Source organism: Impatiens glandulifera, chromosome 2 (assembly GCF_907164915.1).
Source record: "Impatiens glandulifera chromosome 2, dImpGla2.1, whole genome shotgun sequence".
Taxonomy (NCBI): Eukaryota; Viridiplantae; Streptophyta; class Magnoliopsida; order Ericales; family Balsaminaceae; genus Impatiens; species Impatiens glandulifera.
The window spans coordinates 33,909,982-33,982,070 of NC_061863.1; the positions used below are offsets into that span (position 1 = coordinate 33,909,982).

General features: G+C 33.1%; 5 protein-coding genes across 9 annotated transcripts; 4 read left to right on the forward strand and 1 right to left on the reverse strand.

Moving 5' to 3' along the window:
* The first annotated feature begins 8,150 nt into the window (after window positions 1-8,150).
* Window positions 8,151-10,980, forward strand: LOC124926645 (bifunctional monothiol glutaredoxin-S16, chloroplastic). Its single transcript, XM_047466915.1, has 2 exons — window positions 8,151-8,592; window positions 10,333-10,980. Exons 1-2 carry the CDS (start codon window positions 8,206-8,208, stop codon window positions 10,834-10,836), a joined length of 891 nt encoding a protein of 296 aa, XP_047322871.1. The 5' UTR covers window positions 8,151-8,205; the 3' UTR covers window positions 10,837-10,980.
* Window positions 10,981-12,055: 1,075 nt separating this feature from the next.
* On the forward strand, window positions 12,056-14,620 carry LOC124926783 (EEF1A lysine methyltransferase 3). 3 transcript variants are annotated; one of them, XM_047467079.1, is made up of 7 exons: window positions 12,056-12,183; window positions 12,265-12,320; window positions 12,775-12,908; window positions 13,340-13,488; window positions 13,590-13,661; window positions 14,077-14,181; window positions 14,269-14,620. In XM_047467079.1, the coding sequence occupies exons 1-7, from the start codon at window positions 12,123-12,125 to the stop codon at window positions 14,439-14,441; spliced, it is 750 nt and encodes a 249-aa protein (XP_047323035.1). In that variant the 5' UTR covers window positions 12,056-12,122; the 3' UTR covers window positions 14,442-14,620. The 3 variants fall into 3 exon arrangements, with proteins under 3 accessions (XP_047323035.1, XP_047323036.1, XP_047323034.1); XM_047467078.1 differs by having other exon boundaries at window positions 12,081-12,183; window positions 12,262-12,320; XM_047467080.1 differs by lacking the exon at window positions 13,590-13,661 and having other exon boundaries at window positions 12,072-12,183; window positions 12,262-12,320.
* A 1,471-nt stretch (window positions 14,621-16,091) lies between these two features.
* On the forward strand, window positions 16,092-19,562 carry LOC124928017 (serine/arginine-rich splicing factor RS2Z33-like). Its single transcript, XM_047468539.1, has 7 exons — window positions 16,092-16,170; window positions 17,004-17,115; window positions 17,699-17,738; window positions 17,879-17,974; window positions 18,376-18,572; window positions 18,662-18,742; window positions 18,881-19,562. The coding sequence occupies exons 2-7, from the start codon at window positions 17,009-17,011 to the stop codon at window positions 19,296-19,298; spliced, it is 939 nt and encodes a 312-aa protein (XP_047324495.1). The 5' UTR covers window positions 16,092-16,170; window positions 17,004-17,008; the 3' UTR covers window positions 19,299-19,562.
* Window positions 19,563-38,555: 18,993 nt separating this feature from the next.
* LOC124925998 (pentatricopeptide repeat-containing protein At3g42630) lies at window positions 38,556-40,371 on the forward strand. Of its 2 annotated transcripts, none has more exons than XM_047466152.1 (2): window positions 38,556-38,770; window positions 39,065-40,371. In XM_047466152.1, exons 1-2 carry the CDS (start codon window positions 38,645-38,647, stop codon window positions 40,139-40,141), a joined length of 1,203 nt encoding a protein of 400 aa, XP_047322108.1. In that variant the 5' UTR covers window positions 38,556-38,644; the 3' UTR covers window positions 40,142-40,371. The 2 variants fall into 2 exon arrangements, with proteins under 2 accessions (XP_047322108.1, XP_047322109.1); XM_047466153.1 differs by lacking the exon at window positions 38,556-38,770 and adding an exon at window positions 38,928-38,944 and having other exon boundaries at window positions 39,065-40,370.
* Window positions 40,372-40,805: 434 nt separating this feature from the next.
* LOC124928184 (two-component response regulator-like PRR73) lies at window positions 40,806-56,277 on the reverse strand. 2 transcript variants are annotated; one of them, XM_047468713.1, is made up of 9 exons: window positions 56,140-56,277; window positions 55,425-55,965; window positions 54,308-54,469; window positions 54,094-54,227; window positions 53,116-53,283; window positions 46,020-46,182; window positions 45,509-45,908; window positions 44,368-45,124; window positions 40,806-41,182 (listed from the first exon to the last, which is right to left on the reverse strand). In XM_047468713.1, exons 2-9 carry the CDS (start codon window positions 55,780-55,782, stop codon window positions 41,072-41,074), a joined length of 2,253 nt encoding a protein of 750 aa, XP_047324669.1. In that variant the 5' UTR covers window positions 55,783-55,965; window positions 56,140-56,277; the 3' UTR covers window positions 40,806-41,071. The 2 variants fall into 2 exon arrangements, with proteins under 2 accessions (XP_047324669.1, XP_047324670.1); XM_047468714.1 differs by having other exon boundaries at window positions 55,425-55,784; window positions 56,140-56,247.
* Between the last annotated feature and the right edge of the window lie 15,812 nt (window positions 56,278-72,089).

The window sequence follows — 72,089 nt, forward strand, 5'->3', positions numbered from 1 at the left end:
GCAAGTCTAGACTAACACTAAATTTGCAAAAGATTTATGGTCTCAAGACATAAAGGCCAAAACAGTTATAGATCATAACGATTGGTGAAATTTGGGCTAAGATGTCAAAGGAATGTCTGAAGGAATAGGAGTCAATGTCATGTGTAAATGAATTGACTATCAACCTAACTTCATGAAAATGATTCCTTTTGCAAGATAGACAAAGGTTGATAAAGGTAAAAGAACAGAGAATGAGGTACCCGGGCAAAAATGTTGGAGATAACTTTCTAGCACAACTGAAGAAGACCAATGTGAATGTCTCCATCTAGGAGTTTTTTATATACTTCATTGAGCATCGTTAGACCGTTCTAAATGAGCTAATTAAAGCAAACATTTCGGTCAATATATCTTCATAATAGTTGGTAGGCATGGTCTGTAGAATTGTAGTAGAGACGAATATATCTTTTGATGACTTAGATTTGCCCATATTTGGGGCGAGTCATTTTAAAGCCTTGTACATTTTAGTAAGCATGGAAGTTAAAACCTTTCTAATAGCCTTGGTTGGCAATGAATTATCTTTGAATATCTATCCTTAGAGGATGCTTGAAAAAATTAGAGTACCTAAAGAAAGTGTGGTTCCTTCTAATTTATGTGTGCACGGTTTTGAAAGCATGAGAAAATAAGAAAAAGGAAATTTTAAAATGACAACGTAAATGATAGGAGTGTCATCGAAAATTGAGTTTATAGTGATTAACATGCAACCATCTTATAACATTATTTTGGAACGATCATGGTTACATTAGACTAAAGTAGTTGCGTCCACATTACACTAGAAGGTTTGTTTTATATCGAAAGAAAAGACAATAACGGTCCTTGGCGAGTCTTGTGTTACAATTGCATGAGTATTGCTCAAGCAACTTATTAAGAAGTCCATCTCAATGATCTAGTAATTGGTATGAAATCAGAACCAATTCATGATCCTTACAAAATATTAGTATTTATTATTTTCCTCCTCTAGTGCTCTCTATGAACTATTTCCGAGTCTTCATTTAGGTCCTTGTGCTACGGGCATTCCAGTTTTAGTGTAGATGACAGGAAACGTGAATAATCGTGGTATAAGTTATGAGCCAACTAGGCTCCACAAGGAAAGAAGAGGTAAACAAGTTCATACTTACATTCCAATCTCGTATACCTTTAATGGGCAATTCATAAAAGAGGGAGAAACCATTCCCTACTTCAAATTCCCTAATCCATTCATCCATCTAGCCTCAAACCACATATTTCCAGGTTTTAAGATATTTATGACTGCCTTATTACTCAAATATGTTTTTCTTCTATGATCAAAGAGCTCTTGGTAGAACTTACTTGATGGGTTGCAAGAGCTCTTCTATGAACGAGGAGTAGAAACTAGAGCAAGAGATAGAGTTTAAGCAAGTGAAAAGCTAAAACCTTTTGAGTCACTCCAACCAAAAGAGTTAATTCATACAGACTTCAACTCCGAAGATGCTAACAACGAAGAAGACGATCCCTATTTAATGAAGAAATCGATAAGCGTTAGGAGCTAGAGAAGATACAAGAAAAATAATCTAAAAAACTAATTAAAAAGATATACGCCCCTACTAATTTGATTTTCATGGACAATGTTTCATTTGCATAACTTAAAAAATGTGTAACTTGACCTACACTTGACCATTTGGCTTGATTCACTGCTCAATATATAGCATGACCTGTTACTTACAAGTTAGAACTCAACCTAAACTCGGTTGAGTGGAGAAATAAGTCAGTACAACTCGTTTACCGAGTTACCGCTTTCCTAAATTACAGAATTCCAAAGTTACCCCTAGGGATTATTGGAGTGTGTGACCCTCATTTCTTTGTGTTTGTTATATGTACCATGATTCTCTTTTGGAGGTTCAGTGAAGCAGGAACTTGAGTCCCCCATTACTCGATTGAGAGGATTGGTCGAGCTTGTACCAACCATTAGATATAGAGGAGATTAGTTGTAATGTGGAAGCTTTTTGTTTGTTATGTTTGTTAAAAGTGACAAATATAGAAGGATTCCTTATTAGTGAAGCTTAGAACAAGGTTTTAGTATTATATTCTATAGTATCTCAATTGTCTACCGTTTTCCACGATATGCAATTGAATGAGACTAGGACACCCTTCCGATCGTATGACCGACCGAGTGAGCGGTTATACCACGACCGTGAAAACCTGATTACGAAAGACGATGAATAGGGAAATCTTAAGGCCAACGTCGCGACAAACAAGTCACACGGATCGCACAAGTCGCGTGGAAATTTTGAGCCGCGATAACTTGCGAAAAGAAGATGACGATCAGGCAAACATGCGCGATCTGGAGTCGGCCACAAATAATAGGAATTGACCGCAAAGATATATATTGTCGGTGTTGGTAATGCCTCTTTCTCATCATCTTGATAGTTAACAAGACTTTTGTTGGGTCAAATTATTTTGACTAAGTGTTGAAATAATTTACCCTCTGATATTTTAATGATGAAATAACTTATGAGTTTTGATACGGGTGTATTGAGACAACATGTCATAAGACTTGGATCTAATGAGGGTCATTAGACCGATTTTGATTCTCATTCGCATAAAATTAGACGCACAGTCTAACTCATCGGAGTTAGACGTGCAGTCTAATAGACGTGTAAATTAGACAAAAGTCTAATGGAATTAGACGTACAGTCTAACTCATCGGAGTTAGACGTGTAAGTCTAATAGATGTGTAAAGAATTAGACTGATGGTCTAATGAATACACGGAATTAGACGCAAGTCTAATGGAATTAGACGTACAGTCTAACTCATCGGAGTTAGACATGTAGTCTAATAGATGTAAAGAATTAGACGCAAGTCTAATGCATACACGGAATTAGATGTACAGTCTAACTCATCGGAGTTAGACGTGTAAGTCTAATAGATGTAAAGAATTAGACGCAAGTCTAATGAATACACGGAATTAGACGTAAGTTTAACTCATCGAAGTTAGACGTGTAAGTCTAATAGATGTAAAAATTAGACGCAAGTCTAATGAATACACGGAATTAGATGTGAGTCTAATGGAATTAGACGTGAGTCTAATGGAATTAGACGTGAGTCTAATGGAATTAGACGTGAGTCTAATGGAATTAGACGTGAGTCTAATGGAATTAGACGTGAGTCTAATGGAATTAGACGTGAGTCTAATGGAATTAGACGTGAGTCTAATGGAATTAGACGTGAGTCTAATGGAATTAGACGTATAGTCTAACTCGTCGGAGTTAGACGTGTAAGTCTAATAGATGTAAAGAATTAGACGCAAGTCTAATGAATACGCGGAATTAGACGTGAGTCTAATAGAATTAGACGTACAGTCTAACTCATCGGAGTTAGACGTGTAGTCTAATATACTTGTAATTAGACGGGTAGTCTAATGGTTATTGTAATTAGACGGGTAGTCTAATTAGTGAAAGTTAGACGTGCGTCTAACTCCTTCAGACAAGTCTGTGGTAGAACCGGAATTAGACGTGGCAGTCTAACTCAGTGGAGTTAGACGTGCCGGTCTAATGGTTATTGAATAATTAGACGGGTAGTCTAATTAGTGAAAGTTAGACGTAAGTCTAACTTTTCAGACAAGTCTGAGGTAGAACCGGAATTAGACGTGGCAGTCTAACTCAGTGGAGTTAGACGTGCCGGTCTAATGGTTATTGTAATTAGACGGGTAGTCTAATTAGTGAAAGTTAGACGTGCGTCTAACTCCTTCAGACAAGTCTGAGGTAGAACCGGAATTAGACGTGGCAGTCTAACTCAGTGGAGTTAGACGTGCCGGTCTAATGATTATTGTAATTAGACGGGTAGTCTAATTAGTGAAAGTTAGACGTGAGTCTAACTCCTTCAGACAAGTCTGAGGTAGAACCGAAATTAGACATGACAGTCTAACTTAGTGGAGTTAGACGTGCTAGTCTAATGGTTATTGTTATTAGACGCGAGTCTAATTCTATTAGACTAAGCGGTCTAATAGACGTTTTTCATTAGAAGGAGTTGACTTATTTCATTAGACTGATTTTTACAAATCCGTCTAACTGAAATACGTCTAATGCTCAGTTTAAGCAGTACGCTTGAATCTAGCATTTCTCCTACCCACGTGCTATAGCTGTACCCTACTTCTTCTCCACTTTCCAGTGAAGATTAGTACAACAGCTATATGCATCCAATCAAGGAATGCCACGTAAGAGAATTTTCCTTACATTATCCGTTTTGCAGGTACATCCCTGATGAAATATTCGGCGCACTACTAGTTCGGTACGGCCACGATCCTTGTGCTCAGAACCTGCTGTGTACAATGGAGGTTTTCCAATGGAAGAGTGTCATGTATTATTCTTGAAGATTCGACCGTTAGCTCCTGCTCAGTATTTAATCAATCCTAAGGACAACGGACAATCTTCCGAACGAACAAGCGAATACAAACGAACAAGCAATCTGATTTTGTAGAGAGAGACTACTCAATCATCTTGCTTACTAAACTTATTCTGTGAAGCTTCTTTCTGATTGTACTGTGTGTGAATCGAGAGAGAGAGCTAGAATCAAAACACCTTTAGCTGAGTGATATTCTTCCTCTTGTAATTGAACAGAAAGTGTTCTATTCAATATTTGATTCTCATCATATTATAGTGAATCATTCCGGTGGTTGGAAGAAAGGGTGACGTAGGAGAGTTTCTCCGAACATCCATAAACAAACTGTTGTGTTCTTCATTTCTGTCATCTTTTCATATTTCATCTTGTGCTTCAAACCCAAGTAAACAATTTCGCCTTGAATCTGTTTCAAGTGTTTACACAAGTTTGCGTAGAATAGAAAGAGATATTAATCCCTAACAGGATTTCTATCAAACCGTTTCTCATAAGCCTTCATCCTTAGCCAGACCCCTGTGTCTAACGATAAAGCCGATCCTATCAACTTTGCATTCATAAGTTTCTTAGTTATTTTTTCCTTTTCATATTTTCTCTTTTATAATTACAAAAGAGTGTTGAATCGTTTAGGAGGGATTTCAATATTAAACCTTATGCCATAATAGTCAGTGTTGTGTTGAATGCTTTAATTAGAACTAAGCAATTTTAACTTTCTTTGAATCTATTCGACGAGGTTTCAACTATAGATTTATAGCTCGTTCATGCTAACTTTAACAATCAAAAGCTTATGCAAATTGCAAGGTTTAGAGAGGCTAAAGAAATGGTTATTGTTAAGTCTGGAATAATGTAAGTGAGTTGAATATTGTAACATGTAATATTCTCTTTCATGACTTTGCAAAGACAAGAGAATCTTGGAGTCTATGGAGATTCGAGATCAAAAACATTTTGAATAGAAGTAGACTAAATCTAAAACCTCATATCGTGACATATTACACATTGATATTTGGTTTATGCAAAAAAAAAAATTTGAAAATGATCGAAGAGTTAATAATTGAGCTGTTGGAACTAGATTTCATTTGTAAGATTGAAGATTATTTTATAACTTATATAATTATATATTATAAATATATGTAAAAAGTTATTTAAAAATCATTTTGCCATATTTTAAATAAAAATAAATTAATCTTATTTAATTATTTGTCTCCTTTTATATTAATAAATTTTTCTCTTTTCATATTTATTAAATTAATTTTTAAATATTTTTTATTTAGGTTACAATTTAATTTTTACATATTTATTAGATATGCCGTTATTTTAATTTTTTAAAATATTAATTTTTTAATTAGATTTTTTAGTTAATAATTATATATATTTTTTTAAATTCTATTTGTATTAATTATTTTATAATATATAATTATATATTAAATTTTAAAAATATTTTTAATCACCCTCTAACTAAAATGTTCAATAATTTATTAAAAATAATAATTTGTATACATTCTCTTTACATATTTATTATTTATATAATTAATTTTAAAAAATTTATTCATTCTATCTTTTGTTTTTTTATTCATTAATAATAGTTAAATACATATAAATTTATAAAATTACAAATTAAATTCAACTATCAATTGGTCAATAGTTAAAATATTCACATGTCAAACTCGAGACTGATGTTCGAGTCCCAACTCATGCAAACTTTAGAGTGAGTATTATATAAATTAAAATGACAATAATGGTGATATATTTAAGTGTGAAGAAGGAAATTAATGCGTGGGTGATAATTTGAGAAAAATTATAGTTTGAATTAAGAGTGATATTAATGATGAATTTTTGAAAGGGTGCGAATTTGAGAGATTTATGATTGATGGATCAATTGAGGGAAATTGTGGTTTAAATCAAGAATGGTCACTAGTAAAAAAAAATGGCATAAGCTAGGACAAAAACTTTCGGTGAAAACCTATTTATCATCGGTCAAAATCAATACTTTCTAAAAAAAAAAAAAAAAAATTGATAATCTGAAATAGTGTTGGTGAGAAGGCGATAATGGATTCTTCATTGTGAAAATATCATTTGACTGTCGTCCTGCTAGCATTGACTGAGTTGTATCATTTGACTACTTCCCCTATTGAAGGCCTCAACGGAGGAGAAGATTGACAACAAAGAAGTCCAACTTTGGGATTCCGTTCAAACTCGTCTTCTAAGCTGCAGCAATCAATGGATTTCGTGATTCTATTTGATTTATACAACATACCTGATGATGGCGATTAGTATTAGATCTGTTGTTAGAAACATTGAAACAGAGAAAGTAAGATGATGTTTACATTTAGCAGAACGGAGCCTGAATCATTGGCGTTGTTCTTCTTGCCGCAACCGATCTCAAGAGCGAGAACAACTTTTCAATAAGAACTTAGTAGTATGAGATTATCCCTTGTCTTTGTGCTTCAAAGAATACTGTATCCATAACTTGAAGAGTTACCATGTTAATATACATTTTAATAGCAAATTGATGGCTGATCAGAACGAATACATTATCAAAGATCAATAAGAACAGATTCATTAAATATTATTGTTTGTCAAAGAGATCTATCTATCTAATTTACCTTTTCAATGAGAACTTAGTAGTACCTGTAAGATAAATTCACCATTCATAATAAGTACCATTGTCATCAAAATAAAATATTTTTATCGAAGGCATATCCAATTGCCCTCGATAATAATAATTATCACCGAAGGCAACTATTTACTCTCCGTAATATTAAAAACTATCACCGAATACAATCTTTTGTTTTCGGTGATATTAATATTCTCGAGAGTATTATTTTGCTCTTAGCGATAATTCTCGGTAATTATGTTTATTATACTAGTGGATGTAGGGATTAATGAAATTGTGGTATAAATTGTGAGAGTGATATTAATAATAAAACATTGAAGAATAAGATAATTATGGTGTTTGTGAGTTCGTACTTGTTTTTTTTTTTTTTAAATTGATGGTTTATCTTTAATGTTTAGAGTTAGATAGAGAAGCATAGGGTTTTCAAGAGCATAATCCTCTTTGTTATTATGGAACACCATAAGGTAGGACTGAGTTGATTATTTTTAAAAGTTAGTTATTCTCAATCAATATTATCCGTCGAATTATAATCAAGTGTCAATTTTTTTATTAAAAAGAACGACAATATATGTAAGTGTTGAATATAATTATTGGAAAATAGTGTATTATGTTGTTTCTACAAACATATAGAAAGAAGTTGTAGTACAATTCCTCTATATGGAAAGTATATATTTTTCCATTGTACACCCATGCGACTTGTGGATTTAATAATTGGTGAAGATTACATTTGCTTATTGTATACATAAAGTGTTGAATATAACTAATGATAAATAATGTGTTATGATAATTTACAAATTTATATAAGAAATGTGCAGTTCCATTCCTCTAATATGGGAAGATTACCATCAATATTCATTAAAATGATGGTTCTTCCACAGTCAACTTGTGATAACCACTTTATATGAAATTTTTGCAACGCAATGTTATTCTAATAGTTTTATTCAATTTTAGTTTTGGTGAATTTTATTAGAGTGGTGCGATTAATTTTTTTTCATTTTTAAAAAGTTTGATATTTTAATTTATTATTTTTAACTTATTTTTATACGTTTATAAAAATAAATAATTATAAATATGTGTTATCAAATAATTTTATTTTAAATAAATCTTTAATATATTAAATTAAATTATAAATAAAATTAAGAAACACTCCTATGACAAATCTGTGACAAAGAAGTGAGGCTTGCAAATCTCTCTCTGCTCAACAATGGCGACGATTAACTTATCATCGCCTGCTACATGCATAACCTACTCTTTCCCATCCCTCTCTCGCCGAAATTCTCCCAATATATGTCTCCACTCTCGCCAGAAAATCTCTCAAAGTTTTTATTCTATCTCTGTCCGTTCGAGAAACCCCGCTAGGCTTTGCTCTCCAAGGTTCATTGTTTCAGCTGTCAAAAAACTCTCCGAAGCTGATCTAGTTTCTGTCTCACCTGATCCCGATGGAATCGCCGGGGTTTTCCCATCAGAATCAGGTGTTTACGGGGTTTTTGACCGCAACGGAGATTTACAGTTCGTAGGCATATCGAGGAATATTGCGGCCAGCGTTTCTAATCACCTCAAATCGCTTCCGGAGCTATGTTCATCTGTCAAGGTAATGCCTTCCCTCTAGAATTCAACGACTTTTTCTTTTTCCAAATCATCAGATTCGTCAGTTTTCATTTGATAATTTAGCTCTTTCCAATTTGCAAAAGAGAAATAGGTTAAGTAACCTTGCCATGGAACTTAAGTAGAAGTTGGCTTCATTACTAGTGAGCTTATTGAATAATCAACCTCCTATCCATATAGGACTTCAATATGATTGAATTGATCTCAAAATCGTTGTTTTAGCGACCTCAGTTATAGGAAGATTTTGGTTTTGTTTAGTATAAGTATGTGCCTACTTTTGTGTTTATGCTCAATATATGAGATTCCAAGTTCCTAGAAGCTTAAAGTATCCCAAATTGTGTTCAAATGCAAATGAGAATACAAAAAGGGAATTGAAATCTAGGGGAGAAAACAAGTGATGATTGAACAGATAGTCCTTGTGCCTGCAATTTAGCTTTGAGTCTTTGACATAAGAATCTTCAAACATCAATGTTTAGATTGAGTATTAAGGGTGGATTGTTTTCAGGCTAAAAAAAGCTCCATGTGTATTAAGGGGTAATAGATAAGGTTGGTTCAGTTATCCGGTCTTAATAGACCGATTTACACTCTATCAATACCTTATATTAGCCAGATCAAATGTATCATAGTTTGTCATTTTTTATATCCGACTATGTACAATAACGATTTCACATTCCACATGCTAACTAATATCTGCACATATTTATTCGTTCATCCAAACAAAGTTTTATACTCGATCAAATTTCTAATATTTATTTCTAGTTAATTTATATCTGCACAAATATTCGTTCAAGCTTTAATATATTTTGAATGCAACCAAGTTTGAGTACAAACTAGGTGTGATCATGGATCAGATTGGTTTGGGATATACAACCCTATATTGGGTCCTAGTAGATCGTTTTATACTCTATCAAGACTCTATATGTGGTGGATGAGATATTTGTCAGTCAGGTATTATGGAAGGTTGGGCTGCTCCTGCTCACCGCAATGTGTATTGGCTCTTAGATGCCCAATTCATTTGGAATGTAGATAAACAATTTCTTCAAACATTTTGGATTTTGTCATATAGAGTTATAGACAAACTCTGACATCTAAAGTCGCCAACTAAAATGTCGAGACAACAAATTCAGACTTTGAAGTCAAATTAATTATTCTCCTCACAATCGAAAGCTCGATTGATGCAATTCTTTTTGCAACTCCATTCAATAAAATATGCAGGATTTATAGTTTTGATACCAAGAGAGTATCTGCTAGTGCTAGTGGCTAAACCAGCTACTGGAAGAAGCAACAAAAGCGTGTATACCATTAATAGATTAAACAAAATAATTGTTTTCTATCGAATGAATTGGATGATTGAATAATAAGACATGGATCTATACATAGTTGTTATTGTAATACGAATGAAAACATAAAATGTATGAATAAATATGGATCAAATTTGTTGCTTTTGGTTTTACTTTTTGTTTAGAAACCAGTATTATTTTATCATAATTCAGATTATTTTTTAGATCATGATTCAAGTTACAGAATGATTTTTGTTGTTTGATTTGATATACAAATTATTTTATAGATCATTATCCAAATTTTAGTGTAATTGTTTATGTATAATTTGGTATATAGATTATTTTGTAATCACACTCTGATAAGTGTTTGTATCACGACCCAAATTAGCGACAAACATAACAAAACCTGACAAAACCTTATAACAAAGCATCCCTGCTATTCACAGGTGGGAGTGGTCTCAGATCCTGACAAAACAGCTCTAACTCAAGCATGGAGATCATGGATGGAAGAACACATTGCAGCCACAGGAAATGTTCCTCCAGGTAACCAATCAGGAAACAACACATGGGTCCGTCAACAACCAAAGAAAAAGGCCGATCTGAAACTTACACCTGGCAAACACGTGAAACTAACAGTCCCATTAGAACAACTCATAGATCGGCTAGTTAAAGAGAACAAAGTGGTAGCCTTCATTAAAGGATCAAGAAGTGCCCCTCTTTGTGGATTCTCTCAAAAAGTTGTTGGGATTCTAGAAACCGAAGGGATTGACTATGAGAGTGTTGATGTGCTCGATGAAGAATGTAACAATGGGTTGAGGGAGACTCTTAAGAGTTATAGTAATTGGCCTACGTTTCCTCAGATTTTTGTGAATGGAGAATTGGTTGGCGGGTGTGATATCTTGACATCAATGCATGATAAGGGTGAGCTTGCCGGTTTGGTTAAAAAGTAGGGTTGAGAATCTAAGAACTACTTGTAGAACTATTTTAGATTGCTCAGAATTCAATCTTTCTGCCCAAAGTGAAAGTGTAGTTGTATAACTTGAATACCATTTGTATTTGTTTTTGGTTTTTAATCGTATATACAATTTTTATTAGATTATCCATTTGAATAATTGTGTTATGTGTCTTTCTTATAGATTTTACAATTAGGAATTTGCATAATGTAATTCCCTATTTTAGCATCGCGGCAATAAGACGAGGATACTAACTCTAAGGTCCTGGTTCAGCCCGTCAGGTGACAAGTTTTGCGTCTTGTGGTTAAGTAAATTTGCGGGTTAATACTTAATCCATTTTTTTTTAATTTATATAATGTAATAATGTAAGTACTATGTGTGTCTATTATCTTTTAATATTTGTAATAGTACTTGAGAAGTAAAATATTGGAATATAAGAGAATGTTTAAAAGATTATTGTGTTTGATTTTATTAAAATCACTTTAAATTAATGTAAATTGGGATCGCGATGACCCTTAATTTTAAGTTTTCATCTATTTCAAATAAATGGATTTGAAAAAAAACATAATTTTAGTTAATTTATATATCTTAATAAAAAACAAACTAAACAAAACAACAGTAAATCATTTAAATTTTTTATCTTATAAAATAAGAACTATCTAAATTGTTTAGTAAATTGATCACTAATAACTTTTTAGTCAATAAATTACTAATAAAATTCAATATTTTCTAAAGAAACTAAGACTTTGTTACTAATATATAGCTACCGACTTAGTCCATGTATTAATATTTCATTCTAAATCAACAAGAATTATTTTATTTCTGTGCTTAACTCAATCAAAATTCAATACATATTTATTATATTTATTTTAAAAATAAGAATAATTTTTTTTATTCATTTCGGTCACGCAATTCTTAGTGTCAATACTTAATCAAATAAAGCATGATCTATCTAGGAGGAATCGGTAATTTAGAATTTATCTTAAACAAAAACAAATAATGTACTTTAAAAATTTTCATTAATAAATAAGTATCCAATCAACTTATTTGTAAGAGTGTCTTAATTTAAAATAAACATGAATGTGTTAACTTTCTAATAAAATAAATAGTGTTTTTAAAAAAAATGCAAATAAATTTATTTCAAAGTTTGAGGGTATTAGGGTATATTTGAATACTTCACATAAGTTCAAGAGTAGTAAATACAGATTTCCGGACTAATTTCAGTTTGAAGGGTTTGCTTGAGTCAAGCAAAGCTTCAATCTTGTTTCCAGAGCAAGGTATTAATGGATACTGCACTGTTTTCGCCATCATCACTATTTGCCTGTAGCGACGGAAGTTCCTCTGGTACTCTCTCTCTCTCGCTCAAGCTTGTTCATAATTTGAGTAAGTGTGTGCATTTAATCTCATACTTTAGTTTCACAGAAGAAGAAGAGGATGTTCATCAGAGTTTCGAGGAGAGGCGGCACCATTTTCCTGGAATGGTATGTGAAATCTCTCATTGTGTTCGTTAGCAAATTGGCGGATTGTTCCCAGATTAGGCAAGCTACACATTAAATCTATCAGATTGTGTATAATTTTGATTTCTTTTCTTTGTTATGCAAAATTGCGGTTTGTGTGTGTGTGCTTGTGGGGGGTGAAAGTGAGATAGCTTTTTTGTTTCTTTCATCCCATATAATTCAGGGGGAGAGCTTAATGATTCCCTCCCTTTAAGGAAGAACAGATCTTTAATCCTCACTCAAAGCTTTTTTCTAATGTTCTTTTGTTTCTTTCATCCCATATAATTCAGCTAGAGCTTAATGATTATGTTTGTTGTGCATAAGCTTAGTTGACACTAGTTTTCCCGCAGGGGATGGTTTCTACGATTTTGTGCTTGTTCATAGAGACATATGCAATTTTTTTCTTCACACATCTTTGTATGCTTTGCCTAATCTGCAGGAGTTGCTCATTCGGGAGTTTTCATTTCACCAGCTGAATGCTAATTTACTTTGGCCGGGGTCTCTTAATTTTGCTGAATGGCTAGTTCAGAACAAGTCATGGGTTGAAGGACGTCGAATCATTGAGTTGGGAAGGCGTGTCATTTCTCTATAATCTAGAAGTCTTTATCATTTGCCTATAAGAAAGTAGTAAATTTTTTTGTTTAATTTATATTAGTTCATTGTTTGAACCTGGCTAGTCAGCTCATCACAAAAAAGAAAAAGAAAAACATGTAAAAGAAAATCTAAGACTTCATTGCAGAAATTTTTGAGTAGAAAAAAGCAATGCATTTCAATAGATCCATTTGGAACTTTTTTCTTATATATTCAGTAAACGACATGACAATAATAAGGATATTTTGGTCAATTTATCCAAATAACTCACTTCTTACACCAAACAAGATTATTTAGAAATAATGTGTTGGTTATTCAAATAACCCCAGATCAAACGAGGCCGAGATGTTATGTCACTTGTGTCCTTTGTTAGAAAACCTCAATTTTTAATGTTGGTTTTCTTATTATGGCAGTGGAACTGGAGCATTAGCTATATTCCTGCAGAAATCGTTTCAGATACTAAACATTACAACTTCAGATTATGATGATCAGGAAATTGAAGACAATATAGCTCATAATTGCAGGGTTAATGGAGTTGTTCCAGTCCTTCCTCACATTAAGCGTTAGTATCATTCCCCTTAATCATCATTTTCTAATTAATAGGTGTTTCAGAAAATTACAAAGAAACCTAATTTCTCTGACAGTTTTTTGTTATGGTTATAGATTCATGGGGAGATCCTTTTCCTTGTAGTGACCCAGACTGGGACCTTGTTATTGCTAGCGACATCCTATTATGTCAGTGCCTAGTCTCAAATTGCTATTAAATTCTTTACTTACATTCCATTTTTTTGGTAGGAAGCTGGTTTTTCTGACTGAACTTGCATTAAAAGTTCGTTTTGCGCCCTCAACTTGCATCTGTTTTGATTTTGCTTTCTAAACTTTTAAAAATGGCTCAGATTACTTCCCTTTGTGTTTTTTTTAAGCTAAGTATTGAAATTAAGGAGCTGCACAAATTGTGTAGAGAAGATTTAATAACTTATCATAGTTAATTAAGAACTGGTCGTGGGAAGTAATTTGAATCACTTTTAAAAGTACAAGTGAACAAATTGAGGAAGTAAAACAAGTTTTTGGTGCATCTTTAGGAAACAAAATGAACTTTGATCATTTTGTTTTGTGGGGTGTTAATCCCTCTTCTTGCTGCTTCTTGTAGATGTAAAACAGTATGACAACCTTATTAAGACTCTCTCATTTCTCCTCAACTGTTACAAGATCAAAGGCAATAAAGAAAGCTCTAGGAGCAGTGAAAACGATATGGGTAATTTTCGAGCAAATTTTTTAAGATTAAATTTATTTAATACTAGTGAAAACTGAGATATTGCTTATTCCTGTATCATTCTAATAGATACACAACAGCTAAGGCCTGTGTTTCTGATGAGTTGGCGTAGGAGAATAGGGAAAGAGGATGAATCTTTGTTTTTCCATGGCTGCAAGAATGCTGGTCTAGAAGTTGAACATCTAGGATCCCGTGTATACTGTATCACTCCTGGAGAGATAATCATCGAGGAAGCTGCATAAACTTTTGGTAACTGTTTATCAGATTTTGGGTTCAACCCTTGGTTTTATGTTAAATTAGGATTGATTACATAACTGGAATTTGGTCTTTAACAGTTTGGATGGACAGTTTGTGTTCTTTTTGCTTCCATTTTAAAACATGTTCTCAAAATTCAGAGGACATCAACTATGTTATTATCATTGACTCACTTATAGGATATCATTTATGCATGATGAGCTGAATTAAAAGCAGTCTTGCAATCATTCAAAAAAAAATTCTAGCTCTTTAATTTGTTACTCTTGCTTTTCTTCTATTCATAAGCTTGTTTCATTTGTACATGATCTTTGTACATGGGTACTACTACAATATTTGTGTATTTCATCATCTTGTTTTTCTGTAACTTGATTTTCAATAATATATATTGGGTGTAGAAGGAAAAAAAAAGAGAGGAAGTTATATGACAGACTTCTCTTTGTGTCCTTAAATCTTTCAGTATAAACAACAAGAATAAAAAGAAAAAGTCTCATATTATGGCCCTATATGAACTTAAAATTGCAATTGATTTTTGTCTTAAGAACAAATATTAAAAATGAGATCCAAGAGAAATAAGATTTAGAGAATATTTTTGAAAAAATAATATTTGTGTTTTAAAGTTATCACCATTTTCGTTTTCATAATATGAAATCACAATAGATAAGAGATAAAAGAAATCAAATGTGTAAACTTGAATAGAAATGACAAAAAGAAATGGAAATTAGGTCTAAAGAATAATTTTCAAGATCTAGAATATTTGTCTTCATCTCATGACTCCAAATACGTCTTAATTCATTATTATCCATCTAATTTTTAATTAGATGATTTATTGTATAGAAATAAAAATTTAAAATTTAAGTTTAGTCATATTTCAAAGTTCGATGTCATGGATTCTAAATCTCAAAGGATGGTATATTTTATTCGCGGTGATTAATCATATTCCGAAAGAGAAACTTTATACTATTTTTCTTGATAAATTTAAATTTAATAAAATAATTAAAATAAATATAAATTTGGAAAATAGTATAAAACAATACAAAGTTATAATTTGTTTTTTTTTAAAAAGTTTACTTAAAATTGTTATCTAAATGTAATCTAGTAAATTGAAAATTAATTTAAATTTATAATAGTTTAGCTTTAAAGAATATTAGTTTATATATTATTATTATTATTTATATATATATAATTAAAAATTTTATACATTACTTATTTTAAAATTTTAAATAATTAAATATAAAATTAATAAAAAAAAACTAATAAGTAAATGACATTATAAAAAAATTATATTTTATAAAATTAATTAATTTTAAATAAATAATAACTCTCTTTCAATTCTAAGTAACTTTTCTTAAAATTTATAATTTAACTTTTATATGTAATACTAATAAAATAACATCAGTTTTAAAATATTTTTAATATTTATATAAACCTTATATGTTTTTAGATAAAATAAAAAGTTTTTAAATGATCATATAAGACTTTAAAATAAAAGCACAATATAAAATATTATAAAAATTAAAAATCTCAAATATTTGAAATTTTGAACGAAATAATTGGATACTTTCAAAACTTTTTTGAAAATATAAATTTGAATATTTACTAAATAAAATAAATAAAAAATCTATTTATACAAGCTCTAAAAAAGTATATCATCGTGGGATTATGAAGTAGCGAAAAGTTAGGGTTCCTTCTATTACAACATTTCCCCTCCACCTTCAGGTACGCCTCTTTCTCTTCTCTTCTCTTCCTTTCTCCATCGCCGTCCTCCGGTAAGCGGCGTGTTAATTCAAAGGCGATTTTCACCTTCTTCTCGACTATTGTGAACTTCTTTGTACACATCTGGTTTTCATCTTCTTTTTTCGGATCTATTGTATGTATAACAATCAACACGCTCATAGCAGCGAATGGTGTGGTGTCTATACATTACTCTGTATAATCGTCTAGATAAGAAGAGCTAGAAAGCTCGAGATTGTTCGAAACATTTTTCCAAGGCCGTTTTGAGGGAAAGCATGCCCTTCATGATAGTGCATTGATGATAAATTCTTGTTTTTTTTGTTCACTATTATATGTTTCTCTTAAATTGCACTTGCATATCTCATATTTGTTTTTTTAGGACACCAGAATCCATATTTTTCTGTATATCTCACATGACTAGTTTGTGTAACCTCTCAAGAAGACCTTCTTGGTTGTAACAGTTTACAGCTACTTTAGATTCTTTTATGTTCCTCCCCTCCTAGACTCGTATCTTTCTTAGGGTTCTACAATAATTTATAATTGTCAATACATTTAGTCCCATTATTGATTAAATTAGAGTAGTTCTGATGAATACTTAAGAAATTTCTAATTCCCCACCATTTCTTATGGAAGAACCGCATGTTTTCGAGTTGGATTAAGTGTCTTTTCATCTATCTTTTAGAACCTAGCTTTAATTATATAGCATATATTTTAAATGTAATGATTTACACAATTACTAGTTTAATGGAACTTACTCCTTAGTATGGTGTTCTCAATCTATTCACATTTTCTTATATTTTAACATGCGATGGTTTCAGAGAAGATGCCTAGATATGATGACCACTATGGTGCAACACGTGTTTATGTTGGCCGCTTGTCATCACGAACAAGGTCCCGCGATTTGGAGGATATTTTCAACAGATATGGAAGGTAATAATAAACCTGCGTCAGAGCTTGATACCAGTTGGAAGAGTTGTTTTTAGTTATTTGGTAGTCTTAGTTGTTGGTTTCCTGACAGTTCTCTAGTTTATCATTCTTGTTTGTTGGTTTTATTTCCTTTCATTTGAGCTTCTTTCAAATTTTTTTGTGCTTGTGGGAGCTAGAGGTCCAAATCTGTGTAACTAGAGTACTAGAGAATGGTTTTGCAATTGTAAATATCTTCTTGTCTCTAGGAAGGATAAATATTTTCCTATTTTTTTCTTAGCTGTTCCCATTTACTGTTCATTACATGAATGTCTATAATCTTCACTATATCATCTTTCTGAAGGGTTATGTGTTTATGTACCTGGAAGTCTGTGATGAGAGGTTGTCCTTGGTGGAATTGGTGTATACTCTTGCTGAGTGTTAAAGGATCTTGTGATTCTTTGTATAGTGTTGTTGAGTGTTTTTCTTTTGAATAATGGAACTGGAAAATTATGAAGCTGTTTTTAGTTCATCATTGAAGGGGAAAAGTATCACCCCTTCTATATATATGTCACGATGTCCTTACTGTTTATGGTACCCAATTATGCAGAGTACGCGACGTGGATATGAAGTATGACTATGCCTTTATTGTATGTATCTCTCTCCTAATTATCCTTGTCATTTATTTTTTATTTTTAGTGTGGTTGGTGTATTGGCTTGTAATTTTTCTGTGTAAAGGCAAGAAGTCGTAGGCTGATGATTTCCGTATCTGTTGCTGTCCATGAAACAGGAATTTAGTGATCCTCGGGATGCGGATGATGCAGTATATGGTTTAAATGGTCGGGATATAGATGGAAGTCGCATCATTGTTGAAATTGCTAAGGGGGTATGCTTTCTGTTCTTAACCCCATGTTAGCAATTCTTTTCTTTTATATGGCTTACCATCTTTGTTGGTAGCATAAATTTTCCAATAGTTATGAACATTCCATACATTTTTTCATTATGTGTCATTCTTAGACCCCAACTTAACTAGGTATTTAACATGTTTGATACATTAAGAAATCTCACTTAACCCACCCAAGGTAGCTCGAGTGGGTCAGAGTCTTGAAATAAGATATTGAGGTCTTAAATTTGATTCCCACTGAAAAACACCTTGATTGATGTGCTAGCCTCCTTCAGGGGAAAAACTCTGGTGTAAAAAAATCGGGTTACTTCAAATGTGATTTCTAATGTGTGCCATTTTTTTGTTGCTTTTATATAAAAATGATTTGGCTGGACACCATACAGGGACCACGTAGTTCAGGCGGGGGATCTCGTGATTTGGGCAGGGGTCCTCAACCAGGTACTGGGCGCTGCTTTAATTGTGGTCTTGATGGGCACTGGGCTCGAGACTGCAAGGCTGGGGATTGGAAGAACAAGTGTTACCGCTGTGGGGATCGTGGCCATGTTGAAAGAAATTGCAAAAACAGTCCCAAGAAACTAAAGTTGTTACTTCTTCTATAAACGTCCTTTTATTTTCTTTCTTTCATAACTTGATAATTAATTTCCCGCAAAATATATTATGGTGGTGCAGGCGTGGGAGGAGTTATTCCCGATCCCCTCCTCGACGTGGGAGAAACCGAAGCCCAAGTTTAAGCAGAAGCCGTAGCTACAGGTGCCTGTCTATATAATTGTGTTCATTTGTAAACACTTTTGTGGATCAATACTGAGAAGCAGAAAGAGTTTTCAAATGGATATTACCTAATCTTGGGTCCTTAAATTAATAATAGTTTTTCATGAAAATGATTTCCAGCCGATCCAGATCACCAGCTCCAAAGAGAGAGCGAAGTGTTGATAAGAAGATGGAGAGAAGAAGATCAAGGAGCCGGAGTTATAGCAGGAGTCCTTCTCCTCCGAAGAGGAGCAAGGCATCATCGCCATCACCACCATCCAACGGTGGAAGGAAACGTAGTCCAACACCTGAAGGAAGAAGAAGCCAATCACCTATGAGGAGGAAGGACCGCCTTGAGAAGGAAAATGGGTCGGGAGATCACAGCAGAAGCCCAAGTCCAGTAGGCCGAAAGAGCCCAAGTCTAAGTCCAAGAGGGGAAAGGAGCCCAAGTCCATATGAAGAGAATGGGCATAGCCGAAGTCATAGCCCTATGGCTAGAAATGATAAAAGCCCACCTGTTTATGAGGATGATGAAAACCGCGATTCACCAAGGGGATGAACCTATTAAAAAAAGACAGCTGTGTTGGGAATCTTTTTTTTCTTGTTTATGCAGGATTTGGGTTGTTTTGTAAGCAGCCAGCGGCGTAGATGATGAATGGATGGTATGCAAAATTCTTGATATAGTTTATGTTTGAACTGTTTTTGACTTTGGTATTTGGTACACTACTGAACTTCGTTTATTGTTGAACAAATTCACTTTCTCAACTACTCTAATATCGGATTTTATTATAAAGTGATTGATGCCTAGGCCTGTTAAGTAACATAAGCTTTTCCATATAGGCTTATTTTTGGATTCATTTTCTTTATACTATAAATTAGGTTTTATTAGATTTATAAAAGTACAAAAATCTATCTTATATCATTATTTGATTATAAAATATCTAAAGAAAGATGAATGATAATTAATTAAATTTCTACAAAATTAACCAAAAGGACATTTAATTATTATTTTTTTAATATTTGACTAAGTGATTATAATAAACATAATATTATTTTAAAATGTAAAAATTTTATAAACACATTATCCAATTTTTGTAGAATAAATAGATAGTATAATAAATGCAACTACCTATTTTAATAAAAAAATATATTTTAAATTTAACAATTTTTTTTTTTATAAACTTATGCCATTGTGTTTATTTAACTTAATTTTTTTTATTAATTATTTGTAAGTTTTTTTAGGTAATGTTAGAGGATATTTTTTTATGAACTAAACTTTGTTTTATATATAGATAATACATCATTTAACATTCTAACAGTGTATTTAATTTGTTTTTAGTGATAGAAGGTGAAATTCTCCCATTTGTTTATAATTTCCATGTCAGTGTAAATAATATGGATAACTTCTAATCATTGGTTAATTCTATGGTCAAAAGTTTTATATATATATATATATATATATATATATATATATATATATATATATATATATATATATATATATATATATATATATATATATATATATATATAAATTATAAATTATAAATTATAAATTGATCATCACAAATGATATAATGGTTACAGTATTTATATTTCACGTTCGCAGATTAATATTTGAATTCTAGTTAATGTAAATTTGAAGATTAATATTTGAATTCTAGTTAATGTAAATTTGAAGATGTGTATTATACAAATTTAAATGACAATGATGTAGTTAGAATTTTGACGAAATTTATGTATAGAAACTTTGTTCAACATTTTGTAATTTAGTCTAAATTGAATATACGAAAGAATTCCAATTTTATTTTCAGTTTTCAAATATAATTTTAAATAGATTTGAATTCAAATACGGTTTTCGATTTGATTTCGAGTTGAGTTTCAACTCTAAAACTAAACCGAAAATCAAATTCATTTTTTTATTATTTATTTTAATTATTTATTTTATTAAATATTATATTGCGTTCCCTATCATTACTCTATATTAAATTAAGTCAACCACTAACCTTTAGTACTAGAGGAAGAATTTTGATGCATTAGTAGTTCTTTAACTCATAGAATTATACGTTGATATGTAGTCAATATTGGATTAGTTTTTGATGTTTTGGAAAGTTGAGAGAGTTCTCTACAAAACTTCTCAGTCCAATTTTGTTTAAAGCCCTAGAACGTGATGTGGTTTCGAAACAAGGTAAGGTGCCCAAAATTAGACCAAAACTGACATACCTTCGGCTTAAAATTCTTAACTACTAACACAATTATTCAAAAAAGGATTTCTACTTATGGCACCGGTCCCATGTCGTCATTCGATGTTTAAAGGACCTTTCGCGCCCTCACAAGGTGATGCAAGTGTTGAAATTTTTGAACTAATTCTATAAATTCCTTTAATTAATGGAAATTAGAATAGGTAATAAAATCAAATCAAATTCACATGAAATTTAAACATTAATTAAAAAGTGAAATTTGATCCAAATGTATAATTTGAATTAATTAATTTAAATTAATTGATTTAAAATGCTTCGATGACCAATTAACCAAATGTTAATTTGTAATGTAACTTACATGAGTTTGTTATTATTATCAATTGTTATGATAATTTAAAAAATTGAAAAACCATGTAACATTAATATTGAATTGTAAATGCATTAACTATTTTTTACAAACAATTACTCCCCAATGAACAGTAAACGATTAAGGTAAATGAAGAAGCAAGATGCTAACAGTTGGATCAATTGATAATTTTATTTAATGATTTAACTTTTCAACAATATAAAATCCCTCGTCTCTAATCTAAAATATCACTTCATCCTTTTAGTATTTCTTACTCTAGAATTCAAAAAGTCTTCTTCTTATTTAGAGAGTGTTCTTCGAGTTATTCGCTCGTATTTTCTGTTGAAATTCGGTGATAGTTCAAGTACATTGATCAAGTTTGATGCGTAGTGATTCCAGTATAGAATCTTTATTAGATTCATTGTACCATAGAAGACAACCATCTGCGATAAGCTCCAGCACAAACGAGAGACAATAGAATTATTTTAAGGGAAACATGTTAAACACATGTTTCGAATCAACCACTTATTCGGTGATATTATTCTTCATATATATTGTATTTAATTATTTCTTTGTAGTATATATGTATATAATTTTTGTAACTTAAAGACAAAATGTCTAACAATCTTAAAATAGTTTTGTGAAGATAATTGTCAATGCAATTATGAATGTGATTATTCCAACTATTTTGAGTATCATACATGTAACGATCATAGTCGGGATCGTCACTCTTAGGTCGATTATTCAGATAACTAGAATTCCGAAAATTAGAAAAAGAGTTTTTTAATTCACTCAGAAAAGAACGATCATGGTTAATCTAAAAAATCTTATTTTCAATATTAAAATATATGGAATAATTGTCCCCATTACTATCCCTAACTAAAAGAAGATAATTAGAGATCAACTTCCAAATGTCATTGACGACGAATAAATGATCAACATTTTTATAACTAAAACAGTCACTATCCCTCCAATTAGACATTTATTTATCTCTATCATCTCTATCCCGATCTTCACTTTCACTGATATTTTCAATAGTGTGCTAAGTTATTTAGTAGCTTGTGACGTCGAATTTTTTTGTCTTTGATGTTTTAGGAAAAATAGTTGAGCTATGAAGAAAAATATGAAGAACAAGTTTTTACGAAAAGAAGACAGAAGGTCATAAACGACGATAGAACAATGAAAGGGCGCATTGGCACAATGTTTCAAAGTTCAGACGCTGTAGAAGGCAAGTCCCGTGTTCAAATCTGTGATTTCTTTTGTAAAAATCTGACGTTAAAATGACTTTAGTCATTCATATTGGAACCATTCTAATTTCTTGTGTATAAATAATGAGATGAATGAGGGTAGTTAATGATTTATCTGTGGTTGATAATGGTTTCTTATAAGAAATCTAGTTTGTCAAAATGACATTAATCATTAATGTTGAAATTTCTTATATAGAAATTATGAAATGAATTGGGGTCCTAACGATTTTTATGTAGAAATTTAATTTGTCAAAATGATGTTGTCATTAATATTTTGAAGCATTTTAATTTATTTGATTTTGGATATTTGGTTCCGCCCCACCCTTGGTTGATTTTGGATGAACTAATCAAAAGTCACGGTTAAGTAGAAAGGCAAAACTGGCAGAGACAAACCAAGCTCATTCGTTTATGTTGAGGTCGTAAGTCTGTCTATGATTAAAAGTGACAATTGTGTTGAAGTGGGTATCAATCCATATATCTCTCGCATGCTAAACGATTATTCTACCATGCAGAGCTGTACCTGTGTTCGATAAGGCCTACGTCAAAAAATAAAAATTGGTCATTTTGTTTCCGTAAAGTTCAGTATGTAATATATATATATATATATATAAATAAAACATAAACAATATGTCACGTCACGTCAATAAAAAGACAAAAGTTAACAATATTTAAAATAACTAAATAAATATCACTCGTCTAACTATTTTATCATTAAATATTATCACAATATGATAAATTGTGATAATATCTTAAGATATGTTATTTTATATTTTAATGATATTATCACAATTTATAGTAACAAATCAATTAGACTAATTGTTTTGCTATTGACTTTCCATATTTGAGAGATCTACACTCCCTCTCAAATTGGGTAATAGATGTTGAGATTTTCCAACTTTCCACATACTTTCTCAAATGACTTGGGAGGAGTTTTGATGAGAATGTTAGCCACCTGAGAGGAAAAGCCTTGGACAACTATGAGAACGGAGAGGATGCTACTGTGGGGATGAGTTGTTGATGATTGTGAGTGACGATTTGAATAGCTGGAGTGTCCCTAGATGTGGATGACAACGAGTGACGTTTGAATCGCTGAAGTGTCACTAGATATTGATAACAACGTGTGATGTTTGAATCGCCAGAGTGTCGCTAGATATTGATGACAGCGAGTGACATTTGAATCGCTAGAGTGTTGCTGGATGTTGATGACAATGAGTAATGTTCGAATCGCCGGAGTGTCGCTATATGTTGATGACAGTGAGTGACATTCGAATTGTCAGAGTGTCATTGGATGTTGATAACAACAAGTGACGTTCAAATCGCCGGAGTTGATTCTACCGAAGGCATTTGCGGTAGCATAACTGCTATAGTTGTTTCTAGAGGTAAGTTGCAGCAACCCATGATTAGAGACGAGGAGTTGACGAAGGGAATCTAGTTGGACGTCGGTCAAGGGGGAATTCGTAGAAAAGGAGGGTTGCCAGGAAGTAGAGTGAGCGGTAGCACTGAAAAGAGGCTGCGATTGAGTGGCACCGACTGAACGTTCATGCTTTGGTTTCCAATCGACAGGTTTTCCAAAGATTATCCAACCTTTGTCTTTTGTGTGACCAATTTGTTTGTAATGATCACACCATGGTCTACCACCAGGATGAGCATTGAGGACATATTATTTGGTAAGAAGGACTGCAAGTTCAGATTCGGCAACTACTATGTGATCTGGTATGCCAACCGGCATCATGAGATGGAGTCTTTTTTCTTCGTGATAAATCTCATCAATTGCATCTTTAACCGATAGTAGTGGCTTCCTTGAAATAATGAGTGACCGAACACCATCAAGATTGTTATTTAAACCAGACATAAATTTAAAACACCTCTTTTGAGCGGAGTGTTTGCGGTAGATGTCAACGTCAATTGGGTTCGTCCAAAGAAGCGATTCGGCGACGTCAATTTCTTGCCAATAGGTGTATAGTGCGGTATAATATTTAGTTACCATGAGAGTCCCTTGTTTAAGATTGAGAATGTTGAGTTCAATCTTAAAGAGGCGAGACATATTGTTGTTTTGAGAGTACGTTTCTTTGACGGTGTCCCAAATGTCTTTTGTGGTTTCATACCCGTTGACGTAGATTTTGGCCATTTCAGGAGTCATGGAGTTGACAAGCCAGGACATGACAAGGCCGTTGTTGGCTTCCCATGCTTCATAGGTGGGATCACTAGATTTGAGAGCGACGGTGGCTCATATTTGAGGTAGTTGTCGCTGTTCAATCTGAAGGCGTAGATAGGAGAATAATCCACAGAAGGGATGGTGAATGAAGAATTTTGGCCAGCCATGATAGGAGATAGCCGATCGACAAAGAAGTGAAATTGTAGAAAATTTTGAGAGATCAACCTCGCTCTGATACCATGTAGAAAAAATAAAGAGAAGAGAGAAATTTCATTAGAATGATATATTTCGGTTACATAGGTTATGCCTATTATATTACATTGAACTTATAAGGAAATTATTCTAATAATATAAAATATTAATTATATTATCACAATTTATCATATTGTGATAATATCTTAAGATATATTATTTTATACTCTAATAATATTATCACAATTTATAGTAGCAAATCAATTAGACTAATTGATTTGATAATTAATTGATGACTTTCCATATTTGAGAGTTAATTCTATATGAAAGGATCGGTGGCACCAATAGAGACAAGGGTCTAACTATTGATGACAACTTCTGGAAAACGTTTTGATAGAAATCATGTTAGGGATTTATATCGTTTTCTATTCTTCACAAACATTTGCAAACTCTTGAAGGGATTCAAGTGCGGAAACGTTTTCTTGGGTTTGAAGCTAAGAACGAATGAAAGAATGAATGACATAATGTAAAAGTCACAGAGGGTTGTTTATGGATGTTCGAAGCAAAAACTCTCATACGACACCCCTTATTCCAACCACCAGAAGGATTCACTATACTCTTCTTTGAATCAAATACAGTTTTAGTGCTAGCTAACTGTTGAACAGAACATACTCTGTTCAACTTACAGAAGGTTTAAGAATGTTACTCAGCTAGACAGGGTTTTGATTCTATCTCTCTCTTGATGTACAAACTCAGTAAACAAACAAGTGAGCAATTCGCAAGATTGATTGTAAGTTCGATGGCTCATCCATTGTCCTTGAAGATCTTTAAATAGAGAACAAGTACCAACGGTCGAATCTTCTGCATTGAAACGTGGAAAACACCCATTGGAAAGCCTCCATAGTACACATGTACAACAAACACTATGCACAAAGATCGTGGTCGTACCAATCTGGTATTGCGCCGAATATTCTTCTAGGATTGTCCTGCAAGGAACAATTAGTGGAAAGAATATTTACTTACGTAGAATTCATTCATTGGATGCAACTGTCTGTCGTACTGATCTGCACAGATTAGTGGAGTAGGAATAGCGTACAACTAGTTGATCGTGGGTAGACGGATGCTAACTTCAAGAAACTACTGAAACGAGGCATTAGACGTGCTTCATTAGACTGCCAAGTCTAATGAAGTTAGACGCCCCCGTCTAATAGCAGGATCCATTAGACTACCAAGTCTAATGGAGTTAGACGGCACGTCTAACTACGTGTTCCTTCAGATTAGTCTAAAGGAGTTAAATGCCCTGCGTATAACTTTCATCTGTTAGACTGCACGTCTAACCACACATCTGTTAGACTACACGTCTAACTACTTGTCTATTAGATTGCACGTCTAACCACGCATTTGTTAGAATGCACGTCTAACCACGCATCTATTAGACTGCACATCTAACTACGTGTCTGTTAGACTGCACGTCTAACCACGTATCTGTTAGACTGCACGTCTAATTATGTGTCTGTTAGACTGCACATCTAACCACGTGTCTGTTAGACTATACATTTAACCACACATATATTAGACTACACGTCTAACTACGTGTCTGTTAGACTGCACGTCTAACCATGCATCTGTTAGACTGCATGTTTAACTACGTGTCTGTTAGACTGCACGTCTAACTACGCATCTGTTAGACTGCACGTCTAACTACGCATCTGTTAGACTGCACGTCTAACTACGTATTTATTAGACTACACGTCTAATAACGTATTTGTTAGAATGCACATCTAACCACGCATCTGTTAGACTGCTCGTCTAATCACGCATCTGTTAAACTGCATGTTTAACTACGTGTCTGTTAGACTGCACGTCTAACCACGTATCTGTTAGACTGCACGTCTAACCATGTTTCTGTTAGACTGCACGTCTAACTAGTCGTACGTCTAATAACCAACACGTCTAATGAACTTGATTCTAGCTAAGTCTAACTTAGCACGTTTTAATGCACATGCACAAAACAATTAGACGACTTAGTTTCATTCTTATTTAAGTTTTACACAAGTTTATCATCAAAATACCGTTAGTCAAAATAATTTGACCCAACAATTTCCCCCTTTTGATGATGTTAAAACTTAAATAAAAGATTAAAGATAAGTACATTATTATTAAAAGATAGACATCGAATGATCAATAACATCAGGAATATTTTTCAAAAATAAATAAAACATTCAAAATTATCAAAAGATTTCCTTCCCCCTAAATCTAAGGCTAATCTTTTCCCTCTCTTTCCCCCTTTTTAACATCATTCGGAAATAGAGTCTACGGCCAAGTCTAAGGCTAGACTTAAAGCCGAGTCTGAGGCTTCCATATTTCGCTTCTTCGACCTGAGCCTACCCACCTAGAGAACATAGTCAAGAACCTTCTGGCTGTTCAGGACTTTGGAAGGGTTGAAGTGAAAGCCGTGACCGGCTTTAGAGAGGAGACAACAAAGGAACGTGCTGAGAGGAGCATCGTATCCATAGCGTTTCTTGGGAGAGGAGATCATTTGAACCAGATTATTGAAGAGAAATTTTGACCAATTGATGGCTACACCTCTTGTGATGGCCACCATTATTTCAAAGACTTTCGTATAGTAGATATTGGAAGAGTCCTTTGCAAGAATGTATTTTGAGATGATGTCGTTGAGTAGGGAAAACTCAACTTTCAGACAACAACTCTTGCCGTGGGAGGCGATAGGAACGAGTTGCCCTTCAAAATATTGTTATAAGAAAACGAACGTCATCTTAGACAATATTTCATTAGAGGAGGAAAGGAACTCATAGACCCCTTCGGTTGGAAGTCTAAAGAACATGCCGAATGTTTCTTCAGAGAAGCAGATATTTTTGCCAAGTATATTCGCATGAATATACTTGTTATGATGATATCCAGCAGTTTCGAAGAATTCACGAACCGCCTGTTCGTGAAAAATGCAGTGGGTACGAAGAAATGACTTTGGCCCGGAAGTTTTTAGGGACTCAAACATCGAAACCATTTCAGGAATCACCAAGGTGGAGACAGACTTAAAATCTATTTGTAGAGATTTTGGAGAAAGAGAAGACATTTAAGCAAGATGAATAAAAGACCTTAAGGATTCGAATGCTAAAGAGAGAATCGGAAATTCAGAAATGAGATACTCAAACCTTTGAGTATGATCGTTTATTAAATACAGGAAAGCTAACGTGTTACTATTAACTTCATGATTATATGAACCGTCAAAAACTTAAGAAACCTATTCCCAAGAGACGCAACTATCATTTAATATTAATCATGAAAAAGGACTGTTAATATTAGACGTGTAGTGGAAAGTTATCAGAAATTTTAGTCACTCTTTAAACATTTAAAAACACTTGTCTTCAATCCATTTGTGATGTGACTATTTTATTTTTGGCGGGAAAAGTACATGGACAAATACAGTGGCAGTGGACAGCTGTCCCAGTAGCTAGAAGATGAACAGTCTAATTACATAAGTAGTTAGACATTTAATTTACTTTCCACATTCTTTACTTCTAATTTGGATATACGTCTATTAGACGTCAACGTCTAATCACATTTGGTCACAAGTCTATTAGACTTTGAACGTCTACTTACGCATAAACACCACGTGCTAGACGTGTGTTCGGTTAGACGTGAGCTTCCAATTTCTCTTGTCTTATAAATGTCTAAACATCTATTAGACGTCAGTGTCTAACCACGCATGTTATTAACCAAGACATGAATTCAAATGAAGATAGAAACTGCTTGAGCAGACTTACGTCTAAGTAGTTATGCTTCTTAAATTGTTGATCCATTGGACGTATTAAGACCTATGTCTTCTTGTCTGTCCAGTTACATTTGAACAACAGGTTCCCCTCAGTTCATGCTTATAATAAAATCAGTCAAGATCAACAAGTCCTAAGATATTTCTAAAGTGAGAAAACTTAGTCTCGAGTAGAGGCTTCGTGAAGATGTCTGTAGTTTGTTGATCTGTTGGGATGTATTCAAGGCGAATCTGCTTCTGAATGACATTTTCTCGGATGAAATGATGTCTGATTTCAATGTGCTTTGTCCGAGAGTGCAAAACTAGATTGTAGGTGATGGCGATAGCACTTGTATTGTCGCAGAAAATTGGAGATTCTTCTACCTCAATCCCATAGTCCCTTAGCTGTTGTTGAACCCACAAAAGCTGAGAATAGCAACTACCTGCAGCAAGGTACTCTACTTCAGTTGTAGACGTAGCAACCGACGTCTGCTTCTTGTTGAACCATGAGATAAGACGATCGTCAAAGAACTGTCAAGTTCTACTCGTGCTTTTCCTAACGATTTTATACCCTGCATAGTCTGCATCTTAGAAGCTAGTTAAATTGAAACTAGAATCTTTCGGATACCACAGTCCCACATTTTGAGTTCCCTTCAAATATTTCAGAATACGTTTAGTAGCATTAAAATGAGAAAGTTTAGGATTAGCCTTGAATCTTCCACAGACACCAACATCAAATTGATTGTCTGGCCTGCTGGCAGTGAGGTAGAGCAAGGATCTGATAAGACCTCTATAGGCGGTGATATCTACACCTTGACCATCATCATCTTTGTCTAGCTTACTAGAGGAACTCATTGGAGTAGCTACAACAAAGCAGATCTCCATCCCGAACTTCTTCAGCAACTCTTTGGTGTACTTGGCTTGATTGATGAAAGTTCTTTTCTCTAGCTGACGAACTTGAAGGCCGAGAAAGAAGGTTAATTCTCCTATCATGCTCATCTCAAATCTATCCTGCATCAGCTTGACAAATTTCTCACACAATTTGGGGTTAGTTGATCCAAATATAATGTGATCAACATATACTTAAACAAGCAGGATGTGAGAATCTTTAATAAATCTAAATAGTGTTTTATCAATAGTTCCAATAACGAAATCACGATCAAACAAAAATTTAGACAAAATATCATACCAAGCTCTAGGAGCTTGTTTCAAACCATATAAAGCTTTATCAAGTTTAAAAACATGATTTGGTAAAGTGTGATCTATAAAACCAGGTGGTTGCTCAACATAGACATCTTCATTTAGTTTACTATTTAAAAATTCACTTTTCACATCCATTTGAAAAACTTTAAAATTCTTAAATGATGCATAAACCATAAAAATTCTAATTGCCTCAAGTCTAGCTATAGGTGCAAAGGACTCATCAAAGTCGATGCCTTCCTCCTGTTTGTATCCTTGAGCAACTAATCGGGCTTTGTTTCTAATAACTAGGCCATCTTCACTAAGCTTTTTTCTAAAGACCCATCTTGTTCCAATGACTGATTGATCAGTCGGTCTTGGAGTTAGATGACACACTTTATTTCTCACAAATTGATTTAACTCCTCCTGCATAGCATTGATTCAATCTGGATCAAGCACTGCTTCACCAATTTTCTTGGGTTCAATTTGAGAAATAAAGGCAGAATTGGCCATTTCATCCATCAATTGATGTATTGTCCTGCGAGGAGAGTTAGGATTTCCGATAATCAATTCTAATAATTAATTAAAGAGCTAGTTAAACAAAACAACAATAATAACAACAAAATAGTATGAAATGGTAAGTCAAATTAAGCATTTAAGAGACTGTCCATTTAAGCATTTAATTCCAAATTTCACTTAATTATCAAATTACAGTAAGAAAATATTCATATTAAATTACTTTATATCAAATTGAGGAGAAATTCTTTATAATATTCTATTCCAGTGAGGCCATTGCGCCAAAGATTCTGTTCTTCCAAATTGACAAGTTTTCCCTAGTATAAACCCTAATTTAAGGTGAAGCTGAGCTAAGAAAAATGTTGTCAAACCTAGATTACTAATAAATCAACTTTCGTTGAATGAATGTAACAACGAGTGAGGGAACAAATTTAAGACGAACCTTAACTTGAAAAGATCATTCTAATGAAATAAGAAGCAAAAATAGGGGAAGAAGGTAACCGTGGTTGGATGAGCAGTCGCCAGTCGCCAGATGTTTGGGCGTTCAGTGAACTGTGGACGGTTGTCGTGAATGGCGACAACGGTCGGTGGATGGCGACGGCAATCGGTGGACGGAACAACAACCGTGGATCTAAAGTTGGGCGATAAGAGAAAGGGATAGAAAGGTAGAGAGAGAAAACTGCTAAATTAATAAAAATAAATGTAATAATATAATTTATTTATTTTTCTCATTAATCAAAACGACACCGTTTTGATTAATGAGACATCAAAGGGACAATTTAGTTAGACATCTGATCCCATCTCCTGTTAGACTTTACGTCTAACTACGTGTCTGTTAGACTACATGTCTAACCACGCATCTGTTAGACTACATGTCTAACTACGTGTCTATTAGACTGCACGTTTATCACGCATCTGTTAGATTGCACGTCTAACCACACATCTGTTAAACTACATGTCTAAATATGTGTCTGTTAGACTGCACGTCTAATCACGCATCTGTTAGACTACACGTCTAACTACGTGTCTGTTAAACTACACGTCTAACCACGTATCTGTTAGACTGCACGTCTAACTACGCATCTGTTAAACTGTACATCTAACTATGTGTCTGTTAGACTACACGTCTAATTAGTCGTACGTCTAATAACCAACACGTCTAATGAACCTGATTCAAGCTAAGTCTAACTTAGCACGTTTTGTTGCACATGTACAAAACAATTAGACGACTTAGTTTCATTCTTATTTAAGTTTTACACATGTTCATCATCAAAATACCGTTAGACAAAATAATTTGACCCAACACTATAGAAGATAATTCTTGATTAACTTCAACTTCGAGAAACTTTTTTATGCCGATGCAACTGTTACGGGTATGGTTAACAAAATCTTAGAAGCTGGAGGTAATGTAAGTATTTGGGAATAAACCATTTAAATTTCTAGACATTTTAGAATATCAATTTATCTTTTTTCAGTTGTTAATAGAATCTCAAGACCAACAACTCTGAATACAATTCATCACCATTAAGTTCTGAATACCCATCGTGACTCAAAAATTGTTGAAGCTCCATACAAGACTTCATCATGCTAGTTAAAAGCTCACGTTTTAACTTCTCCAAATTCAATAAAAACCCAAATATTTCTCAATATTTTTTAAATTGTTCAAACCAAACTTGAAGCGAAGATCAAGCTTGATCAATTATAAAAAAATCAACTCTAAAAGACTCGTCACTAGATTGTGTCACATCATTATTATCACTTTCATCAAATTGTTTTTTTAGACCCATATATACCAAGTAATCTCTTAGTTTTTGACTAATGTTCTTCCAAAGTCTAGGATTCTCCAATTTTTTAATCAAATTTAATTTTTCATGTTGAGAGTCATTGTCTAAGTTCTCATTCGATTCACCCAAATTGATAGCCTCAACCAATTCTTCATTTTTATAATGACTTTGTTTTTCAATCACCAAACTATCTCATGCTTCATCCCTTTATTTCAATTTTCTTTATTGAGATCTATACAAATGCTTAGGATGCATTTTACACAAGATCAATTCTAGTAGCTATAACCAATTTCTTGCCGTTAATAGATTTTGAAATTTTCATCAAATAAAGATTGAATTTAATAAATATATCACTGGTAGCTCTCCGTCGATTCGTCATCTCTAGCTTGAGTGCAGAATTTTCTATGAAAAATTTGGGTCCCTTGCATTATTTTTTGGGTATTTCAGTAAAGCCTCATGCAAATGGTATGTTCCTTTCTCAACGAAAGTATGCGTATGAGATTATATACCGTGCAAGTATGTCATCTTGTAAGTCGTCAACTATGCCGGTTGATACCACACGAAACTTGGGACTTTAGTCTCTTCTCTTGTGTTAGATTCTTCTTTGTACCACAGTCTAGCTGGTGCTCTACAATATTTGACGTTTTCTCATTCGATATCATATATGTGGTGCAATAGGGTTGTCTCTTTATGCATAATCCCTGAGAGGTACACATGGAGACTCTAAAAAGAATTATTCAGTATATTCAAGGAACTCTTGATTTTGGCCTTCATTTGTCTCCATCCTCTATTACATCCCTCTTGGCTTACACTGATGCTGATTGGGGTGGGTGCCCAAACACACGTCGTTCGACATTTGGCTACTATATTTTCTTAGGAGATAATTTAATCTCTTGGTTGACTAAGCGCCAAATTACTTTATCCTGTTCTATTGTCGAGGCTGAGTACCGGGCGATTGCGAATGTGGTTTCAGGAACTTGTTGGCTACGGAATTTACTCCTAGAACTTCATTGCCCGGTTCCCACCACTACTCTTATTTATTGTGACAATATGAGTACGATATACCTCTCTAGTAATCCTGTTCAGCACCAACGTACCAAGCACATTAAGATGGACATCACTTTGTTCGTGAGAAGGTCTCTCGTGGTCATGTTCGAGTCTTCATGTCCCATCTCGCTTTCAACTTGCGGATATCTTCATGAAGGGGCTTCTAAGAGTTCTTTTTGAAGAATTTCGATCCAATCTCAGCATACATTTCCCATCTACTTCGATTGTGGGGGTGTAATAAATGTAATATATTTAATATATTGGAGATTCCTAAATTAGTGGATCTCAATATAATAAATATAATCAATTTAATATATTGAGATTTCTAAATTAGTGGATCTTAATATGATAATCTTGTATATATATTTTACATCATTAGAATCAGAATAACAACATATTGTATTCCTTTATAATTCATCTAGCTCTTTTCAAAAAAAGGTAATTTAATCAACACAACATAACTCAACAACACATTCATTCATACCATGGAGCAATAAAAGTATAAAACTATGATTTCATCGTTTCAATATATTAGAACATATGTTATAATTAATTGCTATGATTTTAATTTTGAGTTCTCTCCTACAAATTCCAAAAATTCTTTGATAATATAACAAAGAAATAATCTATTAATGCAAGTAAAGCACTAAAGCTCTACCTATTTCAGAAATTTCATCAAAATCACATAAATCTATAAGAGAAAATACTTCTTTATTTAGCCTTTAAGATCAAAAAATTGAAAATCAAATAAGATTTGAAGTGGATGATCATATTGAGAAGGATTTGAATTGTTTGATACCTTTGGGGCCATGAGATGGTCAAATGGGGATTGGGGATGGCAGCCGACAAGTTACGCAGGTACAAATCGTGGCGAGCCTTTTACATAATATTAAATATAATATATATATATATTAAAAAATTTAGGCCCCTTGGTAGGCGGGGCCCTAAGGAAATGGTCTCTTTCGCCTCCAAATAGGTCCGACCCTACTATCTTGTGAGCTACATACCCATATTTTTAATATATTAAACATGATTTGTTTTTTGAAGAAAAACTTTTTTTCAAATTTAGATGGAGATATATCCATATTAAACACAATTTTTTTGATTTTTAAGTGTGCATCTTTTATCGCTTAAACCACTCCGAATTCTTTTATATTTGTAAGCATGGAAATTTGAGATACCCCAATTTACAATAATATTTATAATTTTAAAAATAATATTTTGAATTTTTTAATTCAAAATAATCTAGAAGAAAAGTCAAAATAAAATTGGGATTAATTATTATGATAATTAAACCCTAATTAGAAAAATTAATTAAAAACCAAAAATAATTTGGGATTAAAATGTTGTATTTAATTTAACCAAAATTAAACACAAAAAGGGGTTGAAATAATTTTAGACATAAGTTATGTGTAATTTATGGCCTAAAATAATCCCTAAAATACCCAAAATAAAATAAATAAACATAATTTTTATTATGTTTTCAAAAATATTTAATTTGGTGAAGAAATATGAAAGAAATAGTTAAAAAGTCGATTTCAAATAACCCTTTTATTAAAAAAAAAAACTAATGATCTAGTGTGGCTGAAATTAAAGAAATCAGTTACACTAGGAATTTCATACATCAGATGAGTGTCTGGTCTTCATCCAACGCGCTAGGATGCTCCGCGTAGCCGTATGTAGCCAAGAAGATGTGCCCCGGGTCGCATCAGATCAAGAGACGTCTGTTAGCTGAAATGCTAACGGAATTCCTGTCGTTGACGGATCACCAACAGATCTCAACGGCGCGTTTCATTTTAAATGAAACAACATCATTTTGGTCGCCTTCTTTGGTGAGACAGTGCGAACGCCAAAGAATCGCGCCCGACACCGACAACCCTCTAGAAGTCATCGTTCCTCATCTTTATCTCTCCAATTTTTGCCCATTTGCACGTCTCTCCTTCGCCATCATTTCACCTAGGGTTTGAATTCAAATCATAACCTAGAACTAGGCCTACGAAGACAAAACATAAATGTAGAGGATGAACTTCAGAAGCCAAATTTAATACGAATTTGGTTTCGAAACCAACCTAACTTGGGTATAAATACTCCATAGGTCTCCCTTCTTTAAATCCATCGAAAAGAATCCAACAATCATAGCCTACTCGAAGATCTTCATTGGAGCTCCGACAACTTCTTTTGATAAAACTTTTCCAATGTTTTAATCTTTGATTCAGAGCTTTGGAAAACTTCCTTAGGATCATAAGACTGTTCTACAATCATAAGTAAGCTTTCAAACCACCTGTGATTCATGTTGTGATTCAAAATTGAAAACTTTCATTTTTTTCAATTTTCATTTTTAATTTCAATCAGGTTGAACTTATTTATGGTTCAATTTTGTACTTTCTATAGTTGAAATCGATCCTCAGATGATTTCCAAGCTTTCTATCTAGAGAGATTTCATCAATTCAACCCCAATCAAAAAATCCAAATTTGATTTGAAAATTTGGAAATTTTAGTTTTCGTGTTCTTGAACTTTTGAGCATGAATTTTGATTCAAATAGCTAAACATGTTAGGATGAATTTGAAATCATGTAACATACATGCCGATCATGTTTAATCGAACTGAAAATTTTCAAAATAAAATTTTAAATTTCAGTTTTGAAACTTGTTACAGAGTTTGCTTCATGTTCTTATTTTGGTCATGTTTGATCAAAAACACTATTTGGAAGCTGTTAGAACAAGAATTAGGTCAAGATGGCCTAATTCAAAAATTCCCAAATCTTGCCCTAGAAATTATTTCAAAAAATTGATTGTGTTAAGGCTCAATTGATCGGTTCTATGATTAGAGGCTGTGATCCCTACATCCAATTGAGTTAATAGCAACTTAACGATCACGTTTTCATGATCTATATCAAAATTGTAAACTTGCAACTTTGAACCAAATGAAGAACACTTGGTGTTCTTTGACCGAGTCTTGTAAGACTGAGGACCGAGAATCTTTGGTCCTGACCGAGACCAAGGACTGAGAAAATCATCCTAGAATCGAGACCGAGACTGAGACCAATGATCGATGTTCTTGAGCTATGACCGAGAAATTCGACCGAAGGTTTTCACCTAGGACCGAGAAATTTGACTTGGGACTAAGATTCCCAAGTCTTAGGACCAAGAGGTCCAACCTTGGGATCAAGTTTCCCGAATTCAGGACCGAGGGTCTCACCTAGAGCTAGCCCCGAACCAAGAGGTTTCTACACCTCGACTTAAGAAACCTAGTCCCAAGCTAGTCCAAGACCGATATGTTTTTACACATAGACCAGTAATTTCAGCCAAGGACCGAGAGTCCTTAGCACCCAGACTCCGGTCCTCTAACCGAGTATCTCGAACCCCAATCGAGAGCTCCCTTAGTCTAGACCGAGTCTCTCCGATCCCCGACCAATAAAAATAAAATCCGACCCTTAGGACTCCGGTCATAGACCTGTTTGGTTCCACTTTTCAAAACCCAAATTTGTAATTTTGGAACCCCAATTCATTTTCAAATAATCTCGAGAGGTTGGAAAATGATTTCAAAATATTTTTGGGATATTTTCCAAACAAATATTTTGACTAAGGCTCCGTTTGAGATTTAATTTTAAATTCTAACACCCTTTTCTGATACTTTTCATGTCTTTTACTCAATCTTTTCTAACCATAGTCGCAGATGCACACCTCTAAATAATTTTGTGAAATTATTTACGTAATTCAAACTTATCATTGTTTAGGACCTCCGAACTATTAATTTATAAAAAAATAAACGTTATAAATAAATCTTTTGATAACCAGACTTCTAAAAAATAAATCGTTTTCAACGGGCACGAATGACATAGCGCGCAAGTCCTTTTCCGAGCGTAACTAAATAACAAACCCCTTATGGAAACTCTGGTATAAAGTACATTTGTACACGTACAAATTTTTATTGTTTTTTTCTAAAAATCAATTGACGAATCTGTTTTCAAATAATATTTTTTCTTAAATTAATTATGTTTAATTAATTTAAACCGAATTTCAAATCAAATTATCATTTGATTATAACAAATCCCTAGATTATTAAAATTTGAATAAAATTAATTATCTTTACATAAGTTAATTTTAAAAATTGTCCGGTATTATCAAAATCTTTTAAAAAAATAATATTTTATTTTAAAAGATATTTGGCACGCAAATCAAGGTTAAAATCATCAAACTTCAAGCCACTTCAGATCTGTATTGTCACGTGTAACCTCCAACACGTGCTACGCTACGTGAATCTCCCGGGATTACAATATTATACAAGTTTTGAACTGTGTTTTGTAATAATTTTTAAAAGAAAAAAATAAGTCCTTTATTTTCTATTTTTGGAATAGTATGGTATCATTAACAAACAATATAGGCCCAACAATATATTGTTAATCTCATATTTTGATTCAACACTATATAGCCTAAGTGTAGACAACATATTATTTAAACACGTGACATCAACTTTTTATTGAATTTGTACACATGTTAGAGGAAAATGTTTTGTATAATTGATGTTAAGAAAAAACTAAAATTCTGTCAAATTGAAATGCGAAGATATGCATAACAAACATCAACTAGTTGATTAATATGTGGAATCGTAGAAATTTGATTCTCTACAATACCAAACTTTAGGAAATGTTTTGTTAAAATAAAACAAACAAACATTTATGATATTTGAACAAAGTCCGAAATTCTAATAACTTCCTATTATATTTATATGTTATCTTTTTTAAATAATAAATGTAATAAACTTATATTAGTTTCTTAGTTATAATATTCAATTTATTAAACTAATTATAATATAAATACATTTTTATTAAAATAATTTAAATTTATTGTAATTTGTTAAATTATAACTATTTAGATGGTTATCATTTTACTCAAATGAGAAGGGAAATTTGAACAAATGACCCTAAAAACAGGGTGAATTGCGTTTGGTGAGGTGAATAAATTAAATAGCGCTGGTGACCCCTTTTTTTCTTACGAAAATGCCCTTATTACGTGACGCAATTTTTTATTTTTTTTATTTTTTAAAAAATTTTAATTATGAAATTTTTTGGACGAAAATGCCCCAGTTGCGTTACGCAATCGCGTCACGCAACCCCAGTTGCGTTACGCAATCGCGTCACGCAACCCCAGTTGCGTCACGCAATCGCGTCACGCAACTCCAGTTGTGTCACGCAATCGCGAGACGAAAAAAAAAATTTAAAAATTTTTTAAAAAAAAAATCCGATTCCGTCACGCAACTAAAGTTGCGTTACGCAATAGTACAATTGTCATTAAAAAAAAAAAATAACCAGTATTATTTAAATTATGCACCTACGTTTAACTAATGTCATCTGCTCAAATTTCCCAATGAGAAAAGTGAGAGGGACATCTGATAATCTGATCTCTCAGCTTGATCCATATAAAATTGTTGGTCCCTCATGTGGGGGTGTGCTTAGTTCTCTATTTCCCATGATGGAAGTATTCTCTCTTTCTTCAATCAAACTCATTCGTCTAACAGGAACTCTCAAATCAGCCAATTTCATGCTTTCTTTCCGCGGAAACAAGCAATCATCTAGTAGAGCATCAAGTCACAAGGCAAGTTCTTCTCTACCCGCATCTGTTTTCTTGTTTGAATTATTGGGTTGAGGCAATTTCTGTTTCGTATAACCTAGAAAAAACTAGTCTGCAAAGAGTCATATTCTTCTCATGAATGATTATGAATACCGCACAACTGGTGTTCGATGAAATGCTCAAGAGACATTTCTGTTGGTATAATGTTTCATCTTTTGCTAATTTATGCTTACCCTATATTGTTTTCTACAATTAACTCCATTTCTTCCTCATTCCATTGGAACCCTTTTCAACTGTTTGTTGCAATTCTATTGACAGATAAGTCAGAATGGGAAGCTCCATTCTGCAGATCTTACTTCTCATACAACACAGGTCACAATTTCTGCAACTGATTCTAATATGACGGCTCTGATGCTAAACTATCTGAATAATGGTTTTCTCACAGAAGCCAAGTCCATATGGGATACCATTTTGAATAGTTCTCACACACCTAGTGTTTACTTAATAACAGAACTAATCAATGTCTATGGAAGAATGAAGCATTTCAATGAGGTGACAGAAATAGTACAGCAAATAACTTCAAGAGGTTTCGATTTCTCACCACAAATTTATAAGGTGGCTATTTGTTGTTTAGGGAAAGAAGGACAACTAGATTTAATGGAGAAGACACTGAGAGAGATGGTTTCCAAGGGATTCATGGTAGATTCGGAAACCTGGAATTCATACGTCGTGTATTATAGTTGTTTTGGTTCTTTGAAAGAAATGGAAGCGGCTTATTGCTGTCTTAAGAAATCTAGAATTTTGATAGAGGAAGAAGCAATACGGGCAATGTCATTTTCGTATTTAAAGGCGAGGAAATTCTATAGATTAGGAGAGTACTTGAAAGACATTGGTCTTGGAAGGAGAAACGTTGGAAATCTTTTGTGGAACCTTCTGCTTTTGTCGTATGCTGCGAATTTTAAAATGAAAAGCTTGCAAAGGGAATTTTTGAATATGATTGGATCTGGATTTTATCCTGATATTACTACGTTTAACATTCGAGCACTTGCTTTTTCGAAGATGGGTTTGTTTTGGGATCTTCATTTAAGCATTGATCATATGAAACACGAAGGAGTTGTTCCTGATCTTGTTACGTATGGCTGCATTATCGATGCGTATTTAGATAGAAGGATGGGGAGAAACTTGGATTTTTGTTTGGGTAAAATGAATACGAAGGATTCGGTACAAGTAAGAATGGATTCGTATGTGTTTGAGGTTATGGGGATGGGGGATTTTCATTCTACGGCAGAGTTGTTTTTGGAGTTTAGGAAATGGAATGATTGGAGTTATGAAGATTTGGTTTCTGTTTATTTAAAGAAAAAATATAGGAGTAATCAAATATTTTGGAACTATTGAAGTTTTAGCTTGTAGATTTTTAGGGTTTTGATTTTGCAAAGATAAAGATGATGGCCCTTGTTGAAGAAGTGGTAAGGAAGCTCTGGTCTATTCCAATTTAATCGATCATCAACAAGATATCAAATGGAGAATATTGATGACGATGAAATTGAATTATTTAGAAACACTTGTTTTTTATATGGATTGAAACTGTATGTAAACTTCTATAATGTGATCTCATTTGTATAATTGTATTTAGAAAATTTACTTAAATTGATTAAGAGTTTAATCTTATATAATTATAAAATCCAAATAATTTTAAAATTTTAATTTTAAAGTAAACTCAGCTTTTAACCATTGATTACAGAACAAGTTTAACTACTGCATAATTCGAGATAATGTTCCTCTACAAAACTTGGATAAGATGACACTCTTTCTTGTTGGATCAACTTTGGTTTGTAGTTTCTAGTGATAACATCAACATTTTTATTTCCTGCAAATTGTTGGAAGTTGTTGTATGACATAATATAATTTATAATTTAAATTTAATAATAATAAATAAGGCCTAAATGAACCTAAAAATATATTAACAAAATAATTTGAAGAATAGGAGGTAAATAAGGCAAAAACAAGAGGAATACAATGCTTTTATTACAAACCACCACCACATGCCACCAAACCTTTCTTCTAAATGATAATTGTTAACAAAAAGCAGCAGAAAATGCAGTCAGTCAATCAATCAAGAAGCTACAAATTCAACATGACTTACATTACATATAATGGATCCTCTTTCTCTTTTTCATCTCAATCATTGTTCTTAGTTTGAAAAGTCCTTGGTAGGTTTGCTGGTTCTTCTCTTTCCATACTATCTCATTTTCACATGCAACTTCCTTTTCCGTGTACATACAGAGGATTGTTCTTGATTAATACATTGAATTGGATCCTAGCTAGCTAGCCATCCTCTTCATTACTCTCATTTTCATGAGCAACTATTTGTCGTACAAATTGTCCTCTAATCCGCGGTCTCTGCTCAGCTAATCTCTTCCTGCTTTGATATCGCACCTGCAATGCATGCCACCGTCACAAGAGGAGTAAAGATAAGTTATAATAGTTAATATTAATCCAACACTGAGTTTAGTTGGTCAAGGGTTCATCCCCCTATTTCCCTCTTAGTTTAACCAGCAATCATAAAGAAAACATACATGTAAAACCTGAATAATGTAAGCTTCAGATGAAGATACTTAGTTGCTGAAGAGTATACAATTCTCTCTTGATTCTCACATCATTCTATAAACCCTGATTCTATTTACATGATATTTCATCTTCTCATCTAAAACACTTTATGGTGGAAACAAGTCTCTTTTACATAATGATCTAGGAATATTGTTGACATCAGACATCTACACTAATAAGTAATACTAATGAATTTATAATTACAGATTTCAGATGCATGCCTCTAGAAAAGTTACATCACTGAGAAGCATTTCTTCTTTCTAAGGGGACTTCTAAATTTCTAACTGTAATGAACAACTTTTGCGGCGAGCAATAAGCATTAAAGGAAATGATAGCAATATATCCTCAACAGTAAATCCCTAATTTCTAGGTCTTAATTTAGGGACTTGATTCTCTTAAACTCTAGGGATTCAATAATACACCAACACTTTTTATCTCAATCTTTGATTCCCACAGTCGATATAAATGTTAATCCTCTTTGTTTGCAAGTGGAAGTATCAGGATGTTGTTGGATTTGGCAATAGTCTTCCTAAGATACATAATTTGGAGATAGTACTTCAAGAGAGATAGATTTTGATATTCTTGTAGGTTATACCTTTTGTATAACCTATCTATACAAATGTAGAGCTGATTTTCCTTAGTTAGGATAAATCAGAATCCCAAATATATTCTAATTTCCTAAATTAAAGTAAATCAGAATCTCTAAAATATTTCAACTAATTTACTTTAATATATTCAGAAATAAGGTAGAGAATAAAATAAAATAAATTTAGTTTGACTATTTCTAATTTTGCTCCGATTATTGGTGAATACGGACAAACGAGATCCAATAGAAGACTTTGGCTCGTAGGCATGGACGGCAAGGTTCAACCATAGAAGAAAACTGGACTTATTTGTAGTTTTCAGGTCGATTTTTCAAAATATCGTTTTAATGAGACTAAAATTCGGAAGATGGATCAATGAATCGTTAGGAATCTATGTAATTGGGTTGTGTGGTTAGGAGACTCTTGATTTTACAGGGGAGTCAGGTGAAATTCTTGTGGCATGGAATGAAGACATATGTATGAGAAAATAGATGTTAATTTGGGTAGTTACTCGGTTAACGTTCAATTAAAAGATCAATAGGATAATTTTCGATGGATAATTTATGCGGTATATGGACCGGTTCTATGACAATTTAAAACTATGAGTTCTTTAATAAAATGAAGAACGTGGTGAGTCTTTGTGACTTACTGATTGTTTTTGCGGGAATTATGAACGAAGATAGATCCCCGTCTGAATAAAAATGGGCCAATACGTTTAGTAGTCTAATGCACGAGTTCTCGGAGACAATTGAAAACCTTGAACTTATCGACTTGCCTTTATAAGGCAATCAATTCACCTTTAGTAGCAGTAATGACAATGAATGTTAAGTTATTTTCGTATCGATAGATTTCTAATTAGTGAATATATTTTTCGAGGGTTTCTAATATATTTCAAAAGGTCCTTCAATTAAGTTGTTTACATTACCGACCGATTTTGATAAACGTCGAATGATGGAGAGAACATGTCGACCATTTAGATTCGAAAATAAATGGTTGATCAAGAAAGACTGTATACTGTGTGTGCAATAATGGTGGGTGAATCAGACATCGGTTGGTTCTCCGTCGAGTAAACTCTTTGTGAACTTAAGTAATCTACGTAAACTTTTCAAAAGTTGGTTCGTGGGAGATCGTGCTTTATTTTGTGCTAAAATCAATGACTTGTGTAATGAAATTAATGTCATTGACAGAGCTGATAATGTTAGTTCTCGGATTCACATTGTTAGTAAGTTGCTCGATGTGTAAGGAAGAAGAAATTGGAGCACGCCAGCGAATTATAGTACATGTTTAAAAGTTGAAGATAAAAACACCAAATCTTTCCATGTGATCACTAACGCACAAGTAAAAATAATGTGATTAATTTGATCTCGATCGAGGGGGAAGTTTATGATAGTGAACTAAAAATTTCTACAAGTATTGTTAAATTTTATAAGGACTTGTTTAAGGAGTCAATTAAGGTTAGACCTAAATTGAATGGTATTATTTTTTATTCAATTAGTTCAGCACAAAAAGATATGTTAGAGGCTCGGTTTTCGTTGAAAGATGTTGAGAAAGTCATTAAAGGATGCGGAAGTGATAAAACGTCAGGATACAGCGAGTTTACTTTGACTTTTTTTAAGAAAGCAATGCGTTTTTTTTTAAATTGAAATTATGGAAATAATTTATCATTTTTATCGTTTTACATAATTTGAATAGTTTAATTTTGGTGGGACGCAAACAAGTGTTCCCGCCTAAACAAGCCGTTATGTATTGGCAAAACATTGATAGTTTTCATGTGGGGCATTGTTACAAATTGTTCGGTAAGATGATTATATATAATTTTTGTTGAGAGAAACTTTGGAAGTTAAAGATTTCATTCAAAATCTCGTTCTTTGGATGAAGCGTTATTTACGGTAGAATTCTTACGGATGATTGTGCATTAAAAAAATGTTGTATTATGGTTAGTCGATGTCACGAGAAGGTTGAATCGGCAACTCACTTATTTTTGCATTGCCAATGATGTTTAGTATGTAAAATCTTTTGTGGAGTATCATTAGGATTCATTGAGTGATCCCAAGTCTTTGTGTAGTTGTTGAAAAATTTAAATTGATGCAGATTATATGGCATGTCTACATATTCGGGTTACCATCCCAATTATTTTTTGGTGGACTATCTAGTTTGAGAAAAATCGTCGAACTTTTAATGATCATAGTCGCATGATGCGTATCATTCGTAATGCTATCATTATGATGCTTTCTGAGATTCGTTCCAAAAAGTGGGTAGAGTCGTCGGGGAGTTAGAGAAGAACTTACAAGCTCGATAACATATTGAGTAACGTTTTTTTTATTTGTTGTTATTTATTTCTTTTTCTCTTCATTGCATGTTTTTGTCGTTGCGATTAATAATAAATAAAAAGTAAAAATATTTAAGAGAGCAAAAAAAGAGACAACTTACCTTTTTCTCAAAGCACCTATCCTTTCTCTTCTGGCGGAATTTATTCAAAGCAGCTTCTCTTTGTGTGAGCCCATTGACACCATTCTTATCAAATCCAACACTACTTCCATTGGCAGTTATAGCACCAACTGCACCTATTCCAGCTACTCCATTATCTATAATTGCCACTGGCTTGTTCTCTCCTCCTTCATGAATTATAGCAGTACTACTACCAATTTGGTCACTACTTCCATTTTGCCCATCACTCCCATTATTACTACCAGAACCACTTCCATTTAAAGTGTAGTTAGCAGCATTACCTTCCCTAGGTGTTTTTGATGCATTAGGATTTTTGAGAGACATATTATCATGGTTTAGGAATTGTAGTTGTTGTTGTTTTGAGCCATGGACGTGATGGTGATGGTGGTGGTAATGATGATGATGGTGCTGAACTTGAACCTGTTGATTCATGCCGCCCCTTTCTTGAACCAACATATTATCTTTCGGTGCAGTGAGGGGGGGATTTTCAGCTGGATCAAATGTGGAGCAAGGATGAAGCTTGACAACAGAATTAGCTAATGATTTAATATTATTAGTGGTGGAACCCATGTCATTGTTGTTGCAACTTTCATTTGAACCCTGATTAGGGGTCCCGTTTGAATTAGATTGAAAATTTTGGACCATTTCAATCTTTGCCACTTCCGAACTATGATCGAGTGGTGAACAGCTGCCAACATTTCCAGTTGGTGCTAAGTTAGTGATTGATATAGTGTTATACCTGCATTGAAATGAGAAAGCATTTCACTCTACTTCAAACCACAAATAAATTGTTATAAAGGGTATGCACATGTCCATTTAGCCTATTTGGTGATAATTGGCACAATCATGATCCCAATAGAAAATAGCAAAAGTATAAATTAAAAATGATTTTTTTTGTTTGATGTATAAGATTGTTCTCTAGATCATGATCAAAATTTTCTTTTGGGAAAGGTAAACCTTTTATTAAAAATTATAGAGTGATTTTTTTTTCTTCATTTGGTATAAAGGTTATTTCTGGACCATGATATTTTTGACAAATATAACAATTGTAAATTTTTCAAGATCATGGTTCAATCATAAATGTGAAAACAAATAGGATCATTATATGCTAAAAATGACGTACCTTGAGAAGGCTGAGAGATCAGAGTGTTTGAAAACATTTCTATCAATGGTGCTCAACCCATTTTCTTCAGCATCTTTCATTCTCTTCAAATTGAGTTCATGGGAAGGCATATCCTTTGAACAACAGACATTTTTTCCTTTGATGTTCATCTTGGTGACATTACTTTCAACAGCAGTGGCTAAGTTCTCCACCTTGGAATCAGACCTATTTACACTGGCAACAATTTCATCACCAGATTTCTTCTTAATTTTACCATTAATTGTATCATTCTTCTCAAGTTTTCCTTTCTCTGGCTCCTTCCCATCTTTTCCAGATTCCAAAATAAAAAACTGGTCAATATTTGACGCTTCTGCAGGAGTAGATGTCGTTTTGATCTCCAAGTCTTTTTCCATCCCATCATCTAGCAAAATAAACTACAAGTTTACTAAATGAAAAAATCAAGAGAACAAATTGGACAGTTGAGTCCTGTGATACTAGTTACTTTAAATGAAACAAATAAAATTATGAATACCAAGATTGCATTCTTCTCCATGGCGTTCGATAGTGGAAGTTACTGGCACCCGGTTGTTACAAAATTCTTCAGGCCTTGAATGGATAACCTGAGCACATGTACTATCAGGAGGCGACATAGGTTGAGGGCTATCAACTTCTACAGCCCTTTTAGTCCAAGAACTCTGCAGGAGAAAAAAAATTATAGTTCTCAATTATTTTTGCTGAGTTGAAATATCATTGGTTGCAAATTTTATTGAAGATACTGATCCAATTAGTAAGTCATCATACCCTATATCATGCATCTCATACTTTCTACCATGAAGTGATTATTTCCAAATGTGCAATTCAGACCGATCAATATTTGCAATATTATATGTTTTACCCTAAATCAAAACATGATACTGAGGAAATATCAAGTTGATCATATGACCTTTCCCTAGTAGAAAAAAATATGATATTTTTGTCATAAATATAGCCTATATCTCATGTTTTTATTCACCTAACTTGTTGACAACTTGTACCCCAAAAAACTGACAACTGCCAACACAAACTATACCCACTATTATTCTCTACCCATTGTATGTGGCACAACTGACCGTTTAGTTTGACAAAAGAAAAGTTTATATTTGTTGTATACTCTTTGTTTTGCAGGTTACACATAAACAAGAATGCACACTAATCACAATACCAAGTAGATAAGTTCAAAGGAAAATCTCTTCCAACCACTTAATCTACTCTTGTCCAATCACAATCTTCTCTCTTCTCTCACTAAAAATGTTGTTCTCCAAAATTTTCCACCCATACTATGACTAGCAATCTTAAATCTTAAGTAGTAAGATACACACAATTTCTATTTCAACCAACCTTGAATGCAACTATATATATATTCTTCACACTGGATTCATACCATTAAGATCATATAGTTCCCTCTTTCCCAAGAAAGAAAAGCCATTGAAGAACATCATCCTTAAAATTTCATAACAAAAATCAACGTAAGGCAATTAATCTATTCTTTAGAAACTCACACATGCTTATATACTGATACCAACTGAAACAATCCTAATTTCCTACACTAGGATAAAGATGGGAAACCTTACCATGCGTAAAGGGAAAACATTAACATATGCAAAATCGTTTTATCATTTATAACGAATTGGTGCTACAAATTTTGGTCTTTTACAAAAAAATACGGTCCTTTACTACAAAAATACGGTCTTTCAGACTAAGTCTCTACAATTTCGGTCTTTACAAAATACGGTCCTTCAATTTCGGTCTCTCTTTCCACACACATCCCGTGCATCTTGCCCCACTCCAAGTCTCTCTTCAACTGTCAATTAAAAACTATTGTTGTGTACCTACACCACACAAGCATAGTGAGTCTAATGACTCAACAAGTATTTAAGATTTCAAAACCTAGATGTGATGATTTACTTATTCATAAAAAGTTCATATAAAAGTCTTTGTATCCATACGTTGGTTTAGACGGTACAGTAATATCTTAAAACCAGTATTTTGACCATAAACTTTCAAAGCTGATCCTGAAAGTGAGGAAACCTTTTGAACCAGTATTTGGAACGCACTTTAAGGAGTCAATTCTTAAAGCCCACTACCTGGTTAGATCAGTACTTGGAATAACACTTTTCGGAAAACCCCGCAATCCGTTTAGACCAATATTTTTGGTATATATTCTGGGAGTTCATCCTTAGAAGTCAAGTCCCGTAGAACTCAGCCTGTATTTTAGAATCAGACTACATAGGCTCATCTCGGTTAACCCTCCTCCCATATCTGTCAATTCCTTCATCAGTATTCACTATGATTCCATAAAAACATTTCATACTTTGCAAAACAGATCATATTTTGAAAAACATAGTTTCATCTTTGCTCTTTATTAAAAACATGGGTATGCAATGAAATAATGTTTTAAAAACAGTATGCACAATTTATAAAATATACATGAATGATATAGCTTTGTGTGGGTTTCAAAAGATGTTTAAGAAATACTGTTTGCCTTATATTTTGAAGTTGCTAAGGATTGATGTTCTTTAATAACTTCTAAAAGTTGACTTCTGTTTCTTAGTAAAAGAATAATTATATTATCTTAATGGAATGAATCTAAGGTGAAAAATATATATATATATATAGTGACATTCAAGGTCAGTTAAGATAACATGAGATACTACTTAAGATATTACGACTTGTTTCGTAAGTTGTGTTTATGGTTCTTGAATCCAAGAATCGAGTTTTTGATCTCTAGGACCGGGTGGAACTATATAATTAAAGGGCAGTGGAAGAGTTTTGTAATAGAGAATTTGGGATGAGGGGATAGAAGAACTAAGGGTGAGAAGAGAAATACTGTTTGGTCTATACCAAACAGTCCAAAATAAATAATCAAAACATAATAGACAAATGGGGGTGAAGAAGTGAAGAACTTTCACAAGTAATTTCATATATTCATTATTCCATTCATGGGTCCTTAGGGAAGAGTGATCAGCATTTTATAGGTGATGTCTTGCTCCAGAATATTCGGTTACAACTACTTAGAAAATAACATAATTCGGTTTGTAAAATAGAAAGAAAAAACAAAACAAAATATTAAAACAACAAACAAAAATCTAGCCCAAATGCACACTAGGACCGATAGAGGGTGCTGGAATTGTATTTGGGACCGTGACATTTATTTCTAGACCGTAGCAGATTGTTAGTCATAATATGGGGTGGATAACTTGCTAATTAAAAGTGTTGGTCATATCATGAGTGGATAACTTGCTAACTAAGGTTACTGGTCATAGCATAAACAATTCATAGCATGAGTTGGGTAAACTTACTATTTAAGATATCAAGGCATGAGTAGATTCTGTCATGAGGTGTTCTAAGCATGTGGTGTCTAAGCATTAACACATTCACACTAATGCTCCTACAATTGCATCTCCAAGAGCTCACCTTCAAAGACGGTAAGTTATTTTAATTATTTGTTGCATTAGTACTGTCAATAAGTTAAATTTCGAAGACGAAATTCTTTATTAGTGGGATAGAATTGTCACACCCTAAAATTCATATCTGACCGAATATCTTCAGTCCTAACCTAAAACTAGGACCGAAGAATCCAACCGAGAGATCCGACCGAGACTTCTGCATATGATTTGTTTTGCCATCACATTCTTAACACCACATGCTAGGATCACCTCATAATAGGATCTACCCATGCCTTGATATCTTAAATATTAAATTTACCCACCTCATGTTATGAATTACCCATGTTATGACCAGTTATGACCATCAACCTTAGTTAGCAGATCATAGCATGAGGTGGGTAAATTTAATACTTAAGATAACAAAACATGGACAGATCCTAGCATGAGGTGGTTAAATTTACTACTTAAGATATAAGACATGGATAGATCCTATAATGAGATATAACATTGACGTGTTCTAAACATGTGATGGCAAAACAAAGCATAGACAGAAGTTTCGATCGGATATCTCGGTCCTAACTCATAAATATCAGTCAGACCTCGGTCCTACTCAAATTTTCTCGATTCTAGTTCTCAGATATCCTCAATCATAGATCTATGTCAGGACCGAAGATACTCAGTCAGATATGAATTTTAGCATGAGGTGGTTAATTTACTACTTAAGATATGAAGGCATGGCTAGATCCTATCATGAGGTATTTTAAGCATGTGGTGGCAAAACAAAGCATATGCAGAAGTCTCGATCAGACCTCTCAATCGGATCTCTCGGTCTCAACTCTTGAATATCGGTCGAATCCCTCGGTCCTACTCAGATTTCATCGGTCCTAGTTTTAGTAGGTCAAGACCGAAGATATTCGGTTAGATATGAATTTTAGGGAGTGACAATTCTACCCCACTAATAAAGAACTTTATCCTCGAAATTTAACTTATTGGTATTACTCATGCAACAAATAATTAAAATAACTTACATGCTTTGAAGGTGAGCTCTTGGAGATGCAATTGTAGGAGCATGAGTGTGAAAATGCTAAGATTTGGAACCACAATGTTTAGCCACCACATGCTTAGAACAACTAATGATAGAATCTACTCATGCCTTAATATCTTAAACAATAAGTTTAACCACATCATGCTATGACCACCTCATGCTAGGATTTATCCATGCTTTGTTATCTTAAGTATTAAGTTACCCACCTAATGTTATGAATTGCCCATGCTTTGACCAGCAACATTAGTTAGCAAGTTATCCACCTAATGTTATGACTAACACTCTTAATTATCAAGTTATTCACCCCCATGCTATGTCCAACAATCTTAAGTAATATCTAATGTTATCTCAACTGACCTTTAATACCACTATATATATTTTTCACCTTAGATTCATTCCATTAAGATAATATAATTCATTCTTTACTAAGAAAAAGAAGTTAACATTCAGAAACTATTGAATATAAAGCAAACAGCCTTTCTTAAACATTTTTAGAAACTCACACAAAACTATATCATAAGGGATTGACTTCGAAAAGTGCTCTTCTAAATACTGGCTCACAAGGATTCCTCACTTTTAGGATCAGCTCTGAAAGTTTAAAGTCTAATGTCAAAATACTGGCTCAAGATATTACTGTACATCACTATGATAAACTATTTTATAAACCAACGTATCGATACAAAAAAACTTTTAAATGCCTTTATGAACTTTTTATGTTAAGTAAATCATCACATCCAGATTTGAAAATGTTAAATGTTTGTTGAGTCATTAGACTCACTATGTTTGTGTGGTGTAGGTACACAACTATAATTTTTAATTGACAGGTGAAGAAGACTTGGAGTGGGGCAAGATGCAAGGGATGTGTGTGGAAGGAGGGACCGAGATTGAAGGACCGTATCTTGTAAATACCGAGTAGAGACTTAATTTGAAAGACCATATTTTTATAGTAAAAAACCATATTTTGTTGTAAAAAACCGAAATTTTTAACACCAATTTTTTATAAATGATAAAATAAATATTTCCGCATATGTTACTATTTTTTCCATATATATATATATTAACTTTATGACTAACATTCTTAAAACCAGCTTTATTTTAAAACAAATGGATAATTAGTAGTTTCCTCACTGAACTTTGTATCCATTCTCGGATAGCTCTCGAATAGCTCACTCCCTAAAGTACATATTGTCAGATTATTGCTCCTAGTCCTACTTATAAGGATACATGAAATTTCTCCCTCCCTTAAAATGAACACAGTTAACTATATGCCACGTAGATGGTGACATGGCATATTTTTTAATTTAATTATCATATTTAATTCATGCTATATTTAATTTTAGTTTTTATTATTTCTTTTTTTTAACCATTTTTTTAAAACAAAACTCAATTAAAAAGTTAAAAGAAAAAAATAGAAAAAAGAAAATCAGTTAAAAAACCTGAAATAAAATAATCAATTAAAAACACTAAAATTTAAAAAAAAAATCATTTAAAAAGAATTAAAACTTACAAGAATCAGTTAAAAAAACTGAAGAGAAAATTCAGTTTAAAAAGTTGAACAAAAATTATTTAAAAAATAAAAATTAAAAAAATATATTACAGAATAAAAATGACAATTAAACTTTTTTTAAAGCCATATGGCATTCATAGTTAACTGTATCAGACAATATGTAATTTAGGGAGCCATCTGAGACTGAGAGTTTAGACAAAATTCAGGGAGAAAACTACTAATTATCTCTTAAAATAAAGGATAGCCTAATCTCCCATTTTGTGATAGCAGGGCAAAATTATTGCTACAGGTAAAACTACTGACATGAATATTAGGCTGCCTAAGAGATGTTGCCTAAGAGATGTCCAAGAAGTGGAAAACTTTAAGATAAACAAATCTTCACGGCACTCAGGTGTGTCCCAAACATAGTTGTCAATAGCGTATAGCGCTAAATAGCGCCAAAGTCTCATGGCTATAGCGTAAAGCGAATAGCGTAGCGAAGTTTATTTGAAAATAAAGCGCTAAAACATGTAAATATCAAAAATAAAAAACATCGTAAAATTAAAAGTTTAAAACATAAAACCATTAATTCTTAAATTATTACTAAACAAAATAAAATAAATAAATATAAAATTATTACTAAAACTTATATAAATGATAAATCTAAACTATAAAATGAAAAACTTACCAACAAGTTAACGATTTGGATGTAGAAGATGGCTGTAGAAGACAAAACGGCTAGAGAATAGGAAAGAAGAGAATAGAAAGAGAAAAGAATTGAAAAAGAAGAGAAGAATTGGAAAAGAAGAGAAAGAGAAGAATTTGAAAAGTCTTAAGAGAAAAAAGAACAATAAAATAAAAGAAAAGAATTAAAAAAAGAAGAGAAGAATTGGAAAAGAAGAGAAAGAGAAGAATTTGAAAAGTCTTAAGAGAAAAAAGAATAATAGAATAAAATAAAAAAACCGTACGAAGACGAAGAGTCATAAAAAAAATAAGAAAAAAATAATAAAATAAGGAAATAAAATAAGATAATTTGAAAATTTTGAAAAAGTCAAATAAATAATATATATATATATATTTTTTGAAAAAACGCGTTATAAGGGGGCTATAGTTGGCGCTATAGCTAGAAAGGCGGCGCTATTTGAAAGTGTTTAGCCTATAACTACAAGGGGACTCACAAATGTGTTGGAAACTGTAGAATCTGTCAAGTAATAATTGGTGATCAAATTAAGAAGATTTGATTCCTAATTTTATTGAAGTTTGATTAGAACTTATTCCTTAAATACTGGATGTAGAGTGTATACATAAATAGAGGGATGTATGCTAGTTTTAAGTATTAGAAAAATAATAATAAAATTTCTCTCCACATATATTCAGAATCTCACATGGTATCAGACACGTGAGACATCAAAGATCAATTTTTTTTAGCATTGTGTTCATTTAGCACTGCATCTCTGCACCCACCGGTCTTGCATACTCAAGTTGTTTTGGAGTCTTTACCAACTTGAATTTGAGTACTAGATTTAGGATTTTTTTTATTTTTTTTAATGTTAAGATATTAGATTTAGGATTAAGAGTGTAATTACATTAAATTCTAAAGGTTTTACCATTCAAGGAGTGTTAGTTAGAATAAATATATGTGAAATATTATCTGCAAACAATAAGCAATTACCTGAGTGCCACTTCCATTATCACTTCCATCCCTAACATTCAAACCAATGCTTCCTATGTCATCTTCCTCATTGCTATCACTCTTGTTATTTGATCCATCAGTAGTGTTTGACTTCACAGATTTCTGGATCCGCACACCACTTTCACTTCCACTTCCACTGCAGCTAGACTGGTAACAAAATTAAGTTAACATAAGTACATAACAGAAGGACACTACCTCAAAGGTGGATAAAAGAAATGCTAAACAAAAACAGCACATATTCCTCCTTCTGTCAGGGACAATAATTGACATCCATCTAGAACCAGTCTCTAAATGAAATCAGTTGTCCAAATAAACGTGTTACTCAAATGTTCCATTTCAAAGACAAAGTTGTTATTTGCTCTATCAAATACCATATGTAAAGCATAAATTAGCCCTAGGCATTGAGAAAGGATTTTGGCCATTCAAAGACTTTTGACCCCTCAACTTGAAGAAATTGTTGATCTTGAACCACTTTTAATGTAAAATGGCATTGCATGGTAAAAGGCCTTCTGTATGTTTTTTTTCTTCTATAGCTGTTGTGTAGGATAGAGGAATGTTTTTTAAGGTGTGATTTCTAAGCAACCTGTCAAGAATCGTATCCCATCATTAATCAATTAAGCAACCGCATCACCAAAATATAAAGGAACAAAGCTTACATGTCAGCATAATCAAACTACAATGTCTTTTGCTAAATACTTTGTTCATAACCAAAATATAATTTCAAGTTCAGGGGCAATAGTCATCAATTTATCAGGCGTCCAAAATTTATATACAATATATGTTACCATTTTATCCAAATGTTAATCATCTCAAATTTTAGCACATTCATGTCAAATAACACAAAAAAGTCAAATTTAGTAAAAGGGCGTGAATGTTTTGTCCTGGTATTAGGGGGAAATACATTAAAAGCAGTCAGAGCCAATGAAACAATACAATAAATAAGGTCATATAACTCACACTGTGGTATTTCCTCCAAACATGCTGCCAGAGATTTTTAAGCTCATTCTTCCGGATAGGCTTCACTAAAAAATCGACTGCACCGTTTGATAAGCACTTAAAAACTATACCCATAGAGTCATTAGATGACATCACTGCAGAGAAAATTCATCGGGCTTAGTAACTAATAGAATTGAATTCCAATAAGTGTATTGAGCTAACACCATATACTTACTAATCACTGGAAGATTTTTGCAGCTTTTATGGTTCATAATCTTTGATAGAAGACCAATTCCTGATAAACTAGGCATGCTTATCTCCGTCAAAACAAGATCAATGTGAGTAGTCGGATCTGTCAGAATATTCCATGCTTCCATACCATTTGACACAGCCACGGCTGCAAAAGTTCAACCACTCCCATAACAGCCATGCAGGGAGACAAAGACAGCCACAAAGAAAGAATATAAACTATCATTTGTATTTAATTAATGTTCTTATGGGCATTAAGCAGCATATGGATCATAGACATCCCAAAGAAGAGATTTTGACCAAAAGCAAGATAGAGGGTTAAACATATAAGCTGCGTGCCTGTGTCAAGTACATTTATATAATTTGAAGTGTCAAGACTCTAGACTCTAGTTCAATTATAATAGAACAACCTTAAAGGCAAGGAAAAACTGAAGAAAAAAAATACTAGTTCTTTAAAAATTTACTAGCGATAGCGGAAGTATTCAACATGATCCACGTATTCAGTGTGCCATAACAGCTTTGTATAGAGTTTTTTTTTATATTATAATTGGTAAAATCCAACAGTCTCAATAGTTTTGTCATAATTCTTTTTTAATAACCAGGGTCCAAGCCTATTTGCACACGTTCACTAATCCCTTGGGGAGGCTAGCATAGTCATGATCCTCCCGTTCAATCTAAATGTTTTCAATGAGAATAGAACATGAGACATCGGGGTGGTAAGGCACTTATTTCAAAATTACAAAGGGTGGATCTAGTTTTTTCATAGATAAAATAAATGTTTAAAGTTAAATCTGCCCCACAAGAATGACCAAATTGAAACTTTTAAGTGAGAAAATGGTAGGCCAATTCAGTATAAAAGGTTCCTGTCAGAGCTTATGTCTCAGAAAAGTCAAATCTTCAATCCAGACATATGAAGATCATAAACAAAAAAGACAAAGATTAATTGTAGTTCAAATTGTTTCTAAATCAGTCTTTAATCAGTGGTTTGGTTATATGAGTCGAAAGAGTAAAGGATGAAGTAATCTAATCATGCATGAAAATTATACAGTTTACTCAACATAAAGATGAGGCATCTAGAAAATAAGAAATGGCAAATTCTTCACCTTCATAGCTGCAATTTCTAAGCAGTGCGCTTACAACATGGCGTGTAGAGTCATCATTTTCCACCAGCAGAACCTTGAGAGACCCAAGTGGAAGAAACCTTTCCCAGTGAACCACAGGCCCTTGAGACTGCTGAAATGATCTCTTCTGAACAGAATTGCCCATTGTCACATCCACAGATCCACCTTTTCCTCTTTCAGTATCCCCATTAACTCTCGATTCATCTTCTTCTGACAGTCCCTGTCCGTCACCTGTAATCCCACCCCTTATTTCCCTTCTATCATCTAGCTTAAGATGATTACGTGCAGCCAATCCTTTGGTTTCCGGACCATTAGCATCCACTCGATCTGCAAACTCCATAACTTTTGCAAAGAACACTTTTTTACACACGAATGTCAACTGAACATGAAACTTTTGCTAAATCATCGTGAAATAACGTATAAATACACAAAGTTTAATGAATCCATAAGATACTCAGGAGGTCAAATATTTCAACGTAAAACTCTGTAACAGGTAACAGCCAACTAGCTAGCTTCCTAGTACCTTTCAAAAGATTAAAGGTGATCAAGATTAGCACCCTGCAAGAAACCAGTACTCAATCCTAGAAATAAAACTAGAGAAAAAACTAGGATGAAGTCACTACATCACCTCATAATAATAATCTCCATAGAATAAGAAGGAAGCTTATACTGCATCAGAATAAACGAACAGATTTACCTTGACAGAGATTCAATTTTCTAATGCAAAATCATGACCGGAAATCAATCTGAAGTATTACTAGGGTTTTCTTCTTCCTGAGAGATGAAGTTGAATTTGCATTCTAGATAGATAGAGAGAGAGAGATTGCTATTTTCTTATTCTTTTCTACTTTTTTTCTTATTGTTTTTACTGGTGTAGAATGGAGAGAGAGAAAATAGTCAAAGTTGATTACGTGGACATAATCGAGGTTGGGGGACTCGATGATGGTCACGTCACGTGACACGTAAGGTTTTAATTGATGACGTGGCAGCGAATCTAAAGACGATAAACGGATACTTCATTACGGATCTTTAAAATCCGCTTCGGTACACGTGGCTCATTAAGGGATCAGTTAAAGGTATTCTCTAATCAAGAGAAGGGACGACGCCGTTTAAAAGATAGTGCTTGCTCATTATTTTACCAATTTATTGCTTAATGACGAGAATGACCCCCAGAAACTCTTGATTGTACATGTCAGCCAGAAAATATCTGCCGACTTTGTTTGCCTGCGGACATGTTCATGCTACTAAGGTAGTAAGCATGCCTAATTATAAAATCATAAATAGAAACCCCCTCCTCAATTATTGTTAATTTTTTTATTCTTTATTTTTCACTATGAGCTGGTTTCACATATAATTTCTTTTTCTATTTTTTTAATCAAAAAACCAGTGTAACTCCATTACATCTTTTAATCACTCACTTCATAAATAATATACCAAAATAGGCAAATGTTTTGTTTTTATAAATTTTAAATATAAAATAATATTATAATAATTCAATTAATTAAAAATTAAAAAAATATATATATTTTTTAAATAAACACTCTTAAATCCACCAGATTTCCCTTAAAAAAATTATGATTACAATAAAAATAAAAATAAAAAAGTTTGAACCTATTTGTTTTTACAATTTAAAATTCTATTAGTTATCTAAAAAATCCTTTTTTTATATGGGTTCATCATAAAGATCTATAAAATTATACCAATCATGAATTAAAAAATATTATATATCAAATAAAAAAATAAACACGAGAATATGAATCCTGATTAATAAGACAAACTTATACAAAACCAAAAATAAAATAATAATAATAGTAATAATAAATATATTTTACAACAAAATAAAAACTACACATTCCAAATAACTCATTTTATTAATATTCATAACTTCCATTTCTCTTTGATTAATTAATATTATTTTATTATAAAAGGATTAATTGTAAACATCATAATAGTTTAAAGAATATATATTTTTTTTAGGTTAAATAAAGAGAGTAGGTAGCATTGTAGGAACTACTACTTTTTATTCTTGTAAACTTTCTATTTCTCAAATCCTTAATTTGCTCCTCTCAAGCTCAAATGATATCAGAGTAAGAAGATTGTGAAGATTCAGGAGAATCATAAGATAAAGACAAAGAAAGTGATTTTAAATCTTTAATATCTTCGTCGGCTTCTTCATCAAGTTTTTCGAGTGTAGAAGGTGTTCAACGCAACAAAAAACAATGGTCGGTAAGAAACGGTAGGATAACGATCTTTTTACTATTTAAAACTCAGATAATCCAGAGAGTATCATATACACGATAGTATTATACGGAGCGAACTATATCAGATTGAGTAGTTGTATTCGTTTAGCACTAGAAGCAAAATCAAAATTAAGGTTCGTAAATGGTATTGCTCCAACAGAAGCAATTGAGTTCGATAGATGAAAAAAAGTGGACTACTTAGTTCGATCATGGATCTTGAATACACTTTCATAAGAGATAAAAGTCAACTACTCACAAACTACTACAACACTTGATTTGTGGGTTGATGTCAAAGAACGATATCAGAAAAATAATGGCCCGCAAACATTCCAACTTCAAAAGGCGATAAGAAATCTACGACAAGGTACTCTTACACTTGAAAAATATTTTTCTAATCAAGAAACTGTGGGATGACTGATGAGCTATTGGTCTTAGAACCGTTGTCGAGTTGCGATTGCGACCCAAGAACTACTTGTTATTATAGAATGACAAAACTAATTATACAATTAGACATGGCAAATAAACTTACTCAGCTCCTTATGGCTTTGAATAAATATTACGACAATGCGAGACAAAAAAATTCTTCTTATGGATCCTAAGTCAAGTCTTAATCGAGTGTATGATATGTTACTTAACATTGAAAGACAAAGAGAAATTCAATCTCACATGAATCAAATTGAGAATTTTTCCATGTTCATGAAGGACAAACAACATAAAGGACAAAACAATGGAAAGAGTAATAGAGTTAGAGGAGGAGGAGGAAGACAATCTACAAAAAGAGGAGGAAATAGAGAGTTTACTTCTAAAGATCTATATTGTATTAACTGCAAGACAGAGGGACACAATCAAGAAGGATGTTTTAAGATAATTGGATACCCCAATTGGTGGAAAGGAAATAAAAAACAAAAAATGAATCAGTCAACCTTTCTAATACGCATTTCTCTTGCTATGAAGATAAACCAGAATCTTTAACTAGGTCCTCTGGAAAACTCAACAAAAGTGAGATAGTTGTTGCCTTCAATGAGATGATAAAGAATTACTTTGGTGAAGAAAAAGGAAAAGAAAAATATACTTTCTACGAATGTATGTCTTCTATAAAAAAAAAAGTGTTACAAGTGCATGTAGTTTTAATGTGCAAAAACAAAATATTATGGATAATTGATAGTGGTGTTAGTTGTCACATTTGTTCAAATTTGAATGTCATGACTGATAATAGAACCATAGCTAATGTACCTTTATTTTTACCTGATGGAATAACTAAGCATTAAAACAAATTGGTAATATTATACTTTCTAAAAAATTAAAATTATTAGATGTTATGCATGTTCCAGACTTCACAAACAGTCTAATGTCAGTTTCTAAATTAGCTAAAAATAGCAATATTATGTGTCAATTTTCTTCTACTGGATCTTTATTGCAGAATTCTAAAGACAACAACATTATAGGAAAAGAGGAATTGATTCAAAATCTTTACATCCTAGAAAATCTAGGAACATAAACTGTAATAAAAAATAATACATTCAATACATGTATTATTTTTTACTACTACGTAGAAGACTATGTCATTTTTCTAATTTTGCATTAAAACATGCATATCCTATTAATAAAGATGAAAATGTTCATTGTGGTATATGTCCAATTTCTAAACTAAAAAGATTGCCTTTTAAATTTAGTACTTTTAAAACTTTTCAATGTTTTGAATTGTTTCACATGGATGTTTGGGGTCCTTACAAAGAAATTTCGTTTATTGATTATCCTTACATGCTAACTGTTGTTGATGATTATAGCAGATTTACTTGGACATTTATGATTAAAACCAAAAATTATGTTACTCAAACTTTTATTAATCTCCATTCCATGATTAAAACTCAATTCAATCTTCCCATTAAAGTTATTAGAACAAATAATAAAAATGAGTTTGTTAATCATGAGTGTCAAATATTTTAAGAAAAAACGGGATTTTACACAAAAAACATGAGTTTATACACCTCAACAAAATGGGTAGTTGAACGCAAACACCAACACCTTTTAGAAGTGGTTCGATCAATTCTTTTTCAAGTTAAAATGCCACAAGTTTTTTGGCCCTTTTCGATTTTAATGGCCACCCACATCATTAATCAAATTCCTTCTAAAACACTAGAATAGGATAATCATTTTCACAAATTGTTTAAACAAAAACCAGATTATTCTAATATTAGAGTATTTGGATGTCTTTGTTATATCAAAAACAATGTTCCATACAAAACAAAATTTGAACTAAGAGGTTCAAAGTGTGTCTTTATTGGATATCCCTTTAATCAAAAGGGATATAGGGTTTTGATTTAAAAAAAACAAGTGATGGTTGTTTCAAGTGATATTTTTTTCATGAAAACATTTTTCCCTATTTCAGAACTGAAAATACAATAGAGAAAGAAAAAACAATTCTCATGTATTTGATGAAACTTCTGAAATCTTGGAAGAATCAGAAACAAAAATAGAAAATGATGAAACATGTCAATCTATTGAAAATATTGTTTTTACCAAATGAAAATCCAGTTATACAAAATACAGATTTTTTAGAAATACCAATTATTACTGAAACTTCTGTTTTACAATACGAAGAAAAAATGACACAAGACAAAGAAATCGCCTTATTTGGTTAAATGATTATGTTGTGAATATTACTTCTAAATTATATAAAAATGATAGAACATTATATACTCCTAATACTTATCCATATTCATCTAATGTTGAGAAAAAGATCTAATCTAAACACAGGATAAAATAAGATATGTAAATAAAACGGGAAAGAATAATAAAGAACACAAGATATAACTAGGTTCGGCCAACAATGCCTACATCCTCGGAGAGTCGTCCATTCTATTGGTTTTCTATGGAATAATGGTCTAAGTAACCCTAGCTTACAATGTCTTTATTTATAGGAGTACATCAAAAGCCAAAAAGACTAAATAACTACGCATAATCCCAATAAAGGCTTAAAGCCCATTACAATATATAAACTTTAATAAAATATGAGCCAAAAACCCAACAATCTCCACCTTGGACGAATACCGCGCTTATTGAGATGTGATGAATAAATTACAAATCTCCACCTTGACGAATTTCACATCCTTTAGGAAATACACGAGTCGTACCCATCAATCTCCACCTTGACAAAAGTCAAGCCATCAAGAAATAAGTGGGTTCAACACTGAAATCTTCACATTTGCTCGAACCATTAATGTGATAACTTTTCGTACCTCCACTTCCATTCAAGAGTCCTTAGAAGAATAACAATCTCCACCATCACGTATATCGCGCCATCAAAATGTTATGAGCCACACATCAATCTTCACTACTCGAGCCATTCACGAGATAAATCATTATACCTCCACTTTCGCTCAAAATACCCTTAGAAGATAAAATCATAGAGTTTATAATAGTAAGTAATTTTGGAAACTACGCTACTTCAATGACTAAAGACATTCAACAACTCTCCCCAATCTTTGTTCATGTCCGTTGACATATGCGGAAACTAGAATTAACAATTCTTTATTATGTCAAAATAATCTTTACCTTTGTTTACCACAAACCGAGTGTCTTATTTTTCAAGTCCAACAATCGACTGAAACCAAAATACTAATTAGACCCAAGATAAACTTTTATCGTCTACTTTTTCAAAATTAGATATCTATCGAAAATTAAGGATACCCAAAACGAACTTCCATCGTTTGCTTCCTCAAAATAAGACATCGATCGAATAACGAGAAGACCCAAGAAGAACCTTTATCGTCTACTTCATAACAAATAAATTAGGCTATCACGACATCTATTTTCTCTAGCTCAAGATCTAATAAAGTATTTGTCACCCATCTTGTCTTGAACGTTGCATACTCAACCAACTTGAACCTCGTACTTTTCCTTGAACAAATTAACTTGCAATCCGCTAGTTTCTTGAATCCAAAAACGCCTAACAATCCAAGAATAATATTTCAAGATTCACTATCTCTCTTCAATTGTCTTCATAAATGCTTCAAATGATCATCCATAGTTTCTTTGAAAGAAACAAATATCCTTTCATTTGAATTGACCAAACCTCTCATCTAGCCCATTTTTCATGACTAGGAATCTCATTCAAGGTCTCAATCATCTAATCTATGATCCACAATGTATAGACAATTAAGATAGAACAAAAAAAGTAACAAAATCATCACCTTCAAATTTCCGAGTCTCCTAAAAATGCCTAGCAATCCAAGAATATTATTTCAAGATTCACTATCTCTCTTCAATTGTCTTCACAAATGCTTCAAATGATCATCCATAGTTTCTCTGAAGAAATAAAATATCCTTCCATTTGAATTGACCGAACCTCTCATCTAGCCCCTTTTTCATGACTATGAATCTCATTCAAGGTCTCAATCATCTAATCTATTATCCACAACGTATAGACAATTAAGATAGAACAAAAAAGTAACAAAATCATCACCTTCAAATTTCTGAGTCTCCCATCTATCTTTTTTTTCATGACTAGAAATCTCACTCAAGGTTTTATTTATCTTCTCACATTAGAAGATAATGCAATGATTTCTTCTTGGTTCGTTTGAAAGTTACTCTCAAGATGTCTCCACCTCAACTTATAAGTGTCTTTCACTAGTCTTTCTCTTCCTGGTCTTTTATTCATATTGTGTGTTAACTGGAATTATGTAAACCCTTAATCACCCGCCAACTCAATGTAATCTTGCAATTTGGCCTGAAGGATTGCCATGTCAACATGTCGACAATGTTTATCATCGGTTAAACATCATTTTGATAACAACTTTCATACTCGATCATATTTTTGTCAAGTGTAAAGCACATAATCTCACCACCGCCTTCATCTTGATTAGCTCTTCCAATAAGATAAAAGGTCATAACCAAAAAAATACAAACATTGTGGTCCCAAACAAGTCAAATAAAACAAAAATTAGGCAGACACTTTAGCCCCAGAAAAATAAACTTCGAGATGTCCAAACTTTTATCCGACTGTTGAAAATTTATAGGAATGAGTTACCAACCTCTCTACAAAATCTTAGCGCAATCGGACTCCGTTTGAATCTCCGATCGTCAGTTTGATGAATTTTGCACGACTATAGGCGAAAATCTACTGGTAAATATTCTCTCTACCTCTCTTTTAATTTGACTTCTTCAATAACCGTTTTCCAAAGAAAAATCTCTCCAAACTCATTTCAGCTGAAAATTTCTTCAAGTCAAAGCCCCTTGACATATTGAAATAATGTCACTCATGTATGCCAAGACAACAATCGGTTATAATAAACCTTCAACTAAATTTCAACAAACATGAAGATGTATTGTTTATTCTCCCCATTTTTCTAGCCAAATCCTGCATAGAAAGAATCTAACAAACTATATATATGATTAGTGCACCCTCAACTCATACCTTAAAAATTATCATTCTTGGTAGAACCCTTGAGGCATCAACACCCACTTGACATCTACGCACTAGCACTTACCGGGATTGCCAATCAAAACCTACTCACAAGGTTTGTTGCAAATCTAAATCCGGCCTTTAAACACACATATCAAAAGCACACTCTTGAAAACAAACATTAAAGTCACACGCTTTAATCAGAAAACCCTTTACATGTTGCATCAATTGTCTTCCATAATCTGCAAAATCGAATAAGCACTCCACCTTTTTCAACTCCAGTTTTCAATCTCTATATTGAAGAATATCAAATCTTTTAGCAGATAAATCACAAATATCCATCTTTGAGAAATTCAAATCAAATAAGCCTCAATACAAATCCAAGATCAAAGCATACAAAGCTTTGAGAATTTGATTAAAATCAAACAAGGCTTTACTTGTGAAAATTAGAATTAAAAAATAATAAGTGAAACATGTTACAAATAATAAACTAAAATATGAAGCTTATTTTAAAAATGAAAAAAAAACTGAGAGAATTCTCACAGCACTATGACCAACAATAAACATGTCATCAACAAAAAGTAAGATAATAATAAAGTCAATAAGAGAGGTTTTTTGCACAAACACACACTGGTTGTAATTTGTTTCTTTTATAGTTGTGTTCCTTCAAGAACAACTCAAACTTCTTGTACCGTTGTCGAGGAGCTTGTTTCAAGTCATGCAAGATTTTCTTCAATCTGCAAACATAATTCTCTTTACCTTTGACCTTAAACCCATCAAGTTGATTCATGTAAATCTCTTCTTCTAATTCACTATGAAGAAAAGTCGTTTTCACGTCCATTTGTTCAACTTCCAAATCAAGACTAGCTGTCAAACTCAAGACAACTCTAATTGAAGTCATTTTAACAACAGGAGAAAATTTTCAGCAAAATCAATACCCTTTCTTTGATTAAATCCTTTGACAACCAAACGAGCTTTGTGTCGTGGAGCTGAAGTATGCTCATCTTACTTCAGTCTATACACCCACCTATTTTTCAAAGCTTTCTTCCCTTTTGGTAATTCTACCAACTCAAACGTATGATTGTCATGTAAAGATTTCATCTCATCTTTCATAGCATCAACCCATTCTTCACTATCTTTAGCCTCTTCATATGACTATGGCTCCCCCCCATCCGTCAACAACGTATATTCATTGGGAGAATATCTTGTTGAAGGTTGTCGATCTCTCGTAGACCGTCTAAGTGAAATTGTAGGTATTCATCTTGCTCACTACTATCATTCTCCATGTGAACATCATATTCACCCTCATCATCATCCTCTGGAACCCAATTTTCTATTAAAATAGGTGAATCAGATAAATGAGTTTTATCTAAATTTATCGACTCACATTTTCCCTTCAACTCATCGTCTTTGGCTTTATCACTTTCCTCAGTAGTCTCATCTTCAAAGAAGATAACGTCACGACTTCTGAAAAACTTCTTTGCAACTAGATCATACATTCTATAGTCGAACTCATCTTGGCCATAACCCAAGAAGATGCACTCACAGCTCTTCACATCCAACTTTGATTTTTCATTCTTTGGAATGTGAACAAAGCACCTGCATCCAAATACTCATAGGTGATCATAAGAAACATGTTTATTTATCTATACCTTATTTGCAACTTCACCGTCCAAAGCAATTGTAGGACTCAAATTAATAACATGTACCACCATATGTAATGCTTTACCCCAAAACGTTGGGGGCAACTTTATTTCTGAAAGCAAGCATTTAATTCTCTCAACAATTGTCTTGTTCATCCTTTTTACAATTCCATTCAACTTAAGAGTCTTTGGAGGTGTCTTTTAGTGTCTGATCCCATATTGTTTGTAGTATGCATCAAATGGACTACAATACTCACCACCATTATCACTGCGAATGCACTTGATCTTCTTTCCAATTTTTCTTTCAACAAGAGCATAAAATTCCTTGAACTTGTATGAAACTGCATCTTTAGTTTTCAAAACATAGATCCAAAGCTTCCTGGAATGATCATCAATAAATGTTACAAAGTAAAGAGCACCACTATTAGTTCATACCTTTAAAGGTCCACAAACGTCTGAATGCACCAACTCTAAGAGATTTCACTTTCTTGAGGGAGGATTATGCTTGAATAATACTCGAGTTTGCTTTCCCACAAGACAATGAGAACAATTCTCCAAATCTGTCTCATTTAAACCCGGAATAGTATTTTGCTTAACTAGCAAATTCAACCCATTTTCACTAAAGTGACCAAGTCTTCGGTGCCATAACATTGAAGCTTCTTTACTTCGTACAACATTCACATTATCTTTACTTATTAAAGATTGCATTAAATATAAATTTGAAAATTTATCTACTCGAACTACAACGAGGTTACCTTTCGAAAGTTTCCATTTTTCATAACCAAAAGAGCTTGAGAAACCATCATCATCAAGCTTTCCAGTTGAAATCAAATTCAACCTCATGTCTAGAGTATGTCGAACATCTTTAAGCAGCAACTTCGACTCATTTCTAGATTCTAGGCAAACATCACCAATACCAATAACCTTACTTACAGCATTATTACCCATCTTCAATACTCCAAAATTACTAGAAGTATAAGATTTAAAATAAATTTTCTTTAGTATAACATGTATGGCAGCTCTTGTGTCAAACACCCAATTTGACTCATTTCATACAAGGTTAATTGTATTCTCGTCGTGAACAGTGAAGAGATCATAAGTAGTTGTTGAGACGCGATCTTCAGATTCATCTTTCTTTTGCTTAGATCCGTTCGCTTCATATTTGAGATTATAACAGTTCTTCTTCATGTGTCCACGTTTTCCACAATGGTAACATTCAGTTGCCTTGTACTTTAACTTAGACTTGTTCCGACCCTTATGTCTCGACTTATCTTTCTTGCCTCTACTATATTGTCTTCCCCAGTTTTCAGCAACAAACATATTTGACTATGATGAAGAGCCTTAAGATTTTCGTCTCAATTCTTCATTTAAGACACCACTTTTGGTCATCTCCAATGTCACTGCACCATTAGAAACAAAGTTGCAAAGAGAAACTTTAAAAGACTCTTAAGAATCAAGCAGAGTAGTCAATAATCATAGACATTGAATATCGTCTTCAAAGTTTATACCCATTCCTGACATCTGATCAATAATACCCTGAAACTCATTCAAGTGATCAGTCATAGAAGCACTATCACTTTATCTCAAATGAATAATCTTTTGGAGCAAAAATTATTTGTTACTTCCTGTCTTTGAAGCATACAAATTCTCAAGTTTACCCCCACAAAGTAGGTGCATTTTTCTCATGTTGTATGTGTTTATAAACATCCTCTTCAACAAATTGACGAATGAAATCACATACCTGTTCATGCTCAAAAGCTCATTCCTCATCAGATTTGGAGATAGGTTTCTCACTACCAAAAATAGGTAAATGCAAAGACTTCACAAATAGAAGATCTTTCATTTTACCCTTCCAGATATGATAGTTTGAACCATTCAACAAAATCATTTTGTTTGTATTAATCTCCATAAACCAATCAAAAAAATAAATACGCTTATAACCAAGCTCTGATACCACTATGTTGGGAATAAAGCGGAATAATCACCACACTCGTGATAATAAACTATTCCTCACTTGATTGGATCTTTAGGAGCGAGAAACAACAAACATAAAAGGAAATATAAATGAAACAAGAACACCAAGAATTTAACGTGGAAAACCTCCTCAAATCAAGGAGTAAAAACCATGGGACTTTTGTCCAAAAGAAGCTTCATTATAATCAAATGTTAAATACGAAACAATTGAAGATAAGATCTAAACAAATAAGAGATCTCGCTATCTCTCTACAAGTGTATGTTAGATGACTTTCAGATGTATGTTTGATAAGCCACTTCCTCCACCTTTTATAGCAGAATGAGGACAACTCAAAAGCCTTTTTCTAATAAGACAACCTTGCCCCTATTTAATATAAAAGGACTCTTGAGATTCTGGACTTCTAGGTTTCTGAACTTCTAGCATCTGGACTTCTTAAATGAACTGGACTTTTTATTTCATAGTTGGAAGCCCAATAAAATAACCCAACAATCGTTTATCATGACGTGAGATCCGGATGAATTAGAAATACAGATTCGGATGGTTCATCATGAAGCTCAATTGGTCGGTGGCTATTCCGTCGGAGTTGTCGAGTTATCATAGTTTATTAATTGGTTTTGGATGCATATATGCGTTAGAACGGAGTAGGGCAGAAGAGATAAAGTTGATGCACTTTTTGTTAGATATATTAGTTTTATTATCTTTATTAGCACTTAAGGGTATTTTAGTATATTAGCACTTAAGGATATTTCAGTCTATTGTAATCACTAACTATATAAACTTTTTCATTACATTTAGTTTATTTTATGTTTGCTAATAAGAAACCCTAGTCTTTCTCTCTTTATTTCATCATATGGTATCAGAGCCTCCATTTATGGATTCTCTTTGTTCAACCTTAAATCATTCGATCTATATCTTTCGATTTGAATTTAGTGTTTGAGTCTGCAATCGTCAATGGTATTTTTCGTTTTCGCTTCTTTTTTTCTCTAACTGATTTAGTTTGGAAATTTGTATTTGTGTCGCGTCGTGCCATATTCGTGTTATTGTATTTCTATTGTCATTTTTGGTATTTGTATTCGTGTTGCGTCGTGCCGCATCGTGTCGTTTCGTGCCATATTTGTGCTGATGTATTTGGGTTGTTCTTGGAGATTTGTATTCGTGTTGCATCGTGTTGTGTCGTGCAATATTTGTTGTTGCTGATTTTGGGTTGGTGAAACCAGGTCCTTACATAGTTTTTCCAATATTTGTGATGTTGTATTTGAATTGTCATTGGAGATTTTTACTCGTCTGATATTGGTAATACAATTACTGCTCCAACCATGGATTCATATATGTTTGAGAAGTTAGAGTAGTTTAAGCAGTTCCTCGCCTCACAGTCACATGCCATGTCCGCCTCCTTTCATAAAGGTTTGTCATCATCTAATAATTCAGGTAAATTGTCTCCCTTATGGATATTAGATTCAGGCGCATCTAATCATATGTCTCCTAATATTAACTCATTTGTGTAAGTCAATTCTATTTCACCATCTTCCGTCACGACTGTCGATGGTACTCCAATTCCATTGGAAGGAATTGGTTCTGTATATACATCTTGTTTTTCTCTCCCAAATGTCTACCATATTTTCCGTCTTTCTTTAAACCTTGTATCTGTTAGTCAATTGTGTGATTCTAGTCTCACAGTTTTGTTTACTTCTTCCAATTGTTGTGTTAAGGACCCACAATCACAAAAGGTAATTAGGACAAGTCGTAGGAAATGAGGACTTTATGTTTTAGATGAACTCAAAGTATCAGATGTTGCTACCTCCAGCATTGACTTGTCATCATTTTGTTTGAATAGTTCATCTTCGGAATTTTACCGTTGACATTCTCGTTTGGGTCATGTTTTTGGATCTCGTTTAAAGTTTTTAGTGTCTATTGGAGCTTTGGGTAGTTTAGAAAGTCATGACATTTTTTATTGTAGTGGTTGCAAATTGGCTAAATTTTCAGCATTGCCTTTTTATAAGAGTGTTTCTTTTTCCACTTCTCTATTTGATCTCGTGCATTTTGATGTGTGGGGACCTTCTCTTGTTTCTTCTAAAGAAGGTTCTCGATATTATGTTTTGTTTATTGATGACTTCACTCATTATACTTGGGTTTATCTAATGAAACGCGTGTCTGAATTTCTTATTATAGTCACCAATTTTTGAGCTCTTGTGAGAACCCAACATTCTTCAATCATTAAATATTTTAGGTGTTATTTGGGAGGTGAATACACTTCTAATGATTTATCTCAGTTACTTTTCTCTGATGGTACAATTTACCAAAACTTATGTACTAACACTCCTCAACAAAATGGTGTGGCTGAAAGAAAACATCGTCATCTTGTTGAAATAGCTCGTTCTTGTATGCTAACAGCCAAGGTTCCTAGTGTGTTTTGGGGGGAAGTAGTTCTTACCGCTGCTCAAGTAATCAATAGAATCTCAATATCTTATAATTCATACTTGTCCCTTTTTGAAAAATTATATGGTCATTCACCTGATTATTCCTCGTTGCGTGTTTTTAGTTGTATTTGTTTTGTCCTTCGACCACATGTTAAACATAATAAATTGTCTCCTCGGTCTGCCTTATGTGTCCTTCTGGACTATGGTGTTGGTCAAAAGGGGTATTGTTGTTTTGATCTAGTTAGTCAAAAATTATATGTTTCGCGTCATGTTGTGTTTTTAGAACACATTTCATTTTCTTTGTTCCTGCTAGTTCAAATCATATGACCCAAGCAGATCTGGTTTGTATTGATCCCTTTGACAATGATCCCGATGAATATATATTTGATACTTTAGTTCACGATACTTTAGTTCACGATACATCCACATCCCATGTCCCTACTCATACGACCACCCAATTGTCGGATGAGATTGCGGATCCTCCTCCCCGTCATTCCACTCGCATTCGTATAAGTCTACTAAACTTCCCGATTTTAAGTACTTCTCTTATTCTACTTCATTTGCTTCTTTTGTCACTTCTGTTCATCGTTTTCTGAGCCTTCATCCTATAAGGAGGTAGTTCGCGATCCCCTTTGGTAGCTTGATATGGATAAGGAACTTACTGCTTTACATCAGACTCATACATGGGATTTGGTTTCACTACCGTCTGGAAAACATTACATTGGCTCTCGTTGAGTCTACAAGATTAAAACAAAATCAGATGGTTCCATTGAGCAACACAAGGCTCGACTTGTTGCTAAAGGCTATTCTAAAAAATATGTTATGGATTATGAGGAAACATTTGTTCCTGTTGCGAAAATGACAACTGTTCGCACTTTAATTGTTGTTGCTTCGGTTTGTCAATGGAAAATAGATCAAATGGATGTGAAGAATGCTTTCTTGAATGGTGAACTTCATGAAAAGGTTTATATGATGCCTCCCCCGAGTGTTCCTCATCAACTTGGTGAAGTTTGCAAGCTTCGCAAAGCTCTTTATGGTCTCAAACAAGCACCACGTGCCTGGTTTGAAAAATTATCTATGTTGATCACTTCACTTGGCTTTCTTTCTAGTCACCATGATTCGGCTTTATTTGTCAGGCGTACAATAGTAGGACGCATTCTATAATCCTTGTATGTTGATGATATGATTATTATAGGTGATGATCATGATGGTATTGAATCATTGAAGTCTGAGTTATCACACTCATTCTCTATGAAAGATTTGGGCATGCTATGTTATTTTTTGGGAATTGAGATAGCTTATTCTCCAAAAGGCTATTTCTTATCTCAATCTAAGTACATTGCTAGTTTGTTTGAGCGTGCTCGAGTAATTGACAACCGAATTATTGATACACCCCTTGATATCAATGCTAGATACTTTTCGTCCAATGGCACTCCTTTGGAGGATTATGGTCTTTATCGTACCATTATTGGCAGCTTGGTTTATCTTACTATAACTCGCTCAGACATTGCGCATGCAGTTCATGTGGTTAGTCAGTTTGTCACTTCCCCTATTATAGTTCATTGGGCTGTTGTTCTTCGTATTCTCAAGTATCTTCAGGGAACTCAATTTCATAGTCTCATGTTTCCTTCCACATCTTCATTAGAGTTGCGTCCCTACTCTGATGCGGATTGGACTGGTGATCCTACAGATCGCAAGTCGACCACTGGATATTATATTTTCCTCGGTGATTCGGTTATTTCATGGAAGAGCAAGAAATAAGATATCATCTCTCGGTCTTCTACAGAAGTTGAGTATCATGCCATGGCCTCGACTACCTGTGAAATTGTTTGGTTACGCAAATTACTTAATGATATGGGTATTTCTCTTTCTCATCCTACTCCGCTACATTGTGATAATCAAAGTGCTATCCAGATTGCACGGAATTTTGTCTTTCATGAACGAACCAAACATATCGAGATTGATTATCATGTCACTCGTCGTCATCTATAGACTCACACCATCACTTTGCCATTCGTTCATTCCTCCTTGCAGATTGTTGATATATTTACAAAAGTGCATTCGACTTCGCGCTTTCGTTTTCTGACTGACAAACTCTCAATGCATATTGTTGTTGCATCGTGAGTTTGAGAGGGGATGTTAGATATATATTAGTTTTATTATCTGTATTAGCACTTAAGGATATTTTAGTCTATTATCACTTAAGGGTATTTTAGTCTATTAGCACTTAAGGGTATTTCAGTCTATTATAAGATAGATGATAAATTTAGTATTGTAGTTGAAAATAATTGTCAAATTTAAGCCTCTCCTATTTTCTTGTTGTTTTAAGAACTTTAGTTACAATATTTTGTCATATCTAATACTTCACACTAACACCGTTAAATGTCTATGAAATTATTTAAGTTATTATTTAATTTATTTATTATTTTTATATACGTCAACAATAATAGTATAAACTAAAATTATTTTTTCTTACAACTCCCTCTCACGCCTATCGCTTTCCTCCACGATCACTACCACCACCACCACCGAGGGCTTCCCCATCTATCTCCGCCAATAAATTCCCTCTTTGAACCGCTATTATAAATCGTTTTTGGTCGTATTTCTCTCATAGATAGAAAAACAATTTCTTGAATTCTTCGAGAATCCTTCTATTGAGCTGCTCTACAAAATACCAAGTGCGGACCTCTCTCTAATCCATTTCATTTATACGGATCACTGCAATTTCAATTTCTGCTGCCACACATATATGTATATATTTCTGTATCTTTGATTACAGCCACAAAATGTTCTAGTTCCAAGTTGTTTTTGCAAATGTTGTGAGACGTCCCTACTCATATATTAATAACTACTACTCAACATGCATCTATAATTAATTTTAAGAGCCCTAGATGAAGTCATATACACCTGTTCTGTTCAAAAATATATTTTATATATACAAGCTGCATCAAACAGCAACAAGTACTAC

Coding starts and splice junctions, on each gene's coding strand:
- LOC124926645 (XM_047466915.1), top strand. CDS start 8,206: ATGGCGACGATTAACTTATCATCGCCTGCTACATGCATAACCTACTCT. Junction 8,593..10,332: donor AGCTATGTTCATCTGTCAAG/GTAATGCCTTCC, acceptor TGCTATTCACAG/GTGGGAGTGGTCTCAGATCC.
- LOC124926783 (XM_047467078.1), top strand. CDS start 12,123: ATGGATACTGCACTGTTTTCGCCATCATCACTATTTGCCTGTAGCGAC. Junction 12,184..12,261: donor TAGCGACGGAAGTTCCTCTG/GTACTCTCTCTC, acceptor TTAGTTTCACAG/AAGAAGAAGAGGATGTTCAT. Junction 12,909..13,339: donor CGAATCATTGAGTTGGGAAG/GCGTGTCATTTC, acceptor TTATTATGGCAG/TGGAACTGGAGCATTAGCTA.
- LOC124925998 (XM_047466152.1), top strand. CDS start 38,645: ATGATGGAAGTATTCTCTCTTTCTTCAATCAAACTCATTCGTCTAACA. Junction 38,771..39,064: donor GTAGAGCATCAAGTCACAAG/GCAAGTTCTTCT, acceptor TTCTATTGACAG/ATAAGTCAGAATGGGAAGCT.
- LOC124928017 (XM_047468539.1), top strand. CDS start 17,009: ATGCCTAGATATGATGACCACTATGGTGCAACACGTGTTTATGTTGGC. Junction 17,739..17,878: donor AGTATGACTATGCCTTTATT/GTATGTATCTCT, acceptor TCCATGAAACAG/GAATTTAGTGATCCTCGGGA. Junction 17,975..18,375: donor TTGTTGAAATTGCTAAGGGG/GTATGCTTTCTG, acceptor GACACCATACAG/GGACCACGTAGTTCAGGCGG.
- LOC124928184 (XM_047468713.1), bottom strand. CDS start 55,782: ATGGAGTTTGCAGATCGAGTGGATGCTAATGGTCCGGAAACCAAAGGA. Junction 46,183..53,115: donor ATAATGGAAGTGGCACTCAG/GTAATTGCTTAT, acceptor TTTCTCCTGCAG/AGTTCTTGGACTAAAAGGGC. Junction 45,125..45,508: donor GATCTCTCAGCCTTCTCAAG/GTACGTCATTTT, acceptor ATTTCAATGCAG/GTATAACACTATATCAATCA.